At 40.7% G+C, this 59,625-nt stretch overlaps 4 protein-coding genes across 4 annotated transcripts in view; 2 read left to right on the forward strand and 2 right to left on the reverse strand.

Moving 5' to 3' along the window:
* Positions 1-2,364: 2,364 nt before the first annotated feature.
* atp6v1h (ATPase H+ transporting V1 subunit H) lies at positions 2,365-25,139 on the reverse strand. The gene is made up of 14 exons (XM_083992215.1): positions 25,073-25,139; positions 24,174-24,331; positions 23,554-23,653; positions 22,927-23,016; positions 22,141-22,254; positions 21,364-21,468; positions 20,214-20,273; positions 19,139-19,236; positions 16,951-17,143; positions 14,653-14,831; positions 14,143-14,268; positions 11,617-11,718; positions 10,630-10,743; positions 2,365-2,763 (listed from the first exon to the last, which is right to left on the reverse strand). The coding sequence occupies exons 2-14, from the start codon at positions 24,275-24,277 to the stop codon at positions 2,694-2,696; spliced, it is 1,455 nt and encodes a 484-aa protein (XP_083848341.1). The 5' UTR covers positions 24,278-24,331; positions 25,073-25,139; the 3' UTR covers positions 2,365-2,693.
* A 1,906-nt stretch (positions 25,140-27,045) lies between these two features.
* Positions 27,046-37,116, forward strand: rgs20 (regulator of G protein signaling 20; the record flags this gene model as incomplete). Its single annotated transcript, XM_083991565.1, has 5 exons — positions 27,046-27,234; positions 34,311-34,477; positions 35,532-35,606; positions 35,702-35,936; positions 36,928-37,116. 5 exons carry the CDS (start codon positions 27,046-27,048, stop codon positions 37,114-37,116), a joined length of 855 nt encoding a protein of 284 aa, XP_083847691.1.
* A 3,931-nt stretch (positions 37,117-41,047) lies between these two features.
* Positions 41,048-48,153, reverse strand: tcea1 (transcription elongation factor A (SII), 1). The gene is made up of 10 exons (XM_083990986.1): positions 47,896-48,153; positions 46,005-46,067; positions 45,814-45,919; positions 44,147-44,249; positions 43,848-43,996; positions 43,674-43,730; positions 43,309-43,463; positions 42,948-43,094; positions 41,826-41,897; positions 41,048-41,395 (listed from the first exon to the last, which is right to left on the reverse strand). Exons 1-10 carry the CDS (start codon positions 47,968-47,970, stop codon positions 41,387-41,389), a joined length of 936 nt encoding a protein of 311 aa, XP_083847112.1. The 5' UTR covers positions 47,971-48,153; the 3' UTR covers positions 41,048-41,386.
* A 5,369-nt stretch (positions 48,154-53,522) lies between these two features.
* Positions 53,523-59,625, forward strand: part of LOC311000552 (uncharacterized protein) — a gene marked incomplete at both ends in the record, with an annotated part of 9,640 nt that continues 3,537 nt past the window's right edge. The window contains 3 exons of the mRNA XM_083991291.1: positions 53,523-54,185; positions 55,770-55,929; positions 56,264-59,625. The exon at positions 56,264-59,625 is cut by the window's right edge and continues 702 nt beyond it. Coding sequence (XP_083847417.1) covers positions 53,523-54,185; positions 55,770-55,929; positions 56,264-59,625 — 4,185 coding nt within the window. The remainder of the gene's footprint in view (positions 54,186-55,769; positions 55,930-56,263) is intronic.

Genomic DNA, 59,625 nt, shown 5'->3' on the forward strand with positions numbered 1-59,625 from the left:
TAACTCCCCTTGATGCTGTTAGTCTGCAGACTTCACACTGTAACTCTAATACCGTGGTCACAGTGGAGAGTTAGAAAAAAAAGCAGATGAAAAGTGATGCAACAGAAATTGTGTTTTTTTTCTTCTCCCATAATGCAACTTTGTAATAGCCTGAGGCCCTGATAGCCTCAGGATCTGTAAACATCCCCTTACATTTCTGAATATTTAATCCATATTTCTACCTATCTATACATACTGATTAGTGTATCTAGAAATGATGTGTTGAAAGGTTGTTTCTTGAGTTAAAATAACAGTAATTAATTGGACGGCTTGAGAAAAAAATAAACATAACAATAATTAATCCCATGGCTTTTCTTTCAAACATGTCGACATTGATGGAGCCGTATCGTCCAACAGGGATTCATTACAGAGAAAAATGAAATGCGGCACATAAACTTGGCACAGTATGGTACAAAGAAACAGCCTTGGGTGCTTTTTTCTTAGTCACATTCAGAACCCAGCCTCAGTCCCCTCTCAACACTCCCCATTACAAACGTCCAAACACATTCACACAGCTGTGCCTTCCCCGTATATACGAGGACTCTGCAGCTTTGGTAAACATCAGTCCTGATTGTTGCAGTCACTGCGTGTACTGGACGAGCTGTGATACTGAAGGGAGAGCTGTGAAAAGCCGGCGTTCGGTCAAGGTCGGAGGAAAAACGCGGTCAAATGCCTGAGATTTCAATTTAAATTTGGATCCAACAACTCACATCGGCAGTTTTATCCTAACTTACTTGTCAGATTGCGACAAAATTGTTTCTTTCTAAGAGTCATTCTTCAACAACAAATCGGTTTTGGTCGTTTTTCGGGGGTGGGGTTGTTGATAGAAGGTGTGAATACTGTTTCAAGGACTTTGGTCTTTCTGTGATGGCTTGAGAACTTGAGTAATTGTTTCCTGTGATACAACTTCACACAACATCAGCTCAGCGAGTCATCTTTAATAAACACCCATTCCTTGTCTTTAAAAGCTTTATATTTAAAGAGATGTGAATGTGTCATCTGCTTTTCCACCGTCATGAAAAGATTGGACTAAGATGGCAATAATGATGGAATGGAAAAATTGTTCTCAGATGGGGAAAAAATCCACATCTTTTTTACAGTCAAGTGAAGTCAACACAGGTGTGGAAGAAAAGTCCTGGAACAATATGACAGGACCTGACGAGACCAAAGTCAAACGATTTGGCCGTAATTCACTCATGTTCACACAGAGACACAAAATAAATGAAACTAAGAACCATTGCAGCTCAGTATTAACAGGTTTTTAAAGCGAAGCCTCCCACCATCAGCCCAAGAGCCGAAAACACAGAGGCAATGGATCCTTTGAGAAGAAGACAAGCGATTCAAAGCACGAAGCAAAGTCATGCCGGGGGTAGTTTAGAAAGAATGAGCTCAAAGTTTTTGCTGCGGCCTTCCCAGCCTCTCGAGGTGAATACAATAGAAACCCTGTGGATAGATGCGGAGAAGGCCGTACGTGGCAGACAGCTAAGACATCTGGTAGACTTGGAAACAAAAATGGCACGAAGAATGGGTCTGAAATCACATCTGAGGGGACGCAAAGCTGCTCACAGGGAACCCACAGAGGTTGGCGGAGGTTAGAGAGACGAAGGGACGGCATACAAAGTAGAGTAGAGGATACTTCACAAAGGAGAATGAAACTTCTGATTTAATCTATATCATACAGACCGTCCATTTTACTGTTAAATTGCTGATGAAGGGAAATCTGTTCTAACTTAATATCAATGCTGATGAAAACACAATCTGTCATTTTGAAGTCAAGGAGGTAGATATTTTTACACTCAAGTGTTTGTAAATGTCTTTATATGTGATTACTGTAGTAGGTGTATGACATAACCACCTCGGAAATAAACATGACACATTTTACACATTTTCTGACCGTGTTGACGGAGAATTTGAAGAATGTATAACAGAGCTGATTTGCATTAGATTACCCTGATTTTCATGTTTCTTTTATAAATTAGTGGGTTATGATATGGTGAGTTAGAAACATACTGATAGGAGTTTAGTGTTTTTAGTCATCAACATTGACTTAAATCAAATTAGTTTTTATTATTCCTAACTAGAGGGACGGTTTGAAGGATGAACTTGAAGGTTACATTTGTCCTCAGCCTGAAGGCAGATGTGGGTAAACATGACAACAGAGAGGCGTGTGCTGCTGTCACTGCCTGGGAGCCAATTGAATATGGTCTGATAAGAAAACTCAATAATCTTATCAAGTTAACCTCATTAAATCCCCTTGTTATTTAGCCGTTGTAGCCTCAGCAACGACTGAATCCTCGCACAGGAAAGTCACACATGTCACAGGAGCACCATAGATAAGCATCTTTATTGGTTCACATACAATGTTGAGGAGGTACGACTTAAATAACTTTCAGTTTTGTACATAATCACAGACGTAAAGTGCGACTCCAATCACCACACATCACTTAGCGAGGGCACGACACGAGACACGACACTCAAATCAGGGAACATCGAGGATCAATTCGGGGGCGTGGGCGGAAAGAGGAAACCACGGCATCTGATTTTCGACTCATTACACAAAATGAACAGGAGATTATTAAAATGGCCAACACCCAATGTACAGTACACACTCATCCACACAGTGATACACAAACACACACATGCACAGGAGGAGTTCAGCTTCGAGCCGCCACGGCCGGAGCCTGCTGCTGATCGCTGGACTGCAGCTGCCGCCCCAGATACTCCCTGTGAGAGAGGGACAACAAACACGTTAGAGTCTTCACTTACAACATGAGCTCATCTGTTATATCCACCCACCTGATGGAAACAATGATTGTTAGGTCTATGAAACTTCAGGAAACAGCGAAAAAAAATCCCAGTCACAACTTATTTTAGCCAATACCTTTGGATATCCAAAGCCTAAGAAGGAAATGTGGAAGTACAGTATTACTTTAAAGGAATAGTTCACCAAAAAATGAAATTCAGTCATTGTTTACTCACCCTCATGCTGATGAATACTCTGGAGAAGTTTTTTATCCCTCAAAGTGCATCTGGAGACCCGGGAGGGGGGCATGTAGTCCAACGAAATCCTTATATGAGAGTCAATAGTGCCCGACACAAAAACCTTGTAATATTCCTCCACACTGCTTGCCCGCTGCAATCCGAGTGTCCTTAAGGGATATAGTCCAGAGTTTACTTGAAAAAACGTCATTTAGGACATTTTAACCCAGTCTTGTATTGAATTTCCCTGTTGCGCACTCTCACGTTCACAAGATGCATGCGATCCCTTCAGGACACTTGGATTGCAGTGGACGAGCAGTATGGAGGAATATTACGAGGTTTTTGTGTAGTTTTATGGACCTTTTTGTGTCGGGCGCTATTGACTCTCATATAAAGTTTTCGTTGGACTACGAACCTCCCGGATCTCCAGATGCACTTTGAGGAATAAAAAACTACTCTGGAGTATTCATCAGCATGAGGGTGAGTCGTTAATGACATTTTTTAGTGAACTATTCCTTTAACTCAACCATGTTGTGTTGGTTGCAGGGATTCGGGGCCTTTAGCATCAGTTTGAAGACTAATTCTCCTGCTGATTCTCACCCAGACATGATGATATTTTAAACATAATGCCATTATTTTGAAAGGTCACAGTCTTCTACTTCTTCAGGTTTCTTTCCTGGCAGTAACATTTTCAGGTGTGTTATCATGACACTCACCTTCCTGCTACCAGAGATCTCAAATGTCTCTCGCAAAACTAAATATGGAAGAAGCTGGCAAATAACTCCTGATGGAAGAAATGCTCCTCTTTAAAAAAAAAAAAAAAAAAACACCCAGACCACTGAGTGTTGATGCTGCCAAACATCCTGTGTCTATTTCTTCCTACAGAGCCAGAGAGCCATTCAGAGCTTCTTATGAAACTCTTTCCTACACTTACCCTATTTTAAGCATCACAGCAGGCAATTAATACAGCACAGTATAGGAGGAGCCATGGGGAAACAGTAAGTAGCCTTTTTCATTTATTTCACTGAATTGCATTTTCTATTTTCCAATTTTTCAGTCTCCATGGCTGCACTACATCTTTTTCATTTGTTCACTTTTGAACTCAACTCAATCAACAGTCAAGTGTTTTCATAACGAACCAACAAAGCAGGAATTTCACTGCTTCGCACAAAGGCAACTGAAGACAGAGAAATAACTTTTATTTCCAAATCAATTGCAAACCTGCCGATTTTCCAGTGAATTATTCCTCACATCTGCTCCTGATCAATTCCCACCTGTCAAACAACAGCTTTAAAGCCCCTGACCTTTAAATCACGGTCAAGTGCTGTGTATGAAGGGTGTTCCTCCGGGCCTCATGCATCTCTAATACTATATTTCGAGTCAGAGCACAACCGACTAGTTAATAAAGGAAGATGGTTTTGCAACTGGGAGGAGGAGTTAGGAAACCGGAGCACTTCCTGATGAACGTATCTGCAGCTGCTGTGTAAATCTGCTCTGCAAAGTGACAACAACAACAATAACAACTGCATAAATGTGATTCATCTTCTGAGGTGTGACAGAAAAAGGTTTAACTGCAGGGGGAAACGCCTCAGGCCAATGAGGGCTGACCGTAACATAAATAAAAACAATACAGTACAGCCACTTGACAATACATCACACCTTCGCCTCAGGGGAATCATGTATATAGTGTGATTTTTTTTTTTTTGACATCAGCGAATGCACTACAGTGTGTACAACGAGAAATTTCAATCAAGTGAAATGCAGCTTTCAGCCAGTCTTCATGTGCCTTCGCCCGCAATAACAACACATTACGTTACGGTTACATTCATTTGAAAGTCAATTTTGTCTGAAGAGAAACAACTAAGGTTCGGCCAATCACAGCGAGCGACACGACTCATTTGCAGCTGCCGAATGGCAATGTAACGACAATGGCGGAGGCCGTCTGGCAGCAGCTGCACTTTAAAGCCAAATTAAGAAGTGGGAAATGGCAACACATGATTTTAGTATTTGATGCTCGCACATCCACAAAAGACACACAGGTGCTGGGGGCGTGCACAGAAAGCCTGCAGACTGTCACAGTAAGGAGCTTAATTGTTCCTCCCTGTGCAGCTTTTGGTCTGAAAATGTGATGACTCATGAAATCCACAGTCTTCCAAAATGCTCCTGGACTCCTCCTTTCAAAGACCACTCACACATTTACTTGTCAAAAATGTAACTTCTAATTAGGTTCACAAACAGGTGGCTCTCCTGTGATATCAGATCTGAAATGTCTCATGGTGAGAATTTCAATAAAGATTTGTTTTACCCTTTTTAAAACATTTTTCGTTGACAAGGATTCACAATATGCCGAGTAGATCCCAGCCAGACTGTGTAATACTGTCTTAAACAATGCAGTTCAATATGCAACAACATTTTGTTTTATTTTCTTATTTTTTTTAAATCTTATTTATTATACCTACTGCACATATTTACTTATGTATGTATGTTATATATTTATCTACTGTTTTTTTTAACCTGGTTATTTTTATTACAGATTTTTTTTATCTATTTGTTTTGTTGTGGGCAAATGCAAACATAATTTCTTTCTGCAATACATCTTGATGTAATGTCTGAATGACAATAAAAACATCCATTCTATTCTGTTATATTCTGATTTAACTCATTGAGTGCCGCGCTCCTTTCCAAAGTTTTAGTCAAGTGTACCGGCAATTTAGACCATTTTTGACTTTTTATGTAGAGCCATAGTGTATTCTATATTATTGCCACCAACACATACTGTAGCTAATTTGAAAGGTGAAACTTTATGCTTCAAATGACCACAAACCGTTTGTTTCTACGTGCCTCTGTTCCTGAGAAAAGTCAAGCTAAACATGGCTGGGTTTCACCAAAATCCCTGCTTTTTTTTCTAGAAAAGGAGATAGAGCGTCTTTTATGAAAGGTGCTCTGTTTGTGCCTGTCGCTCTTCTGACACTCGCATTTCTGGATCAAAGGGCTCGTGTAAGATAAATATATACAACAATTGTTGTTCTATTCACAAAACCACCATTGGGGGCGGGGGGGCGCCACTAAACAGCAATAACACAGACGCACCGTGCCGTGTCACAGCCTCTCGCTGCGGAACGTGAGGGTCTCTCGGCCACAGCAGCTCGGGAACACCGGTCCCACAGGTGGTCGCGGTCCTTCTGTGGTACGGGTCGGTGCCGGCGGTCTGCTTTGGCCCAGAGACCATCAGGTTTTACCGCGGGAGGACCTTGGGGAGGACACGGTGTTGCTCGAGATGAAAACCGGGCGGGACTGTCGGCTGAGAGCTTCCTGTTTCAGCTCTGAGCTGCTGGAGCAGCGCAGGTGAGAGCAGAGCAGCTGCGCTGCATCCACATGCAGAACTCCGTTTGCAAAAGCCGAGTTATGATTAAAACTTCCAGATCATGAGCTGTCATGAGACTTTGATCGTCATCTATTTCAGTTCAGCTCGTCGTAGAGTCCCCAAATGTACATATGTGTATTAAAGTGTCTATTTTCATAATTTAAAAAAAAAAAGCAAAAAACGTAAAATCTCGTTTTTGGCACTCAACGCATGGGAACGAAAAACGAGAAATTACGTGGTTGGCACTCAATGAGTTAATACTCATTTTGTATTCATTGATCAGTAATGGTCTCAGGTGTTTGTGATCAGTTCTTCCAGCCGAATGTTTCAGATGAAGACGTGTTGTTTCTGAGACTTGGGAACATGTATCCTTAGTAACCTCATAGCTGACAGTGTGCAGATGATGTCATTTTCCTCTGCAGCCGTCCACCAGCTGTGCAACTCTACAGTCAGTCAGATGCAGCGACTACTGCCTCTGCCTCACAACACATCTGCATCGTTCTCTGTACAAAGAGGCTTTCACAAAGAGACTCATTTAGTGAGAGATGGAGATGTAAACACATATTTTAGAAATGTGTAGAGGTTAGATTAGATGGATTTGTGATACTTTACAGCCTCAAAAAGCCCAGAGTGGGACAATTTTCTTTCATTCTTGGTTTTAAAGTGTGCAACTAGTAGGAAACATGTTGCAAATTTCAAAAGCTTTTGTCAACTCTACAAATGGAAGAATGAGAATAAGGACCTAGTCATCTGGGAAATGAACAACATTCAATCAATCAGTGCAAAATCAACAACACATTCACTCTATTCAGTAAATCGCGGACTGGAAAGAGGAATACGCATTCAAAGCCATTGGAAATTCTCACCAAGGTCAATTTTCCACTCTTGCACCTTTTCTCCCCCCACTTACTCCCTCAGGCTTTATTTTCTCTTTTTAAAGGTAATACCCAATGATCTTCCACACGTATTTAGGTATTTTTGTATGTATGAACACTAATACTATTTAATGACAGTTTATGTATAGACTTCTGCACAAACGACCATGACTCGGCCTCAGACACTGAGGCACAGGAAAACACATGGATGAACCAAATGTCAATCGCTGATGGGTTTAAACAACAAACTGTCAATACAGAGCTGAATGGAAACATTACATCCATTCACACGACTTCTTGACCTGGAAGTACCTTAGGAAAACAAAAAACGACTTTTACAAAGCAGATTAAAAAAGGTAACGAGGATAAAAGAACGGCACTTTCTCAGTTCAAACATCCATCTGTGCTGTTGTCATGACAGCAGAGGCCTTTGGTAAGTAGGCTGAGAAGATCATGAGAACAACAAAGACAAGACAGCCCACTCAAGGTGACAGTGGGTGTGGTGAGCAGCTTTTAAAAATACTGTATGTATCAACTTGTGGGTGAGTGGAGACTGTCTTCACATCAGCACCAATCAGTCCTTTTTTTTTTTCCTCCTGCCATTCGATTCACACCTTTCTGTTTTCATGGCGACAGCGAGTGTAGGCAGCGCGCAACTCGATAGAACGACAGAACAACCTTGAGACACCCCCACCCAAAAGAAAACTGACATTGACAACAAATCCTCAAGTCTATTTCCCTTCCTTGATTTCTTTCAAAACCCTTTTTTTGATTCTTTCTAGCCAACACAAACCAGCCATTGTGCTGCTGCGTCAGCATGAGTCAAACACAGCGCGCCGTTATCTGAGGCCGAGTTCATAACAAGGGAGGGCGTGGACAGATAAAGAAGTAGATGTCAGAGGGAAACACAATAACAAATGAACGGCTTTAGATGCAATTTATGCGCCGGGCTTTTAAATGACAGGCTGTAGCTTTCCCCTGCGTAAAAAGGAAAAGTGAGAGTGCTGAATATCAATTTTCATATCAAATCAACTTTGTCTTGAGTGTAAGGACGTGTGCCGATTTATGAATGAGTTTTTTTAGCTCAGACTATAAATCATATGCAAGTGAAATCCCTGAGCAGCCGCTGTTTCTTTTCTTACCTGCACCTACTTCGTTTCCCTTCATTTTTCTCTCTCTCTTTAATTTATCACCATCTTTCTGTGACATTAGCTCTTCACTCGTCTTTTTTATTGGCCATAGAAAATGAACAACATTGAGTCCAATTTCTGAGAGTCATTGTATCGTCCCATGCCGTCTTTTCTAAGTCAGAAAACTACCTCCTTTTTTAACCTTTTTTTTCTAAACTTTTTTTTAAAACTTTCCACTCAGCCCCCCTCTCTTCCTGCAACAGACACAGGCTGCTGTTGATGAACATAAGATCATATGTTGAATGTCACAGGATTCAGGTTGAGTGGTGATAACACACCCTACTTTCTATTGTGGCTCTGACAATGGGAGTGTGTTTTTCTTTTCTTCTCAGTTAGCGAAATGAGGGAGAAAACCCTTTGTGCTGCAGTGGATGAATGAAATTCTGCTCACACTTCAGTGAACGCTCAGTTTACATGGAACATTAAAATCACTTAGGAGGGAGGGAAAGCAGCGCTACGCTACACTCTGATATTACACACGGCTCCTGCATCAACTGTTGCTCGGGAAGCTGAGTGTGTTTTAGATAGCGGCAGGAAAACAAACACATTTTCACTTGTTGCTTGTTGGTTTTTAGTGTTTCCAAGCAATCGAGTAGACACACACAACCACACACACACACAAATAAACCAACAATTGTGATGGTGAGTTGAGTGTTTGCACCGAGAGAGGATCTTCGGTTTGGTATAGATGATGATTTTAAAGCTTTTAAAACTCATGACAGTGCCGGAGTGGGATTTGAACGGAGGATCTTTAAGGAATAAGGGGCCATGTCCACCCAACGAGCTTTTAGCGTTCACACATCCTCAACCATCATTTTGGAGCTCTCTCTCTCCCTTCCTTGTCAGAATGCTGCTGTCGCTAGGTTACAAAACGAGTCATCTCACTTCCGTGCCGTTTAATGTAAACACTGCAACGTTGGTCCAACTTTGAGTTTGCAAGCAATGGAGCGCAAGAAATTCATGACAGCATTAGCAGCAGCTTCTGATGTGGACCCTGAGGTTCCTTCAAAACGAGTGTGGGTGCATGATATAACCCGAGCCATGTCGCCGGTTGTGTTGTTGTCGGTAACATACAACGGGGAAAATAAGAATTGAACGCGTCAACATTTTTATCAGAAAATATATTCTAAATATATTCTATTCTAAAAATAATTCTAATAGAGCTATTGACATAAAATTCTCACTGGATGTCGGCAACAACCCAAGTAATGCACACATACAAAGAAATCCAAACATTTACGTCCATAAATTAAGTAATGTGTAATAAAGTGAAATGACACGGGGAATAAGTATTGAACACAGGAAGAAAATGGAGGTGCAAAAAAGGTTTGGAAAGCCGAGAAAGCAGCTGGAGTCTGTCAGTATTTAGAAAGCAATCCTGTCACCTATCAGTGCAGAGTATTATCAGCTGGTTTAGTCCAGTTGATGCCTATAAAAAGATTTCTCATCACCAAGGTGTCACACAAGAGGCGTCATTTCACCAATTACAGTTTTTCTGTAGGTCTGACTTGATTCATCTGATCAATAACCTAGAGCACGACAGGTCACCAGAAAAACAACTAACATGTCAGCTCTGTGGAAGTGTCATTAGTGTATGTTACTAACTTTTAAGAAAAATATATAATCTTGCACTGTTGTTTTGTGACTACGGTAACCATGCACTTATGCGTATGTGTGCGTATGTATGTACATGCATTTGTATGTGTGATGACATGCATGTTTTTCTTGTTTCTTGTACGTTCTTTTTGAATGGAACTTAACATAACGAAAATGACTGTTATCGGCCACTGTAAGTCATTGATGATCGGTATCAGTTACATAAAGTCATCAGGGCATTCTTACTAATTACATTAATTATTAAATTGATGAGTATTTCTAGCAGGGATTCTTTAAAGGTTGTTATCAAATAACTGTGGTTAAAGATATGCACTGATGAGGATGTTTTACAGTTGAAAAATTTACTTGTCAGAGCAGGACGAATGTGAGACAGTTTCTAAATTACATATTATCCTTCCTTCACTGACATTTCATTCTTGATGGTTTTTATGGGCAAATTTTCACATAGTTCCTCAGAAACCTTCAGAGCAGTTTATCCCTCAGTGTCTTTTGATGATGAGTAGTTAAACAGAAAACATCAGTCACATAAATGAGGCTATAAATATGTCTATTAATGTGTTCATACCAGTTGTGCACCATCAGCTTCTGCACAGCCAACAGTGCGTTGTAACGGACTAGCTGGTCCTCGTGGTGCATATGATTCATCACCAGCTGTTTTCCACCCAGCTGCTCGATCACCCTGAAATGGGAGGAATAAAGGGAATAATGTGTGAAAGCCTTTATCCACAAAGAGAAATGGCCCTATTTTCATAGGTCATTCAGTGGTCCAGCCTCGGGTAATCTAATCCAGCCTCACTGTTATTTTCTTTGTATTGTGAAAGGATATAATGCTTCGAAATGGGAAAACAGATCAGTGTGAGGCTTGGTAAAACACAGTAAATGATCTGGACAGAGAAAAGTAAAGCAGGTACATGCATCGGTACAGTAAAGTACTCTGTCCATTCATCTTTTTAGGGATTTAACTAACAATGTAATGAGGTGAATGACCCTGAGATTCTGAATAAAAAGAAGCCGTTACTGATGGATTACTAGTGTGCATTACAGCTAACAATATATGGAGGGAATGAGAGAGTCTCAAGACGAGTAGAGTGTTCAGATATTTACAAACACCGGCTACAGTTAAACGAGAATTATTCCGTTAAAAATAAACTAAATCTTGGTGAAATTTGGCAGATTGTGTTTGTTGCTCTCAGCTAATTCATAAAAATAGCAAAACATATCCATTAACTGTATTATAAAACCTTGACTGTCTGATCAGGGTCCACAGTGAAGCTGCATTTTTCAGCTTTAAATCTCTCGGTAGGGCAGGGGAAATAAAAAACCAAAGAGTGTTACACAGCCTGCTGACAGGAGAGCTCTCTTTAAGTATGGTGACAGAGGTCAAAATCAGTGTAGACTAACTGTACTGGACACTTCAGTAGCTGTTAGATACGCTGCCATCTTGCTTTTGATACACATTTCCAGGCCTTTTTTTTTTGCGTGGTTGTAAATCACAACTTTACTGTAGCTTGACATTTTGATGCAATCTGGTTCTCACCGGCAGACGCCTTACCTTTTGCCACGTGGGTAATGTCGCACATACTCTCCAACGTCGTGAGCTGCCACTGCTATGACTTGAGGATCATCGGACACCTCCAACAGCCTCGTCAGGATCCTAATGAAAGGAGCCAGACAAAAAGAGAGGCATTCGATCGGAGAGGTCTGTCTACTTCAGAAAAAAAGAAAAGCAGATTCCATCACAGCTTCTCCCAGGGAAAAATACCTTTGAAAAAGCTCCACAAAAGAGCAGCCGAGATTTTCTTCCCCCCCCCAGAAGAAGTGATGGATGTAAAGATGCCAAGGTGAATGTTACTTTAAAACTGGAGGTAAAACCAAACTCTAAAATGCAAATCCAAGGACATGAGAGATGACACATCCTCTGAAAGTGAAGTGACACCTCGGGGTTGAAAGCAAGACAAAGTGTGAGTGAGATTTGGGGAAGGAGACTAATAAAAAGGAGGCTAATTTCAGCCGAGATGATGCCTGAGTTGATTACACAGAGGACAGTGATGAGACAATGAGATGTGTAAATCAGGTTTTTATACTGAATGTCAATAGGCCCAACAGAGTGTGTGACCAGAATACCAACCAACACAGACTCAAATTGATGTTTTATTCCTTGTCGGCCAAGTCCATCGATTGGGCACACACAGACATCAAAAATGAATTTGTCCTCTGAATCTGTGTGATCAGTTACATCTAATACAAATTTTTCATTTCTTAAAAAAAAAAAAGTTTTCCATTAAGTTTCACCTGATTAAAGGGCGGTTAACATTAAATATTTAAAAATCCAATCTAGTTAACATCTCATTTTCAGAAACACAGTGACAATGTTTAACATGTGCACCATTTTATTTTGGTGAGTTAAAGGTAGGGTCGGAAATTCATTTTTTTACTGAATTGCTTGAAATCCTCTTCACACCTCAATTGCAACCAATTCATTCATTCATTCATCAAAAATGAAAAAAGTCGGCCACCTGTGGAACAGACAATCCTGTAAAAACACCATCCAATCATGTTGAACGCCACGTTCAAGTCAATAGGATCGTGATGTGTCAATCAAGCTGCCGTTTCTGTCCCTCCAGAGTTACGACACCGAAAAGACAACGTCAGTGATACAATGTACCACACTGAAGTCCAGTAGGTGGCAATGTATGTATGTCTAAGCTTGATGCTGGGTGGTTTATTATGATGTTTTCTTTCACGTGAATGAGCCGTGAGAAAAAGCTGTCGGAGAGTTAGCGATGCTGCACAGTGTCGCTCTGCAAACGTATCGGTCAATGTAATCCCAATGTTGAGCAACGCGTCTTTCTGCGATACTGTGGCGTAGTGGGGCTTCAGCTTGATGTGAACCCAACGTTGAACAAGCGTTGCATGCGTGTCTTCGGAGAGAAGTCTGAGAAAAGGGGCTTGGACTTTTAAATTGTGTATTTTCAAAATGTGGCCTGCTCGATCCTTTTTCCAGGATCTCCAACACTACCTTTAAAATGGAAACAACTTCCATTAGTACTGAAGACAAAGTAGAGATAAGGTCGATGGAATTAGTTTTGTTATGTTTTGTATGATGTAGTTTTGTTTCAATTATATCAAAAAAATACAGTTCATCCTGGTTGGTTCATAGATGTCTATACCTAATTTCTTTCTCAAAATCAATCCACCAGTTGTTCAGGACATTTCATTTGAAACCACAAATGTCAATGTGAGGATGGCGCTCCAAGAAAAGTCAGGGGATCACCACAGTCAGAGGGATTAAGCCTCTCGAGTATGAATGTCTGTGCCAAAATGTCACAGCAATTCATCCACCAACTGATGTGACGGTCTAAAATGATAGAGGTGTGCTCAGAGGATACGACTCTGGAAAAACTGAACAAATAAACAATGATGCTCATTAAGAAAAAGAAGGGTTGAAATCTCTACATATGTGAAGAAGAGAAAATGTCAAACACTGGTGTGCAGAGGAGCTTCAGAGGTTCATCAAACAATTAAATAAACTGACTGCTTGTGTCATTAACATTAATCAACACACAATCCACACTATAACTCTTGTGACCTGACTCACAAATTGTACAACTCCTGTTTTCTGAGCCAAGGTGAAGGTATCAAAATGTTTCAAAACTCCACTTCCTGCTTCTCCTCTGAGTCTGAACAGTGTCATCCCTGCAGCCGCACAGTTAGGCCAGCTAAAACATAAACTTTGAAGTCTTTTCTTTCTTTCTTTTCCAACATTGCCAGTTTTCATTAATCCAAAAGCAGTTTCAAAGTGTGTAATCTTTTTCAATTTTGTAAACTCTATTAAACCTTCCAGAGACTTAGTTTCAAATTCAGCTAAAAAACAAAACATCAAACTTAATTCAATTTAACCTATTTAGAGTTAAATCATGTTTTTAAGTTCCAAATGGCACATTTACCCCAACAAACTGTACCGAGTTTCATTACTTTGTTTTCCCAGAATGTCAAGTTAAATCAAATCAAATCAAATTGAGTTATTGAAGCCATGGAGAGAATGAAATGCTTTGTTACGGATCAGGTTTAATCTTACTTGAGGAGCTCATAGTTCTTCTCGTTCAGACGGACAGCATTCTCACGCCAGAACTTCTCAGACTTGTGCACAGGACTCCACTCGAGACGGCCGGACTTGAGTTCAGAGCTGTACTCATCAAATGAGCTGTAAATACGAAAAAGGAAAAACAGAAAAGATGTAAACCAGTGGAAAAGAATGTCCAAGTATCACCACTGTTATATGTACGGTATGCAATGAAAAAAGGAAAAGCTACTACTTCTATCAAGCATCTTTTGTGAAAAGCAGTACTTTAAGGCAATCTGAACATTTGGAGGTTACCAACATACGTATGTAGTGAATATAAGATAAACAGAAATATGTCTTTAGAAAATAGACTGGCTTCATATCAAAGTGACAGTATCAATACAAAGAATCTTAAACAGAGATTCTTTTCACATGCTGTCCTTTTGTAGCAGAACCACTTCTGAAAATGAATGGTTTGGAGAACTTTCACTAATGACATGTTATTCATGAGGTGCAGTGGAGTACCTGAGATCCTGCACGCTCTCTCCCAGCCTCTCCAGCAGGAACTTAATGTCCTCAGTGATGTCCTCATCGTCGTACTTCTGCTGCTCGAGGTTCTCCAGCTGCTTCAGCACCTTGCACTGAATCATGGCCAGAGCGTACTCCTGACGAGTCTCACGCTCGGCCGACTTCTCCAGGAGGTTCTGTCAGAGAGAACAACAGCGTGATGAAGACCAGCAGCTAATTCACTGTTGGTCATTTATAAAAGCAATAAAAGCCGATAAACGGTCACTTGTTACATCTTGTTTAAGTATCTTTGTGTTTGAACCGCTGACTGGACAGTGGACTTGAAGATGCCATCCTGACCTCTAGCCAGTGTTTATGAGCTTCTTGTTGTTAAAGGCTTATTGTAAAAAGAAATGTCTTGTTTTCTGGGAGTTCATTCAAAACAACTTAAAGTACCAGAGTTAGGTTGGTGCAATCACATCACAAAAACAGCAGTACTGTTTGTCAGGATGCGTTCAAGGACTTCCAGATGGTCCGTATAATTTAAGTCACACTGCTGGTCCCATGTGGTGAGCAGACTCATTTGCATAATTAGGACATTTGGGAAAAATAGCGACATGCACAACTTTGCTGACTGTATTTGAAGAAAGATTTTGTGAAAAAGTGAATTTTACATTTTTGTGATAATCTCAACTTCCTAAAACTCAGCATGACACAACATTTAGAGCTTTTTACTCAACAAAACAATTAGCGTTTTCTTTTCTTTTTTTAAATGGGACTGAGTTTTTACGCATCTCCTTATTTAACATCCCTACTCATTGTAAGATATGCAAAACGACTCAAGGGAAAACCAGCTGAATGTCAAGATGTTTCTGAAGCTTCCTTTTGCTGCACACCATTGCTTTTAATTAGTCGGGATACTGCAGCCACACCAAACCTCAAACTTCTATGACTAATTAAAAGCAGAGGCCCTTTCGTTCATGGGTGCATTCACAAACACTCGATGTGACAGCTGCTGCTGCTGAAATGAAAGTTGTGATGAATGAGCTTTAGGGGAAATTCAAATCAGGAACACGCATTGCATTGAGCCAAACATAATACTGTACGACATAATCTCTAACAACTGGTCTCAAACTAATTTCTTTTAGCAAACTCAAGACACTAGAAGGTGGTACATTAGGACCACAGAGGCACATTTGATTAGGTCACAGTGACAGTGAAATACAGCTAAAAAAAAACTGTCTGAGAGAAGTACAAGAAACCATCAACACTTTTTCTTAAGGTTGGGTTTTGAAAATCATCCAACTTTCCTCCACTTGTGTATTAGCTCATGTTTCAATCATGTAATCAATGCCATTCATCACACCATTGTGCTCTGAGCAAGGTCACCGACACTGCCTGCTGCTGCTGCTGCTGCTGGCTTGGACAAAACTATATGTGTTAGCAAAGACATCAGTGCCATACTTTGGATAGTTTCAGAGGAGGCTTCATCTTCATAAAATGTAATAAAACTAAATACTGTGTGCTCTTCCTCTACAAAAGACAGCCTTCAGAAAGACCTGGTAGTTATGACATTGATTTTCACTGTATTTTCATGGTGCTCCAGACGTTGGTGCCTCGGCAGACTCACTCACTTCCTCTAGTTAAAGAGCAACTCGGCACTGGGAGATAAATGGGTGGCCCTGCCATTAATTTAATCCTGTCAAGGTATAGTATGGGGAATTCATTACCTGGCATCAACACAAAACAGCAGAGCGAGCCCAGAGTCACAGCCCATAGGAGTATGTGACGTGTTGGTCTATATACGACTAAATATTCTGAGCTGCTGTTTAAGAGTTGTCATTTCAGTTCAGCTCTTGTTGTGATCAAGTGTCGAGCCTAATTAAAAACAAATGTTCGAGTTGCCGTGTAAGATTTCATTTCAAAACACTTCTAAAACAGACTTAATAAAGTGTAACACTTCATGGTAAACACCTTTCCATGGCAGCACTTTATGTGCCTTTAACAACAGTAACGCCAGTAACAGATTTCAATTTTCTCGTACCTGGGAATTGTGCGTCTTGTCTGCACAGCTGCATAATTGCAGAAAGAATAGATCTTATATGGCAATTAATTTTAATGGGTTTTAATTCCTATCATATGCTACGTTGGAAAGGAGAACAAAAAGAAGAATGCTTTAATGTGATAAATGTGTTAATTGATTTTTTTTATTTTTAACTGCATATTTGCACTAAATCTTCCAGCAGTTCAGACAGTGTGGTCCAAACATTTTCAGTGAGAAGCAACACACAGAAGAGTGAGAAATTCCCCACGTACCCTGAAGGCAGCCAGGATGATGCGGGTGACCTTCTCCTTGACAGACTCCTGGAGGATGTCGGACAGGGCAGGGACCACGTTGTAGCGTCTCAACTGCTCACAGAGTTGAGGACTGAAGGCCAGGAGCCAAACACAGAAGATCATCTGGTACTGGAGCTGGAAGCCGCACTTGTTGCTCAGCACCGCCGTGATGCTGAAATAAAAAAAAAAAGAAAAGAAAATGAATATATAACAATCAAAATAGAAAAAAGAAAAGTGAATCTCCACGACTCCCATCTAGCACCTGTTTGCTAAAAGAGGAGCTTTCACAGCTGTGTGCCTACATGTTGCCAATCCATTATTGTTGATGATGGCAGAAAATGAAATGTTCAGACAGACACAGACAGTCTTTCTGTCACGGAAGAGCTCCTCAAAATACAGAGCACAGAACTAATGACTGCAGCCACAGAGTGAGCCATGCATTTGCGGAAATAGCTGCTAAGTGCAGAGATGTGGAGCTCATAGATGTGCAATAATTATCTGAACCAAACTAAGTAGTATGACTACTTTGCAATGCTGTATAAAGTGATATTTCTTTTTTACCTAATGCCTTTTCTACACACTTTATACAACACCCATGTCACAGGTGAGGAATTGATTAGCAAGTCATTTCACATGATCCACAGGGTTAATTTTTACAAGCAACATCACATTTTTAAACTTAAAGATTTGGTGAAGTTATAGAAATACAGGGATGCAAACGGGTCAGGACCAAAAAAGAGAGGAATTGTCTGGCGGGGGGGGGGGGGGGGGGGGGGGGGGGCTCACCATTAACAATATCACAGAAAAGTCCATTTCCAGTAGTTCAACCCCAACCAAGTATTGAGTGCATATAGATGGACAGTTTTCAGAAGGCTAACATTTCTATATTAAAAATGCTAAAAAATGCAATATTTCAATTTTGGAGATACTGATTTTTAGATACTTCACTGAATGTTAGTCATAATTATTACTATTAAAATAAACTGAATAAATAAAGACATGGGATTTAACATCCCATTCAGTGTGTAATGGACATATACTGTAGGCCTATATAATGTGTTAGTTTCACTTTTTGAATTGAACACATTCTACATTGCGGAGGCGACGTCTTTCCACTTATTAGGGCTTCCTTCACCTCTGAAACGGGGCAGAGCTCCGTGGAAACACCTGCCTGACACAGCAACGTAGGGAACCGTGCATGTCTGCGGCGCACAGCTCCACGGACATGCACGGGGGAAAAACGGCGTCGCCGTTTTGGGTAACGTGTGTGCATGTCGCGCGTCTACATTGGAGGTAGGCTAGTATAATCAGAAACCATGAATGAGTTCGCCTCACGTGATCACGTGTCACTGTCAGCCTGTTAGAAAAACATTTTACTGACCCCAGCTGAGACGCTGAGACGCTGAGACAGAAAATCTGATTTTATCCTTTAATAATAGCTATGAATTCAACAGGACAGTCTCTCGCATCTGGCTTCTTGTATAGTAATGTTGTCTTTAATCTGTGTACTTGAGTGTTTCTTTTAATTGAATATTTGATTTTTGATTTTTTCAAGAACAAAGTTACAGTTGCAAACTGACAAGACAAAATCAAATCAGGGAAAAACTCAATATCAACAAGGTGGCAAGGTAAAAATGAAATGAACTCACAATGACAGGACATTAGAAAGTGGAAAAATAAATAATAGTAATGAATGCATAAATAAATACATAAATCATAGTAATAAATAAAATACATTTTGCAATAATCAAAGTTACATAGAGAGACGAAGGGCAGCATCACTCCTCATAGATTATGCCAAGCCTGAATACAGGGAAATTAGTCAACCTGGTGTGCTGGTAGATTTTCCATATAAATTAAAAATGGTTGCCATATTTTGTAAAAAGTCTTACTTCTTTTCTGCATCCAATAAGTTATGATTAATACATTTAAGTTTCTTAACATAATTTGTCTCAAGATTGGAGTAAGTAAAGTTCCCTAGTAAACAAATTTCAGGGTCCAGTGGAAACGTATTATTGAGTGTTTCTTACTACTAATAATTTTGGTGTGGTCATGGTTTCGTCCCCCAAGTGTCACAGGGAGGGACTGTGGATGTTTGCATGCAGTCTTTATTAAAGAAACATTATACAGGCAAAGTAAACGTGTTTATGAAGCAGTCACTACTCACCAGTTGACTCCATCAGCCTCCACCCAAGCAAACCTGTACTCATTCACCCTCAGCATCAGCTGAAGGCAGCCAGCAACACACTGGACATACTGAGAGCTCTGCAAAGAACAGAGGCGTAGATTTACTCAAACAGGTTGGTGTGAGCCTTAGCTGCGTAATCAGGAGAACAAATCACATGTTAGGAGGTCAAGTACAATTAATGCAGTTTTAAAAAACACTGAGTAGTTGACAAGCAGAGAGAGCACATGGAAGAACACCAGTCCAAAACTTGCATTACCATCACCTATCAGACCTGAGGCAATGCACATGCAGTCTATCATATGTATACACCAACACATGCTAGAGACCACAATAGTACAATACAGAGCAATAGCAGGGAAGTGTCCCATCACACCTGAGCAGAACAATGTAAATTGAGATTAGAGCGGAGGAAGCTGAGAGGAGGAAAATAGATCGCATTAATCTGTTATTTAAAAGGAGGGTGAATAAAAGCAAAGAAGTCCAGCAAGAACAGGCAACAGTGAAGACAGAAGAGTGGAGGAGTAGAGGAGCAGAGGTTACCTGGTTGGAAATGCAGAGAAAGAGATGGTGTTCAGTTATTAGATAGCGCTCAAGTCAGTATGTTTCTGAGCACAGTACTCAGAATAATCACGCTATTCTCAACAAAGTCTGGGATAATGGTAGGATGCTGCTGCTGTGCAAATTATGCTCTTCCAATTTCCCTTATTAGTACAGCAGAAGCTGTGTTTGTCATGCGCTTTCAGCATTGAGGCGAAGTGGCTTGTAGCATGCAATTTTGTACATTTAAAACCAACCAGTGGCAGCAAACACCATGCTGTCTAAATGGAGATTTCCGCTCAGATTGCTCTAAAAAAGACAGCCCTCCAACATTCTTTAAGTAATCATGAAAAAAACCTGAGTGCAAGAGCAGGATGGGAGAGAAAAGGAGGGGAAAGAAGAGGCGTGAAAGTCCAGTGACAGCTGATACTTTGCAGCTTGCACAAACCCTGACTTTGTTTTTTGTTTTTTTTTCTTGAAGCGCCAGGGTGACTGAGGATGCACCACTCATACTCACTTCACTGGGGGAAATAGTTCCTGCTCCTGAGCCTGTTTCTGGACCTGTACCATGTAGGTTCTAATGAGAGATAAACAAAAGAAACAGGTGCAAAATTTCACAAGCCATCGCTTCCAGGTGGGTCAGTGTCACAGTGTGTGCGGAAAGCTCGGCCACGAATGCAATTCAGTGACGGTGGATTATTCACTGATTTGTTGGGTGGCTGTTGAGGAGAGAAATTAGTATCAAATACATTTGAGAACATATAGAGACTGACAAAACCATGCTCATGGAAGAACTCGCCTTTAACCAACCTCAAGATATTTTTTCATATTGTACAAAACCACAAAAGAAACCAGGAATCAATATTCATCTGTTTTATCATCCCACTCCTTGGTGCATTCATCTGCCAAGGCAAACCCAGCACCGTCAGTACAGCTTTCAATGGACCATCTCAAGGTCAGACAAGCCTGCTTCAAGTTGAATGAATGCATAATATCAATTAAGGCAAGGTTTTCACTGTGGGCCAACACAGTTTAATTTAATTAATAGAAATAAATAGAGAAAAACAATGTTTGGCTACTTGGATCATTATATTTCACAGGAAAAAAAGGGAATAAAATAAACTCCATGAGAAAGAAGAGGCCAATGTCTCTGGAGGTGAATGCTCCAATAGCTAAGAAAAGAAAAACCCACCACAAGGATAAACAATGAATACATTTCAAAACTTACACACAAAGAAAACAACTGCTTTGCACACCCCTGCTGCCAGGAGGATGAGCACCCACAGTATGAACTGCATCATTCTTAACCACTATAAACAAACTTTACATTTTCAGATGGAAATAAACTTCAGACTATGAACATTGCAACATGTACCTTGAAAGCATTCAATGGCTTTGCTGATGTTTACCGCCTTTCTGTAACTGCTGTTCAAGAGTCCCATGTTTGTTTCCCCTCTTATAATTCAAATAACACAATTTACACAGTACTGTAGCATGCATGAAAAAGACAGAAAAGACAGAACACATAATTTGCTGCAGGAAGGACACAAGATTGTACCATTTTTAGACGCCACGTGTAGTTCAGACCGTCCTGTACACTGTGAGCATCTATTTAAAATCAGCAGTACTTACAAATTCCCTTTTACATGCAATTTTGACTACTGTACCTGTGAACTGAGCTGGCTTTTGATCCAGTTGAAGTAGTAGTTCAGATCGCTTCCCTCCATCAGATCACGGCCCCAGGCAGCCAGCTTGGCAATGATCCTCGCCGCCTAATATGGGAGGGACATATTATTCATATTTGCTGCGCATGAAGAGTTCACCAACAGTAGAGAATTTACAGCGGTGCCATCCTTTCGCAATTTAACAATTTCAGCTTGTTAAGTGCAAATGCATCCAGTGATAAGACAGGAGCAAATTCAGCTATGCAATTTCCTCCTTGCCAGAGGCGGACGTGGAGAAGTATTGATGCTGTAATTTAAAAGCGAGAGTCAGCGTGACAGCTGGATGGAGTTAACGTGCAGTGTCAGAGACTTTGGATCACATCGGGCCCACCTGCTGGGCGTCATCTGGCCGGTATGATTAATTGAGCTGTGGATGCCCTATAATAAGTACTCTGTTTGTCACTGGGTGGTCATCCTTTTTCTATTTAAAAGGATGGTCAGGAAAAATCATTATGTAATTGCCTGTTATTGAGAAAAAGGAGGGAAGGGTGAGGAATAATTGATGCTTTGGTATGATTCAATTCAGCTGAATTGCATGTGTGAAAAATTAGGCTATACAACCTTTTTATCTGGAAAAAATAACTTCAGTACACTATGGCTACGCTTAATTGGCTTGTGGTAATTGCCTAAGTTTTACTTGCACCAGCTAGTCACACATTACAAGGACAGTGTGAATTACAATATGTCCTTGTTATGATTTTTCCACATTGTCTAACTCACCATGTGGACAGTAAAGAGGTCCTGACGATTCAGCATGGGGAGGAAGTAGGACCAGGCGGTGTTCTTTGTCTTTTTGGCATAGTCAAAGAAGATGCTCACCCTCTGATGGTTCTCCTGTGTGACAGTGAAGATTAAGTCAAAGATAAACTCTTGGATTATAAAGTTAGAGTAAATTTATACTAATACAAGTGTCATAATGCAAACGACAGTCATAATGAAGTCTGATGTCTTGATTAGAGGTGCAATCAATTAATACATTTCAATGATATAATTCATTCATTCATTTCAATGAAGTGAAGTGATGAGGTTTTCTGTTGTTGCTTGGATTTTCAGCGCAAAAATATTTTTTACACCCAAGGGCACTTTAAAATGACAGAGTTTTGTAGAATTACCATTAACGGTATAGTGTTTAGAAGACATTTTAGAAGAAGTTCAGTTCTGGGCAACAGATTACTTGATAAATGCATATTACTCCATTCAACAATGTGTCTCTTTTTCATTTCAAATGTTACTTTAAGTAACTATTGAGTAACAACAAAAGATTTCCCATGAGCAGTCTGGTATGAAATTTTCATGTCAAAAATTAATTTGAAAGTAATGGGAGTATCCCTATAGATACAGTAGCTCTATACAATTGTTTCCCAAAGCAAAACAAAACCAAACCTAAATAAAAACTCTTGTTTGGCGTCAGTAAAGTTATGCAATTCTTCCAAATTTTCTGAACATGTCTTTAAATATGTACATAAACAACACATTTGTCCAGAGTCAGTGAGTCTGTTTGTTTACCTGCAGAGTGTCATCAATCAGAGTCAGGATGTATTGAACCGTCTGCTCCTTGGAGATGTGGGCCATCAGATTCAGAAAGGTCTTTGCACACTGAGCAAACACAAATAGATATAGGCTATAGAAACTGAGTAAGACAAAAACCCCTTATTGATGTAATGAACAAAAAAGCTTTTACCTTTATTGTGCCTTGTACCTCGACTCAAGTGAGCTAAAGTAACATGTGTGTCTAAAGTCAGGTTTACAAAATCAAATTAGCTGACAAATGAGTTACCTCTCAGCATGACCTTTTACAGTGACCTACAACCTAAAGGAGTTGACACTGGTCTTTGACTCTGACTACTACACACACACACACACACACACACACACACACACACACACACACACACACACACACGCGGTAGTTTCAGACCAAACACGGTATTACAAGCTAAAGGAAGAGATACCAGGAAGTCAAGTGTAAAAAGCCTTTAAAAACCACAGCAGGTTTTTTTTACTTGTTTGAGAAAGAATTGTAATAATTATCACAGGGAAACACACTTTCTTCTCTGCCCCACTGCTCCGTGGGGCTGGGCTCAAAAAACAAACAAACATAGAAACACACAAATGATATTAAGTTTTCCCTACCTGATGTCCTTCATTGGTCAGAATGACCTGCTTCTCCTCGGAGTTGGCCACCTCAAACTTCTTGATGAACTCACAGTCCTCCACCGAGATCATCTGACTCCTGAAGAAAATTAATTGAGACAATACGACTTTAGTGCAACATCACTCATTTCTTTCACTACTACTGCAACTGACCCTCACTGAAAGACTGGGCTTTGCCTTGTCACTAGCATGCTGCTTCTAATGAAAAGGAAAGTTGCACAATAATGATAATGAATCTGGAAATACCACATGTTAAGGCAAAAAATATTATGGTTATGAAGACAGGATGTTAGTGTAACAACATTTATAGTACATGAGTTAAAAAAAAAAAAAAAAAGGAATCAAGTAATAGGATTGACAATGTCAGTCACAAGTCAGATCAAAGAGGAAGTATCACTCAAGACAGTGAATCACAACACAGGAACTGCAGCAGAGCCAGTTTTGGATTAAGACACTGCACTTTCTGTAATTTCACAGCTCTGCGTACTTGAAGGAATTGATTTAGTGACAGCTTGACCTACCTAGGTACAGTTTGACACGCTGAGCTAAAGCAATAACACAATAAAATATGTCAAGTATTAAAGTGTTGTTGTACTCACTGCAGGTAGGACTGCCAGTTGACCAGATTGGCCCGCACCTCAGCTGCCTTGGCAGCGATGATGTTGGTGGGGACTGCAGCGTCCACAGCCCCGCGGATATCCATGATGCCGTGATATGTCCACTACAATATTATGTCAGGATACAAATCCAACACCACCTGAATGGAAAAACACCACAGCCAACATAACCACATAACATTACAGGAAACGTTATAATTTATTTTCTGTATGCGTCTACGACAAGCTAAAATAACAGATAGTTCTCCATAACAAATTATTGATTGATTTGCCCAAACAATAGTTAAAGTTAATTTTACAGTACATGGCACTGGAGCTAACTGGACTGGCTACAAGAGCTACCAGGAAGGAAGCCACGGAGAGACCATTCAGGTTTAATTTTTAAGAATAATGGTATGTACTATGGCGTGTGATATTAATAAACACCCTACTTTTCATTTTTAAGGTTTAATTCTGCCTTTAGCTGGTCCAAGCTCACAGCGCTAGCATCAGGTCATGCTAGCTAGCTACCCAGGTCCAACCAATGTCACGACTTAGGATGGGAACTCCGAGATAAAACAACACAGTATACACACATATCACAGGCTATTAAACTGTATTAAGGCGGTGGCTAAATGTACGGCACACAAACAGAAATGTCAAGTTATAACGTTGTCAGTGATACAGATAGAGCCGTTTAGCTGAGCAAAATAAGCTGAGGATGCTAAACGGAGTTAGCATGTGCTAACACAGCTTCTCGTCCGTTTCAAAGAGGACGACCGCTACAAAGGCGATGGCATTTTCACAACAACATAATTCAGCATTAAAAAAAATAAACATATATACGTTTTATGCACATTGACATATTTGATAAGACGTGAACATCACATGAATGTACTCACCCTCCTGCACTAAACAGCTGAGCGACTACAACACGACGTCACGTTCTATCATGTGACAACGGGTCAGTCACGTGCGCTGCAGCAGTGATGCAGCCGAGGAGGATCACATGCTTGTAAATGGTAATGTTTAAACACCACAGTGCCTTACCTTTAACATCAATTTGATAATTATGAAATTATGAATAAGAAAACGTTGATGCTTGATTTGATAGGATTACTCAGGATGAGCTATTTTATAGAGTTTATTTGTTAGTTTCCCTGTTATTTGTTTTGAGTTAGGCTACTTTGGATTACTTTCATTAGCTTGTTTTATTTTGATAATATCCTCTTTTGTTGGAAATCAGTTTCTGCAGTCTATATTATTGGCTTATTTAGCAAGTTAGTATGGTTATGGTTGAATCATGTTATGTGCACATTAGGTAGCCTGTTATGCCTACTTTATGTAGACTGGTTCAGCCATTGTTTTTTGTTTGTTTTGTTTTTTACCAGCAGAGGCAGCAGCAGCAGGTTTGTTTTCTTTGTTTGCCTGCTTGTAACTTGTGTGTAACTTAAAAGTTCTCCATCACGATCCACTAGAGCAATCAAATGCTACTTACATTTGGGCTTCCTGCATCGGTAATAATAACCAAATGGCATATTGAATAGCATAATAATATAATAAGATTAAAAATGGCCAGTTCTTATTTTATCTCCTCTCTAAACATGGTGGGAATGCACTACTGTAATGCATAATAGTAATTAACATAATCATATTCATCATAATAACAATCATGTTGGATAATAATGATGAATGAACTGTAGAATACACTAATGTGACTGACTGACTGACTGACTTGTGTAGATGCACAAGGAATACATTTGAAAAAGTTTGAATTAAAAAAAGGACATTATAAAAGGAGCTGTGATATTACAAAAAAAGATAAGAGTCTCCAGATATAATGAGTTTGAGTAAATTGCTACTGATATGGCTTTCTGAGATGCTCAAGCAGTGAGTGGATGTAATAACTGAGGAACTCTATACTCCCTTGTTGTCTTTTAAATCATTTACAAACTGCCCAAAATGCAAAAAATGAAGGTTGCCACAATGAAATGTGAAACTGATGCAACCAAAGTGGACTGTGTGTGTCTACTCTTTGCCAAAGCAAGGAGAGAAGCAGACAAAGTTATTACAGTTACTTCCTATCTGCCGATAATATTTCTGACATCGTGAGGGTCAAGAAAATGAGAATACACCTCACATGACATGAGCCAATCAATCACAATCAGCTCTGTTATCACTTGATATTGTGCTTTAACTTTGTGGCTTTGTGAGGATGACTGAAGGCTAAAGTCAGTTGATTGCTCACATTGAGGAGCTTTGATCAGCGTTTATCCTTGTGAATCTGTAATGAGTGGCACGACCGAGCACAACATGTTAGCAGCTCCTCGCTATCAGACTCCGAACAGAGCCGCCGAAGCAACACAGGAGCCAAGTATGTGTCTGTGTTAATGATTCAAAGTGTCCACTGTGGCCATATGTTTCCTCTACAAAGACCATTTACCAATGTGTTTTAATCCTTTGTATTACATGGGAATTCATCAAGAAGCATATATAATTACAAACGAATCCACGCCTGTCACTCGTCTTCCTCTCCGTCCATCTCACTCAGACACTAAGACCTCCTGGCTTAATCTGGCCTAAGCTGGTGAGACAGTAAAGCACAGAGGAATCAGGATTGCATCCAGTGGGAACATTGTCCTAATCCCCTTCTGCCCTCTCCTTTGTGAACACTCTTCTGTTTGTCAGGGTCACTGATGCTTTTTTTTTGTCCTCCCTCTCTCTCTCTGTGTCTCTCCCTCTCTCTGTCACGATGTGCTTCAGAAGAGACGCAGGGAAAACATAAGAAGAAAGGAGCGAGGAGTGCGTGGATTTCTGACGATGATCTCAAACGGACTTGAGCCTCACATGGCGAGTGAGGCCTCGTGGTCGGAGCATGCCATATGCTAGAGCGGTGAGACAGTGGGAGATCAGGCCCACGTCTGCTCTGCGGGGGATCAGGCGCACCAGGGCCCTGATGTGGCAGCGGATACGGGGACTGATCCGGGCCTGCCACGGTGGCGCGGGGTACCCCGTGAACTACAATGACGCGGACCGAGAGGAGCAGGAGATGGTGTGCCTTGAGGTATGAAAGTGTGGTGGGTTTTGCCACATGAGGAATTGTTATTGTTGATGGCCACCCTTAATTATCACAAACCTGTCTCTAATCATCTAAGTATCAATGTGAAACTAATTTTCATCAAGCAAATATTGTCAAAAAAGACCCCAGACATTCGTATAAGGCTACAACTCTACTTATGACTGTATTTTAGATATCGTTAGATGCCATGTTGCACTTACAGTACAAAATAACTCTAAGTGTTGCTGAAATTACTCATTCTGACATCCAACCAACTTTAAGTAGCAATGCAACTTGCAAGTCACTACATTATTATACATTATTAATTGAATGCAGTAAATGAAACAGCCCTAATACTGTCTACTCCTGTTGTTGTTATTGCAACCAGATTGCTCTTGTCTGAGTGCCAGCAGCCCCATCTTGCTTTTTTTCCAAACCTCTATTTAGGGAAGTACTTCCTGTCTGAACGAGGCTTAAGAAGATTAAAAGAAGAAGATGGTGTGTCTTGAAATAGTGTAAAACCCGTCATTAGAAATTATTAGAAATCCATGCAAAGTTATATAGTTGGTGGCACAGACAGTCAAAACCTATATGATGGTATTTATGCGCAATGTAATATTGAATGAGAAACAAGAATACTAATGGTTTCTAAAAATAGCCTGAGGATGTGATTCTGGAGTTTGGCAGCATGCAGAATCCTGGTAAAGGGATAAATAAAGATTTCCGTGGGCTTTCTGTAGTAAGGAGAACTGTGTTACTATTCACAGAGGTGGAAGGGATTGTAAAAGAGCCACGAGGACACAGGACACTTCAAGAAGTGAGTGGGAGGACAGGAGACGTTTGAATCATTAACATATAGGACATTAGCCCGAGTTGTTACTCAGCCATGTGTCTCAGAGGCTTGTTGTGGCTTGTTGACCTCCAACCAAACTATGATACATTGGGAAACTGAGCTTAAATGACTGGATGGAAAGAACTGCTGTGTGAGAACATGCCTATGTGGACGCTAATGTCCAATGTGGAATGACCTACTGTTTAGGTTTAGGTCCATGAAGGTACATATTAAACATTTCAGACAGCAGGAGTTGTGTACAGTAGCCTAATAGCAGGTAGCACACAGGTGTGCTTGATTATACTAACGAAGGCCCTGCAGGTCTACACAGGTGTTTTCACTTATCTGTCTGATTAGACCACTGCATTGAAGGCACTTTGCCTTCACTCTGAATTGCAAGGTCTGAATAAGGAGCTGGGAATAATGTTACATCTGAGTTGACCTGAGTTGGTGACTGACTGAAGCCTGAATAGCATCCATATTGTTAGCATTATTAGCCCATTGTACTAACTAGCCCACAACTACACACTATGCAATAGTTTGCAGGTGAAAGCAACATAACAACATGTCTACAGGTAGAAGTTGCACAATACTGTCAGTACGAAAGCTAAGTGGCTAATAAACAGAGTAATGTAGGCATACAAGCTTTAAATCACTATAAAAAAGCAAAGAAAAACTCCAAGGCACTCTCTTGAGTAAATAAAATGCCTTTAATTAATCTGGCATTGCCACAATCACATGTTGAAAATAACTACAACGCGCATCAAGCCTTCATCAGGAAGTAAAACAGACAATTCAGAAACACCTAGGTCTTTTGTCTTGGTGTTCAACCAATGACAAGCTTCCAGGTGTGGTCGCCAGCCAACTCCTGCAGAAGGGGCTTGGTCATCACCCACCCCACAGGTAACAAAGCTGAAAAGCTGAATAAATCACTGTTGATGCACATCTTCGATTGCAAGCTCCACTGCTGCTCTTTTTTTGCAGCTTCGAGTCGATTTGGGGTTCAGTTCAGTTCAGTTCAGTTCAGTTCAGTTTATTTCATGTCCCCAAAGGGCAATTTGGATTGCAGCTCATAGAATCACATAAAGGTAAAAAACATACAACACAAAGACATATAGTGACATAGAAGCGCATCGTTATAAATAACAATATAAATAAAATATGCACTAATTGTGATCATCGCGCTGCCGGTCGCTTGCGTGCGCATGCGCCCTCCCAAGTTCAAGTTAAAATGTTATGGTGGTAGTAACATGTAGAGGATGTACAAGGATCAAAGGTGAACAGTAGTGTCAGGAGAAAGTTTGGGAGCTGCTCGTATAGATGTCCATCCATATACACCCAGCCTATTAACCTAACGCACATGTTTTTCGACTGTGGGAGGAAGCCAGGGAACTGGGAGAAAGCCCACACAGGCACTGAGAGAACATGAAAACAGAAAAGCCTGGTTTGAACCCAGAACCTTCATAGCTTTACTTATGTTTTGTCTTAATATTTCTGGGACAATTTTATGCCTTTATTTAAGAAAAAATGACAGACAATGAGGGGAGAGAGAAGATGGAAATCAACATGCAGCTGGCTAAAATACAAACAAGAACTATTGCAGTGGCTCAAACCCTTAGGCTGCCCCCTTTTCTTTCTTTGTAGTATTTTATAGTTTAGCCTTTATTGTCACACAGGGGAGAGCTGAGAGAAAAGGAACAAATAAAAAGGAATGAGATACAACAAATGTCTTCAGCCAGACTCAGTTTAGGGTTGTTGTTATTGTAATTAAATCTTTGGTGCTTCAGAGCTCCAGGCCACCCAATAGATGCCTTTACCCTCTATTTACCATCTATTTTAGACCCAACTGGACTGAAACCCAGCACTTTTATGTGCTCACTCATCTGACACATTGATGCAAAGCTACAAAAATGTCTGTGGTTTTAAACAGAGCTGTGACTTGTGGTGACATTATTGTATGGAGACCTGTCCCCTAGAGTTGTGCTGATGATGTGATGTTGAAGTAAAAAAAAAAAAAGTAAAAAACAAAACAAAAGAGCCATTGTCTGTGTAACTTGGTTATAGGAGGAATACTACACTGATTGTGGTTTAATAAATTGAGCGTAACCTTTACAGTACAAAGATCAACTTGATCAGCACACCTGGGGGGGGAAACAGAGAGAAATTCATTACAGAATAATAATGTCAGCAGGAAATAGAAATCTAATAGAGAGAAGATGATGTTTCCAATATTCAGTCGCCACCTCTATCTGTCGCTGGCTGTGACTGGACAAACCCCCAAATCTTCACCTTCAAAACGCTCCGGGAGCTCTGGAGGTGTTAGTTAGTGTCAGCATCGCCTCTCCAGTGCTTCTCTGCATGTTGAGCTCCACTGATTGAATCTGTGGTTAATTCCATCTTCCTCAAAGCTTCACAATGATCTGAATCGCCTTAACCACTCATTGAAAAGATTTTTATTTCATCCTCGTCGCCCGGCTCTGTCCTATTCTCTCGTGTGACCTTGTGTGTTCAGAATCCCTCCTCCACTTCAGGTTTGTGCTCTGAGAGAGAAATAGGCTGCATGCACGCTCATCAAACCACAGCAGCAGAAAGTATCATTCGTTGCTTGCATGTGTATGTATCAATCTCACATGGCTATTTGTGGGACTGTGTTGCGTAACATGAACGCAAGGGAAGGTGTTAAATGAAGTGTTGTGGAGAAAGTCACATGCTCATATCTCTGGGGGGAATAAAGATGTGTGGATGCTCAGGGCACAACCCGGTTAAGCACGACCAGAGAGTAGTTCATCGAGTAGTTCATGGACGGGGAAGGAATCTGTTATTCGCCCCTTGTTTTTTTTGTTGAGATTACAGCACAGATGAATGCTTATTGTCCTGAAATGGATCCATTGCTTTTATTATAGTACCAGATCTGTGAGAACAGTTCCCCACTGAGTCTTGTATTTCTGCTGCTCAGGTTTTTCCACTCTTCTTATTACAATGCAGTATTGGTGAGATTGATATCCATCATCCAGAACATCTTAACTGACAATGTGACCTAGACAGGCAACAGCACAAATGTGTCGGTGTAAATTAAGTAGATAAGAATAGGCAGCTATCGAGTGCAGAGTGCCACCTGCTGTTTACATATAGCAAAGAAACAATGTGCACCCAAAACTAAAGGGTTAATAATATAATTTGATAGATTACATTGAAGGATATGTGCGGAGATGCTTATGTTATTACCTCTGGCTTGATTCTGTGTCAAATAGCAATTACACTGGAGTGGTCATGCAAGAAAGTGCCTGGAGTCAAATTAAAGAGATAACATTGTAAGTATGGGGAGAAAAAAGAAAAGAAAAAAAAGAAATCTGAAATTTGATTTTTATCAATTGGTGTTTTGTCACACACACACACACACACACACATGGAGGATATCATGATACAGTAGTGCTGTAGTTCGAGCTCACCTTCAGATGGCAGTGTTGTCCTCTGCATCATTACTGGTTGCAGGCCTGTACTGTAGATTAAGTCACATAAGAGCCTAGAAATCATGTGTGAAATACAAAGAGGAGAGGCACTTATATGATTTGACTTGATCTACTAGTTTATTAAACAGAGGCAATACAGGAGATGTCACTCAGGCTAAACAAGATGTCCAAGCGAATGCGGTCCACGGTCCCTCTTTTTGGTTCATCTTCACCAATTCAGGACAGAACAACCATGTTAGAAACACCACAATGTGCCAGTGTGTTTATGTGTTGCATCTATTCGTGACATTCATTGATTGTTCACAAAGTGAGGGGGCAGTTTTGTAGCTCTTTGAGGGGGCAGATCAAGCCCGAAATCTCAGATGAAAGGCGAGGACTTATAAAATGATTTAACACTGGTTGTAAAAGTCATGGTAGTCAAACAGCTGCAGCCTCTGAGCTGCTGCTGCTGCTGTTTCAGCACCATAGACAGCGACTCAATGTGAAAGGCTCACTCACTGATGGTGGAGGTTTGTAGTTTATTTTACTGGTAATATTTATGTCTCATTAAAAAAAAAAAAAATCTATCTGTTAGAGTTGAATTAATGGCTGTTGTGTGAAAAGAGCTCTGGTTGACTTAGGGTTTTTCCCCCTCCTGTTTTTAATCGGAGTGTGTGTGCGTGTGTGTGTGTGTTTCCCCTCCTTTTTTAATACACAAATGGTCATGCAGACACCCTCGCGTGGACAGTCTCCTTTCCACGGTGTCTCACGCAAATACGGAGGCAGGAGCGGACCTGCACAATAAACCTGTGCCATACTGTCGGGGGTTTACACTCTTCACTGAGCTACTACGAGTTGGGAGAGAAGACGCATGCGTACTGACTTGAAGCAGCCGGTCGGAAAAAAAAGCCTTATGTGCCATCGGATGTAATCAAGGCAAAGAATTACCTCTTCTCGCTGTGCATACATGGTGAAATTGTAAGTACTTGTAGCAAAGCGATGTATCGTTGCACGGATGTTTGGTGATCGGAGCGTTTGAGGCCGTCTTTTTTTTTTTTTTCAGGCATTTAAAAAAAAAGGGCATGTCACTATCTTGCTGTACAGTGGGCTTTTAACAGATCTAGGCAGTGTCTTTTCGGTGGTTGTCCAGGGCGATGAAGCTCTGTGGTTCTTCATGGTGGCACTTTCCATTGATGTGATGTGCGAGTTGCTAATGCAATGGTCTCTTGCTTGTTAAATCGCTCAGAAAGCATCACGTCCCCCCTCTTGTGTCGTTCCTGTTGTGTTTTTGTGCCTGTGTGTGTGAATATGTATATATACTGCCGTGAGAGAATTGTGGCTTTATTTGTTGTTATCATGATTTATCCTTTGAATGGATACGACCACCCCACCCCCCATTTCATCGTCTATGGCTGTTGAGTCAAGCCATAGCGTAGGGTACTGCAATTGTGTCGAGCTTTGAAAGCACCCGACACCTTAACGCGTAAAATATGCCATTTGGCACGACGCACCAGATCTGCAGCCGAAGCCAGCTCCGGATCTGAGGAGGGGGGGAACCGCGCGCGGATCCATTTTAGAAATGACCAAATGGTATTGTATTCACTGAGAGAGGCTGTGATAGAGCGATGCTGCGGTTATAGATTTGCAAGCTGCGCCTTCAGCCACCCCCCTCCTCCTCCTCTTCCTCCTCCTCCCTCCCTTCCTCCCATGTACCAAATCTTCTGACATTTTTTTCCCTCTCTCTCTCTCTCTCTCTCTATCTCTCTCTCTCTCCAAAGCATCGTTTTCTTGTGTCAGGTATAGTAGCCCGATGATGCCGTGAGTTTGAAGCGACAGCTTTGTTACATAAATGATCTGACAGGATTTGGCAGTGTCTGACCTGGTGATGACACATTTGTTAAAATCAGACAAGAAGTCATTCTGTGAGCACAGCCTGTCTGTGCTCTATAGGCCTGCAAACATTCACGGGGATTCTGTTGAATATACGCTAGAGAGCTCAAGTCTCAATTAAACCACAGTAATGTCTCATGAGCATCATCAGTGTAGCCAATAACAGCAAGACAGTCTGACACTTGACGAGCATAAATCCTTTTAAAAAAAAGAAGAAGAAGAAGAAAAGACTATATTCACATTATTTGCAATCTAATTTATTGCTCCACTTGGGCCCAGGGAGATTTGTGAATCATTTAATGCACAGCTGTGCCACTGAGGCATTTACAAATATGATATTTAAAATTTTGGAAAATGGATATTAAACACATGGTCACATGCAGTTAGGCTATATAAGGGATCAAAGGCCAGTTTGAGATTAGATGAAGTGAAATGTCATTCACTGGAGCATGTTTGGCAGCAGGAAAAACAAAATCAGCAAATTATGCCTCCATACTTTCCCCCCGAACAGAGCGAACAGCATTCCTTCACCGTGTGGCCTCTGGGCATGCCAGCACATGCTCCGGACAGAGACCAGCAGCTCTTCACTTCCTGCATGTATAACAAACACATAGGTGTCAACTGCTGAGAGTGATTCGAATGAATCCAACCAATCTGTATTAATGTGGATTATGATTGTGGTGCTGGTAAAAAAATCAGATGCACAGCTGTCAGGATTTCACACTGCTGCTCAGTTTGAGTACAGGACACTGAGTGCTTGCCCGCACCATCTCCATTGCACTGGCACTGATTTATATCCTACAACTGCAGCTAAATAGATTTTCTTACCACAAGACAGAATCTCGGTTAACCATTCCTGACATCAAAACAGTGAACTCAGTGCCTCCCTGTCCTCTCTCCTCTGTCTATAGCCCATGGGATCAGAGCGGATGGAGATGCGAAAGAGGCAGATGTCGGTGCAGCAGGAGTCGGCAGCGGGGGGAACTGCACCGGCCCAGCAGGGCCAGCCGGGCCAGGCCAACCCACGGGGCTCAAATGCATGTTGCTTCTGCTGGTGCTGCTGCTGTAGCTGTTCCTGGTAGGTCTTCCCCCACCCCAGAACTAGCTCGTCGTGGCCCAGCATGGCTGACATTAGTGCACACAGGAGAGCACAGCCTGAACTAGTGTGTCTCCGCAAGCAGGCTCCAGCTTGTGTCTTATGCTCTTGATATTTTTGCATGTGGTCTGTCAGCTGGTGCCTTTATTACAGTGTAAAACCTACTTAAACAACATATTTTGTTATCTGCTGTGAATGTGAGCTCTTGAAATATCTGCAGCGGAGGATGAAATCAAAACGAATCAGAATTTAAATGTGAGAAAGCTCTGTTTTGTTTTAAATAACTGTCTTGAATTTGATTCATGAACACAGAACATAGAGCTAAACAAAGATAACAAGCTAAACAAATATAAGCAACTTGCAACGCACAGCTGTTAGACACTGGCAACAGCTGCACAATTTGTAATAAATATAGATCACCATTTACTACAAGAACAATCTCAAACTAAAATATCTTTTTATAGCTGCAATTAATTATTATTTTCCTGATTAATTATTCTTTTTTCCCCCATTCTCTCACTTCCTCATTCTATAAAATGGTGGAATTTGGTTAAAAATCTCCATTCCAGTTTGTCACAGTTGAAAATTATGATTTTAGATGTCTCCTCTTGTCCGACCAGCAGTCTAAACCTGAAAGATTCAGTTTAAACAGGTATAAAATAGAGGAAGTAAGGAAATCTTTATATACGAGAGGCTGAAAAAGAGCTTTTAAAAAAAATGTTAGCCTACTTAGAAATAAAGTGAGTCAATCAACTAATCGATTAATTATGCAGGAGTGTATTATCTGATACAGGAGTGTATTATCGCTAGCCAAGCTTTACATTAATAAAATATTCAGATCATTTTGCTGAAAATACCACCGTAACAATTAATCGATTATTAAAAAAAAAAAGCACTTGCTGATTGATTTCTTGTCTGTGAGATAATCAATTAGTTGACTAATCTGTTCTATATGGGATATGACAATTGCACAAAGTTTATGTTTAGGATCAGATTTGTAAACTCGTTTCTGGTGTGTTTTTTGTATCAACATTAGGAATGAAGACCGGGATGATAGGAACCGAAAGGCATCTTATGACGTCAAGGAAGGGACCTCAGACTGTGAAGACTGGTCAGTTAAATCCACTTCATAAGAACGTGTCATCTATCTAACAATTTTTATTTCCTAAATGTCACTCACTTCCATATTATTGTCCTCCTCTGCAGTCCTAAACCCACGTTGGAGGATGTGCGCTCGTGGGGGCAGTCGTTTGACAAACTGATGTGCTGCCCCGCGGGGAGGAACGCCTTCAGACAGTTTCTTCGCACCGAGTTCAGCGAGGAGAACATGCTCTTCTGGCTGGCCTGCGAGGAGTTCTGCAAAGAGACCAATAAGAGTGCGATAGAGGAGAAGGCCCGGGTCATCTACGAGGACTACGTCTCCATCCTCTCGCCAAAAGAGGTTTGACAGCCCACGTCCATTATACTGTCAATTCTGTAATGTTGACATCAAGAGTGAAACCTCATGATGTCTGACAAATGTTGAAGGAAATATGTGTAATTAAGTCTCTAGTGGGAGTTAAATGAAGCTGTAGCCACGAATCTGTTAGCCTAGCTTAGCATAAAGACTAGACAGCATTGGCTCTGTTCACAGGTGGCAGAATTAGTCTCACAGCTCCTCTACAGCTCACTAACGAACTACTGTAACATGTAAAGTGTAAAAATGAATAGAAATCGAAAGAACCTGAAATCTGCCTTTAAATGGCTATTTTTTATAGCCTGGCTAACACCAGACCTCATCTCAATGTAGATTGAGATTTGGTCTGGAAACCACCTGTTCATTTTTTCATATTTGAGGCGTGGCTTACGAAAGCCCAGAGTTTATTGGGTGCTACGAATGTCTATCAAGGCGTCTGTACATAGCTTATAGCCAGTCGTATCAACCATACCCGATGACGTATGAGCGACAGAAATCTGATGAGGAAAAAAACGCTAAACGTTGCTCTTTTTTCATAATAAACTTGCGGTCTAAACTACTTAAAACTCTTTCTAACGCTGCATCAAAAGGTAAAGCGCCTGCAGCCATGTTGGATCGACAAGCTGTGTCGTCATCGTCTTGCTGCCCCCTCCCCCATTCAGTGATTGGCTCCCTCCCCTTGAGGGAAAAATTGGGTCCATGGTTTCCAGGCTGACTTAGAGCGAATAAAATTGCGCGCAAGGCAGCATGGGTATACCCAGGCTATGATTTTTAGCCTTTAGTTTTCATAAACAAAATGTAACATTTTATCTTTTGAGCTGTGCTAGGTGAATTTTTATTATTGCCACACTTGCTGTTTCTCACAGTTCCCATTTATTTTTGCTAAACTATGCTAAGATAACCAAGTATGGCTTCATGTTTAGTGTTAAGGCACAACACCCCGTTCTTGCTAAAGTCTAATTCTGTTGACTCCCAGGTGAGCCTCGACTCCCGTGTGCGTGAGACGATCAATAGGAACATGCTGGAGCCCACCTCGCACACGTTCGACGAAGCCCAGCTGCAGATCTACACACTAATGCAAAGAGACTCGTATCCACGCTACATGAACTCCGCAGCCTACAAAAACCTGCTCAACACCCTGTCGGAGCAGTCCCCTGAATCTTAGGGTGGTGATGACCTGTGATATTTTAACTCTCTTTATTCCCCCCCTCCCTCCCCCCCAAATCCTTCCCCCCCTTTTTAAAACATTTTTACTTTGTATGTTCAGTGTAGGATTACATGAACCGGGCCTCCAGCCTGGCCCCTCCCAGGGATCTCAGCTCTATTGTGATCTGCACCTGACCGAAGACACTCAGGTCTCAAAAATCTCCCGAGGGCTTGACATCACAAGTACTGCTACAGATCAACATAGCAAAACACTCCAAAGGAATATAAATACATTTTGTTTCTGATTTTTTTTTTTTTTTTTCTTTTGATAGAAATCTATTTTATTTGTGTTCAGAGTTTTTTATGGTCTGTTGTTTTTTGTATGATTGTTTGGGGGGAAATGATTCCTACTGTAGACTATATATTTATGAGTTTGTAAATAGTAAAAAAAAAAAAATGGAATTGTGGGTATTTTATGTGGAAACGCCTGGTTCTATTTACTGCGTATGAAAATCAAAGCTCAAGTCAAAGGCTACATGTTAGCTCTACTTGCAGGCAGCTTTGTGGGGTACTGTATGATACGACTTTATTTTCACCCTGTTTTGTTACCTAACCTCACACTTTGGTACCTGTGACAACGACTTGGCAACTCCAGTTCACGGAGAACCTGTGTGTAATTGAAACTACTGTAAGTGTGGTTAAAGTGACAAAGTGGCAGTAACTCTTGTCACAGTGTGCAATTTGTTTCCTTAAGAAACTCAAATCAATAATAATGAAAGGGTGTTTTAACTTTCTTTACTCAATCGTAACCACTGAAGATTGCCTGATAAAAACACTTCTGAGATATTTTTTATTCAAGTGCTGCTCATTGCAGACCTCATAGTTTTAACTTAGTTTTACCAGTGTGACATAAAAACTATAGTAATTATATTTACCAGATAAAGTATTTTTTATTTATTGATATCTATTGCCAATACCGAAGAACCAACAAGTATAAATTATATTTAAGTTCTACGGGAAAGAAACTATACTCTGTAAAGTCACTGTCAGGAAATGTAAAAAGATTTGGGTAACGCCTCATTTTACAGGTCTCTTGTTTCCGAGTAACTGTTCAGGAAGTTTCCTGGAAAGTAATTTGGTACTAAATATGTAGATCAACATTTCAGGAAATATACGTACATGTTTTTTTTGTTTGTTTGTTTTAATGAGAGTTAGCTGAGAAGATTTATACCAATCCCATTTCTGTACGATAAATATGAAACCGCAGCTGGTTAGCTTAGCTTAGCTAAAAATCTGCAAAATCTGAAATGTAAAAAAAATGTGCTGTTTTCGTCAGGCAGACACTCCCGCCAAAAAAATATAGCCCTTACACTGATTGGTAATTTGAATTATACCAGTGTACCAACTAAATTGTTCCTATTTTAGCAATAAATACGACCAAATTACATTTCCAGAGAACTTAATGTAAATCGTTCAGACATGAGAGACCAGTAAAATGATGCGTTACCGAAATTTGTGTGAGACTGACATTGTTCAACGGCAGGCTGAACCATCCTGGTAGTTTTTTTGACATAAGAGTCATGGTGTTCGTAAAAAGCCGATCGATTGGAACTGACACGGGGGGGTCAGGCCAGGTTAGCAGCAACACCAAAGCTACCACGTAAAAACTGTGTGTGTATACGTTTATCGCAAGCGTTTCCATTGACTAAAATTGGAGTTGCCAAGTGTTAAAAACTTTTATGTATTCTGATAGTTTTAGTTGAATTACTTTGTTGCCTCACAAACATGTCACTCAAAGACAAGATCCTCACATGGGGAAGTGCCTTGACATTCAATTTTATGACATCTTTCTCATGGGCAACGGTTGTTTTCAGACTCTTGCCATAAGGGTGGTTACTGGAGCACGGAGCCAGTTTACTGGAAATTTGTCCCTCTCATTGGCAAAAATTATCGCATGTGTTTTGTCTTGATTACTTTAGTCACGACTACATCAGTCCATTTTGGTAGCGTTGGAGGATGATGAAAACACATGTCTTTATATTTGCGGAGGACAAGGATCAGTGGATGGGGGGGCTGGTTGATCTGAACTTCTTGCCAACCTGTGTGCTTCACGGTGGGACTTCTACTTGTCTTAGAGTTAACTTTAACTTACTATGTGCAATTTGAGCTGATGGATACACCGCGCAGATCAACCTCAAAACACAATCTAAGCCAATGGTTTGGAGTGATGCCTATAAATGTTGTTTCTTCTTCTGTTTACTATATGAAATGTGTTATTTTGCGCTGAGTTTACTGAAGAATACATTTTTAAAAACAAATAATGTGAATGTTTACAGTATATGGTTTAGGTATTTTTTTTCTGCTACTCTCCAAGAAAAATAATGACTTGTGGGCATTTTGATTAAGATAAAATAAAGCACAATAATTTTATCGACTCTGGAATGATTTGATCACTGAACCACAACACTGAACAAATAACATATACTCTGCTACCTTGCTTTATATACAGCTACATTACAAAATGACTGATTGATGAGGATTTTAGCCATGTGTTCAGATGGTGTAGCTTTTCAATCAGAGACTGATCAGGTGAATCCAGTTGAAGGATATTATCAGTTTAGTTTGAGTGCTCAGGTGAGGGGTTAACAATGTTTAATATGGTAGAGGCAGGATGTCTGAATGAGAAGTGAAGGCACTCTGTTAAATTATTCACAGGACCTACAGTGAGGCTTTTAAAACCAAACTTGAAAGAAAAAGAAATGCAGCACATTTGAGCTTCAGGTGTAGTGTTATTCTGTGGCATTTTACTCAATGGGCTTGTCCCAAGATCAAACTCAAGAGTATGTCACAGTCCAATCAAGTTGATATTTCATTAGAATAGTGGCAATATTTCCTTATATAATAAATATTTCCTTACGTGGTTGCTGTAAGGAAAGGATGCTGATTGTTTAAGTGTTACCACTTCAACTTAGAGTCAGGAAGAAAATATGCTATATTCATGAGAAAAACGTTGAATTCACACTTTTACAAACACAGCGCGAGGGCTTGGAGGTTGAGCCAATGCCAAATTAATCTATATGAGCAAATGTAGCACATGGTACTGTAAATCAGTCATGTGCATTTAAAGCAAAAAAAAAAAAAGGGATTTTTTTTTTAGAGATATTGGGTAAATTATTCAGTAAATTGTAATCTAAAAAAAATAATTATTAAGGATAAAGTGAAGTTTTGTTCATCCCCTTAGTGGAAATCATTTTGCAGCCTCAATGTTTGTTATCCAGATAAAGAAATGATGTTTAAGATGGGTTGATGGGATTAGCGTCCTTTGAAAGAGGTACAATTTACTAATCAATAAGAAGCCGAACCTCATTAGATAATAAACAGTATCAGGGAGAGTACAGTTGGAAATACATGTTGTGCACAAAATCTCAATGTCGCTCTGGATTAGGAGATACGAGTTGGCGTTCTGGTGTAGCCGTCCTACAATTCAGTGAATAAGCGCCCTTAGTCACCGTCACTGGCCTGGGTGTAATTTGTGTGGAGGTAAAGCAGGACAACAGCTCATGAACACAGAGTGGCTGCACCTGGCAATTAAAAAAAAAAAAAAAAAACCTTGAGGAAATGGAAACAATTGTGCATCTTCCCTGGTTCAGCCACTGACATCATCCTTTCCCTCGACAGATGATATGCATACATCTGCATTCACTTTGATGTGATGAATATTCCACCAATAACAAACGTATACTCAACAACACACACACACACACACACACACACCTTTGTCCTCTCAGATCCTTGATTGCATTAGTATAATGTTAAAGATCCACGCAGCCAGATGAGACTGAAGGCACATCACACTGTGGGAGACAACTAATGAAAAGCACTTCTATTTAATCAAATGGATTACATTTTATTGGTAAATTAAATAAAACAATGCAATGTTGTGAGGGGAAAGCAAAACAACATCTTTCAAAGTGTTAAAACTACATATAAAAAATGCAGATAAAAGAGAATGAGACATGATCGCATATATCTGACAGTGAGAAACAACTAATAACAATAGTAAAAGATTTTTTTCGGGGGGTGGGTGGGAGCGGGGGGCGGTGGGGAACGGACAATGAGATCAATCTATGAACAGGATATTTACTCAAACGGTAACCGCAGTGGCCTCTTTGTATGGCATGTTGTGCACCATATACCACAGAATAAAAAGCTCCAATCAGTTGCTGATAGACAGAACCTGGTCCAGGAAACTTTGCTACTTGTCAGCGCCGTGGATGATGCCTGCAGATTCAGCAGAACTGGGACACACACAGAAAAGCAAAATTAGTGTCAAAATAATGTGGTATCCACTTTTATAACGTCTAGCAAATAGCTAGAAAAGAACTGTCCATATCAACAAAGACTGACCACACATTATTTACAAGACGTTACTCTGGAGGTTGCACTGGTTGAATTAATGGCATGAATAAAAACTGAAAACATATAGTTTACAGTTGACAGTTGTCTGAATATCAATCTACGAATTTGGATTCATTCTAATTATGTGTGTGCAAGATATACTATATAGGAGGCAAGTAACAATTATTTTCTTTATTGTTTAACAAATCAAAATATTGAACATGTTAAAATTCATTTGATAAAATTGTAATTTATAAGACATATTGAAGTAGTCCCAGAGATCTAACACAGAGGAAAGCCTTCAGAGGACTGTGAAGTTAACCAACATACCTTCCATCTATTTCCGCATTCATTGCAGAAGACAAACGTGGTCATTGGCTCATCAGCACTGCGAGTTTGAACCTGGGATTGATTTTAAAAAAGGGGGGAAAAAGCACATACACATCAGTACGATGTCAACCTGAAGTCTAATCTGAATCACCATCACTAATTAACTAAGAGTACAGGGCACCAATTTTCACCTCACTTGTTGAACACACTGGTGTGGAAGTATTAAAAACGTTCACACTAGGGATGTCACAATTACTTGTTTTCACAATTAATCGTGGTATTAAACGCCACAATTAATTAATCGTAAAGATTCCTAAATACCGTTACTTTCCCAAAAAGATGATGTCGGAACCTTATCGGCAGATGTCCGCAAAAATGAAGGTAAATGCACAGATACTGGTCCATTTGACTAACGTAACATTGAATTGGTAGGAATTTAAATGTTAGCTTGTCATTTTCAATTAAAAAAAAGCAAAACAAAACAAAAAACGATTACAATAAACGCAAACATTTGGTATAGATAACAATTTATGATCTGAATATTTCAAACACTTCCCCTGGAGGATTAAGAATTGGTCATATATTAATAGATACTTGAAATATTCTGTGTAATCAATGAGTAATGTAATTATATTTTGACTATATTTGATTTTACACATTCATAGTGTTGTGAAATGAATTAGTGCATAATAATCGTGATAATCGTAGTACCGTGATTATTTCTGACAATAATCGTACCAAGACAATTTATAATCGTGACATCACTAGTTCACACGTGAACAATCAACCACATCATCCATAAAGACTTCTACTGGGGATGCACATGATTAACTGTTAAACCGTTAACTGATAACAAGACCGATTAATACTATGGGTTCTTTTTTTTATTTTCTCCTTATGTCGTCAACTCATGGGGGCGTGTCGACACGTGCAGACTTCCACGTGCCTTCAGTCATATTTCGCAGCAAAAAGTTACATAGGAGGACTGACAGTATGTGCCAGTGATGCAGTGCAGTCCCCATGAGGGAAGACCAGATATACAGAATAAATGAAGCCTACACGGACATAGATGTGCATCATCTGTAACAACGACACTGCTAAAAAAAAAAAAGTGGCCTTTACCTGTGTGTAGGTGCAGCATTTGCCCTTGCACTTGCCACAGGTGAATAGATCAGTCTGAGTGCCTCCGGTGGTGGCCATCTGGTGGTCCCTGACAGCTTCTTTGGTCAAGTTCTTCCTCATTTCCTTCAGCTCATCGCTGGCCATTTCCTACAGAAGAATACCAATAAAGATGCATTCCAGTAAACACATAGAATAACTACAGTCACAGTGTATTGTCAAGTTACAGCAACATGGTGGTCAAAGACGAAATTCCAAGAGAAACTGAAGAAATGTTGTGTGCAGTCATCCAGTACAGATGTGGAATATGAGTATTACAGGCTTAGTGCTATGATCTAAGACTGAGCCATCATCAGCAACACACCTCTGCAGTCATCTTAGCCATCCGCTCAGGGGTTACACTCCCACATAACACAGTCCTCCTTAAATTAGGGTTCTTCACATCCTTCAGATTTGAGATCCGGCTCCGCACGCGATTCTTGTATTTCATGTCTGTGTTCTTAAACTCTTGGAAGATGCGTGATGGCAAGTCAAGGAATCTGCTTTCAACAACATATTCATCACTTATTTATTTACAGTATAGCGTAAAACTACACGGTTAAATCCAGGTTCTGGATGCATCAGCGTTAAAACATTAAGTGATTAACTCATTTATAACCGGAAAATCAATCCATGAGGGACAAAAAAAAGAGTGAACATTCTCACATTTCTATCCAATGCAAAGGATATATTCCTCAATCTGTGCTCCAAGTTCGTCACAATCAGCACCAATAGCAATATGGTCATCTGTCAAGAGAGTGGACAGACAGAAAATGTTAGATAACTTTAAATAAATCAAGCTGAACACGACCACCACAAACACACGATCAAGAATTTATTTAGATACAATGATGGAAAGATTACCTCCTGTCTGCATAGCGTTGGACAGCATTTCTCTGCACTTGATCCTGATAGAATCAGAGGTGCCGGGGGCACGAGGAAAGGTGTTGATTAACGAGTTGGCTGTGACCTCAGTGGGCTCACTCTTGCTGCTGGAGTTACTGCTGGAGCTGCTACAGAGGCAATGAGAGAAGTTACATCAGTTACCGAAGCAAAAAATGTGTAGAAAATGTATCCACAGCCATATACAATTGGAAAAATGACTTGTCTTGACGATCAGTATGAGCAAATGTATCACAAATATCAGAGCTTTGCTTTGTTACCTTTCTTCTTTTGCCTCTGGGCTTCCCTCTGAGGGAGAAACAACAGGTGTTGTTTGCTCTTTCCTCTTCTCATCTGAAGGTTTATCTCCACCTCCAGGCTCATCTAAGGCACAGATGATATGAAACAAGTTAGAAAGAAAATCACACAAGTGCGAAGGATTCAAGTAAAGGCCAACTTGAAAGTAAGTAAAATCAATATTCTTCTATGCTGGACAGCTGAATCTCTCTGCATGAATAAAAAAAAACTGCCTTGCAGCTTTCCTTTAATAGTTGCTGCAATGTTTTGCTGTGTTGTTCAGTGTTTCTTGGCGATAACTTCTGGGGTGACAGTGGCTCAGGAGGTAGAGCAGGTCATCCAATAACGGTTGGTGGTTCGTATCCCGCTCCATCCCAATCGCGGCTGTTGTGTCCTTGGGCAAGAAGCCTTACCCACCTTGCCTCGTGCAAATGTGTATGAATGTTTGGTGGTGGTCAGAGGGGCGACCGGACAGTACCAGTTTCGCTTTTACCGTGCATTACTGTCATGCATGCACGCTTCTCTGTGTGTGTGAACGCCAATAACGGAGAAACGGCGCTATGCGGAGATTAATGTATAGGAACGATACTGCGTTGGTCGAGCCAAAAGTCAAAATCTATTCGTGGCGGACGTAATTCATTTGTGGCGGGCTGTCACGAATAAATGAATGTGTGGGAAACACTGAGATGTTTTTCAAGATTATTTTATGTAATTTCAACGTGCAACGTTGCAGCCTCAATTGATAGGCAGTAGGGATGCACATTTTGAATTTTTTTTCTGAATGATAACCGACGCTCGTTAACCGATTATTAACCGTTAACCGATAAGATTAAGACACTTGTGGCGCACGGCCAAAAAAAAAAAAGTATCGCTCCAATCTTTTTTTTTTTGCCGTTAAATACACGCGTGCGCCGCAACAGCTGATCAGTGCGCTCTGTCTCAGCTGATCGCGCTCATATGGAGGTTAGATCGTCCAATGTAGAACTGTTTTTATAAAGTGCAGCCAAACACCAGGCTGAAGGAACAGCAGAGCTCCTCTGTGGAGCTGCAAGAGAGCTGCAGGTGAACAGGCTGGAGAGCAGCGACGTCCTCTTTTTTTTCTTTCTTTTTTTTTTCAGCGCCGTAGTTACAGGTGATGCACATCTATGTCCATGTAGGTTACATTTATTGTCTGACCTTCCTTCACTGGGGCTGCTGCACATACTGTCAGTCCTCCTGTGTAACTTTTTGCTGCGAAATATGACTGAAGGCACGTGAACTCTGCACGTGTCGACACGCCCCCATGAGTTGACGACATAAGGAGCTAATAAAATAAATAAATAACCGATAGTATTAATCGGTCAAAGTTATTGTTATCGGTTAACGGTTAATCATGTGCATCCCTAATAGGCAGTGCAAACTGATGGAAAACATCAGGGAGATGAAGTATGAAGATGGGTGTCACATTTTCAGAAATTCCAATATAATTTGAGTACACACCGTGTTACAATAAGCAAATGGTTTACCTTGGCTTGGGTTCAGCCATTAGACTACATGAACAAAGCCTTAATTCTTTACGATATGATTGTGCACAACAGCATAGATAAACTAATGTATTATCAGAAAACAATACTTCAAACATATCTACACACATTTAGGAGGTGATAATTACCCAAAAGCTTCTTCCATGATTTGATCAAGGACTTGGCTAGAGATGTCACCTCGTCGTCTGTGCTCTGCTTACGGATGGCGTTAACGGACATTCCAATTCTGGTTGACTGTGGGGAGACGTTGCGTCAGCGTTTCAGGGATTGAGAGTGTACGTGTTGACAAGGAGCCATGAGAATGAATGAGCAAAGATACCTGAAGCAGCTCCAGAGTCATGGGGATGCTGCGCAGCTCCTTCAGCAGGTCCAAAGCCCCTACCTGCAGAGGAAGAGGAAGGCATGTTCAGAACTACAGCATCTCACACAGGACATTTAACCACTCCACCGTCATGGCTGGATCTCACTGCAGTGGATTTGCAATCCTGAGTGATGCAAAGTGATTGTTACTGCCCCACAAACATCATCATTTGCTGCCTTCCCTTACATTTCATGATATTTAAATTGAACAACTGGCATGTAAACATGACCCTTTTCAAGTAAATGCTGTCTTATATGTGCTTTATATATATATATATACAGTACAGGTCAAAAGTTTGGACACACTCAATGCATTTCCTTTATTTTCATGACTATTTACATTGTAGATTCTCACTGAAATTCCTCTAATGAACCCTGGCAAAGGCACACCTGTGAAGTGAAAACCATTTTCAGGTCAGGTTCACCTCTTGAAGCTCATGCCAAGAGTGTGCAAAGCAGTAATCAGAGCAAAGGGTGGCTACTTTGAAGAAACTAGAATTGGTGGGGGCAGAGATAGAGGAGGAGGAGGAAGAAGGAGAGGAAGAAGAAAAGAAGAAAGAGAAGACAAAGAAGAAAAGACGTGTTTTCAGTTATTCCACATGTGTTCATTCATAGTTTTGGTGCCTTCAGTGAGAATAAAGGAAACACATTGAACGAGAAGGTGTGTCCAAACTTTTGGCCTGTACTGTATATGGTTTGTGTATATTAATATGAATTGTATTTTGTTTTTAGTGGCAATGGTAACTTATGGTCAAGTACTGTACAATGTACTTCCTCCCATTCTTTGTCTGTCTTTTAATTTTCTTAAGGGTCATATGGACAATGTGAAATAAGGATTATACATAGTAATGACTAATTACACTTAATCAAATGTGTCATTATAAGCTTCATTGAACTCAACAGGTCAGTTTTCATTGATCTGACATTTAGCATACCTAAAGATTAATCGAGAAATTAATCAGCAGATGTATTACAGGGCTCCAGACTAACTTTTTTTTATATATTAGGTGCACAGTGGCCCCTAACTTAAAATTTTAGACTTGCACAGCAAATATTCACATTTCCTTTTCATTCATGATCCTCACACACATTGGCCTGCTGCAACCTCTAATGACAGATACCGCCCCTTCCACGTTTTAACAGTGTTAAAAACAAAACAAAAAAACAGCTAATTTACTGGTTGCACATGGTCAAGTAGATTAAAAATATTAATAGCACTCTGTCAAATTTTAGGGGTGAAATGCCCCCCATTTAGTCTGGAGCCCTGTATTGATGATCAGCCGTGTTGCATTACTTTACCTGTGGTGCAGTTAACGTCCAAGCCCCATGATTAGCAAGCTAATTAGCCGCTTGCTTGCTTGCTTTCAAATCCCCATACACAACTTAAACAAGAGAGAGATGGATTTGATTGCTGTATCTTTCGAAACGCCAAAACACAGCAATATACAGCAACTTAATTTAAGTTATCCCAAATTAAGACAGCATCCCCCACAGAGCTACTAGCAGCCAAGGACTTACTGTCTATCTGCTGCTGCTATGTGGCTAACAGCTTAGCAACACAGAGCTGCCGTTGACATAAACAGACAGGGGAGCTAGCCGTTTGCTGTTAGCTCTGTAGTCATAATAACCACACGTTTGCTTCCCCGTGACGCCTTTTGTTATTGTTTAGGTTAACTGTGTATTTCACAGTTAAAAAAAACATAAATACTTCTGTGTAACGACGCACTGTTGGGGACCCGGCTATGCTATGGGGTCAACTAGCTCTACAGTCGGCAACAGCAGCAGCAGCTAACCGCGTCGTTAGCCTCGCAGCGGCTGAGCAGGTAAACATTCATTCTCCTTCTTCTCACCCCGTTTTTCTTCTGCGCCATTTTATCCATCTTCTTCGCAATTCTGATGATATCATCTTCCTCCTTTTTGCCCATGTTGATTGATCTTGATGAGATTTCCCGAAAAAAAAAAAAAAAAACTAACTGGGAGGGAGCGAGCTGAGGAAAGACAAGTTGCGCGACAAAGACCACGCTAACTGGAGAGAAGGCGGAGGCGGCGTCTGCTAGCTGCTACTACGAGGCGGCGGCGGCGGCAGCGGCGGACCGGGACCGCACAGAGAGCCGCCGCTGTGTGTGGAGTGTGTACCAGACCCAGCCCGTCGATGCACGATCAATGGATTCAGGAGGAGTTAATCGAGACGGAACTGAACCCACGATTCCGCTCTGGAAGCTGTCAAAGTAATGAGAGCTCGTCAATGAGACACTGACTCACGACTGTAATGAGTATCAGGGCTCCAGACTGACTTTTTTTAAATTTATTTTTTATTTTTAGGAGCGCAAGCAGAAAATTTAGGGGCACACACTGTAAATTGACTTGCAAATTCAAATTTCATTTTCATTCAATGATCCTCTGTAAAGACAGATCACAGATTCTTTGAGTCGCCCCTTTTACGTTTCACCAGTGTTAAAAGAAAAACTCAGCAAATTTACTGATTGCACATGTGCAAGTAGCCTAAATGAAACATTTACTTGCACACTCTCAAATTTGCCCCGATAGCCAGTCTGGAGCCCTGAGTATAGCCTACATTTAGATCAGGGGTGTCAAACTCATTTTCAGGGGCCACACACAGTGCAATTTGAACTCAAGTGCGCTGGACTAATAAAATAATAGTAGCTTATAGCTTCCTATAAATAGCCTAACAAGAACTCTAAATTTTTCCCTTTGTTTTAGTGCAAAGTAGGCCTACAAGATGTTTACAGTTTATGAACTATCCGTTTACCTGAAATTTCTTGAGAAAAATAAATAAAATAATTATGCCTCTTCTGTCTTCTGTGTCCTTTCATTTTCACACTTGGAAAATTCATCCCAGTGGCCGAACTGGACCCTCTGGTGGGCCAGTTTTGGCCTGCGGGCCATATGTTTGACACCCCTGATTTAGATCTATCATCCAGGGCCGTTGCTGGAAATTCTGGGCCCCCTGAAAAATACTGAAGTGGGCCCTAAATTCTTTTATTTATTTCAACCCAGAGTCAGCCCAAGACATAGGCTAAGTGAACTAAGCACCTGCTTAGGGGCCCTTGACCCACTAGGGGGCCCCTAAGAGCAATTATGAATGGTGAATGTGGCTGCAATCATATAACGCAAATAACAGTGGCGAATAACTCCGCATCTTGGCTTTGTGTGGAGTCAAGTGACACATAATGTCAGATAATAGTATGGTAATAGGTTAGTCATAGAAAGAGTAGGCTATTGGGGGGTATGTGTGGGCCCTACTGAGCCTGACTGTGGAGAGACATTGTGTCGTGCCCTGGGCCTTCATGCACGGAGAGATCGCCACCATCCCGGCCACGGCCAGAGACATTAAAGATGTACAGAAATGGCCGTTTGTCCTGTTTGTTGCGCCGAGTTTCCACGAGTTGCAGCACAAGTTTACCCGAGTAAGGAAAACAAATTTGATTGGTCGTTATCGAGAGGACGGGATATTAAATGCTTGGGGCGAGACGAGCTCGGTGTGTGTGTGTTGACTCAGACGTTTGATTGACGGATGACAGATCCAATATCAGTGGCTGATGAATTGTGAGCAACGTGACGTATAATTTGTGCGCCTGCATTATCCAATGTGGAGAAAAAATACCACACTTTCATCCCGGATTTACTCGAAAATAGAATTTTGCACAAAGTTTGGGCTACATCATCTGATAGATGAGTTATTACACTAATGTTAAGACCCATAGTGGAATCAAATTAAATTTTCTTTTCTGTACAGCTTTAAAGTCAAAAAGGAGGACCCTTAAAAAAACACATTTTCTCCTTTTTTTTAAAAAAAATTTGGTTTAATTAATCTAAACAGGCCCCTAGAAGTGTCATCACCGTTCCCCCCTATGCAACAGCCCTGATAACATCTAGATATAAATGTATGTTGTGGTTTTTTTCTAGTACTGCGAAACCATGTGTCCTGCGACCAAACAAAGCCTGCATTTAAGCAGTATGGCTCCCTGTCATTAGATAGCGCCAAAGTGCCACCTGCTTCTCTGCTGGAGATCAACAATGGACTGACACCTTTCAACTTCACAAAAATACACTTGGGTCTCCTTATGTTTCCCCATAACAGTGGACCATAGGAAGTTTTAAGTGCTGATTGATTGATTGATCATTGAAATCGATCAACTGAACATTAAATGGAAACTTTATTAATTCATTGAATCTTAATCATTCAACGTCTTGAATATCCCATATCCACTGATTCACATTTCTCACATGTGATTATTTTTTTGTAAAAGCTTAATGATTCTTTCCCACCCACTTTCAGCTGTAGAGCTGAGATGATTCAGTTACTGTAATTGATTGACAGAAATGAATCAGTGAATAGCCATTTACTTGCCCTCTCAAGCAAATGTGATCGTAAAATGAATTTCTTTGGGTTATGGACTGTTTTTCAGACAAAACTAGCTGGAGACATAACCTGGGCCTTGGGCATAGTGTTTTCCAGATGAAGCCTATTGTTACTCTTCAGAGATTCTCAAGTTTAGAATCACTAAGACAAACGGTAATCAATTTTTCAGTTCATTGGTTGGTCTATAATCAGAGAACTGGAAATATGGCATTCAGATGTCATTTTCCCTGGATTCAGTATGACAGGAAGTTCACTCATCTGTGCAACCCTTATTAGAGAAACTTAAAAAAAAAAAAAAAAAGAAAGAATATATTTTCAGACAATCCTCAAGGATTTTGCTTGAACATTCATAGTGTCAGTGGTGGTGTGGGGACTGATGACATATGTAAAAAGATTAGTTTTGCTGTCAATGTATTATTCATTGTAATTAGCAGTTACTGAAAGAGCATCTGTCTTGTTCAGGAAGCCTTTGGATGCACTCTGGCTTTTGATGAAGGCTTGACTGTGGTGCAGATCAAACCTGTGCCCTTTGTGTAACAGGATCTCGGGCACGACGAGGGTACACTGTAGATCTCATGCTGCATTTCTGTGGCACTGATTGACTCACTAATTTGGATCTTGCTAATCCAAACAGCTTAGCATGTGACATTACCACCTAGTGACTGAAGGTTAGGCAATCACTGCAAAACGACTTGAATTATTTAAAAGAGCAAACACGTACTATGTTGTTAATAACACTATATAAAATACGTAGAAGTAATAGCCTAATAAAGGTCAAATGCTGCAAGGAAATTCAATTTTTTTTCTCTACTTTATCGAAACTGGTGGAAATAGAAATAGTATGAATGAAGTATTTACAGTATATTTCACAGTAAGTCAGCAAAAAGTAAAGTAAAGGAGACTTTCTTCACTTGGACTTTGTGTGACCTCGATAGGCCCTTCCTTCAATCCCCCCCACCAGCCAGTGTCCATCATCCAGGTCAGTGCACGTGCTAGTGGGAGGTATTAGCAGCGTTTACGCAGTTAGTGGTACCATGGCAATTGGCACACTGTCTGGTAACTGCCGTGCAGTGACACAGCTCTCATCCCCTGAAGCAATTAGATCATTAGCCACAATTTGAAAACCAAATTTCAGGTCTTGGTCGACTGCACTGTGCCAACTTGTGGATATTCTGTCTGTTAGCTGTCCAAGTTTGGTACAACGCTGCAGAGAATCCACCATTATGGCAATATTTCTTACTAATTACAAGTGTCAAGAAACTCAACAACCACAAATACTGATACACGGTGTGTCCTAAAATCTGATGGTGGATTTCAAATACCTGCTGTGAGGTAAAAGTGCTCTCTAAAGACCTTATTCTGCTTCATGCTGTCAGCAAGTGCGCAAAATCTTTAACCTAATCCCTATTAGGCCAAGACTTCTCAAATCTGATTATGCAGGCTGCTTGCAAATTAGAAATAGTCCGAGCCACCTGTGGTATCTGTTTGGAGTGGTAACGATTCACTAATTTCCTTTGACTAGGGGAGTTCCTATGCCTTCATGAACTTTCAACAAACCCCTTCCTCATTTTCTTACTCGTTTGATACTCAATAAGCCTTTCACCGTACTCATTTACTGTCTTGCTTTGTTTTCTAGAACAAATGACATGAACAGAAAGAAATTATAGCTGATGAGGCAGAGGGGACTTTGAAACATTTGTTTTATTTCTTTCTTTAAATAAGATTCCCTCATAAACTGTGATACAAATATATCAGTTGAGTAGATAAATTATCGGCCCAGTCCTTTAGGAAAACATCAAGCTACTTTTTTTTTTTTTTTTTTTTTATCTCATATTCCTAAAAGTACAAATTTGTATTCTGGTGTGACGCAGTTCCCCTGTGTTTCCCTTGTTTGTTACCTTATGTTGATATGCTGATTAAGTGTGAGCAAAGATTAAGCAAATTGGCCATGATGTTGCATGTCCCAAAATAGCCCTCGACCGCAGCTGAGAGGCTTTGACCAGTGCTTGGAGGAATAACGGAGGCACACTTTCTGTTGTTTTAGCTGCTATAATTAAGGTGAAATGTGAAGGTAAGACTTTTTTTTATTACGTTGTTTTTGCCAGTCAGTTATTCTATTCATTATCTATAGTGGATATAGTGCATTTCAGGTGTGTGTGTGTGGCCTTTGTCTAAGACTGTGGTTATGTCTCTGTAGACTTGTAGTTTGTACAAATGCAAGTGGGTAAATATGTTCACTACAATGAATCATAGTTGGTACTGACTATGTTCTGTCTACAGTCTCGTTCTGGTATATAACTACTGAAAGCTCTTCAACAGGATAAACAACAGAAGGACACAAGGTGTTATCTCTTAGTGTTCAAATCATGATGCTCTTTCCTACTGAGCTGCATTTAGGCTTTGTTCTTATGCAGCTATAATCGCAACGACACATATATTACTTAAACAAAAAAGACATTGACATATAGGCCTATAGGAAATAGTAATGATACATGTAAAGCTGCTTGTATTGCTGCTGTCATACTGTAATGGTGTATTTAACAGTTTACTTTGTAATATGTTGTCCAATATATACCTTAAATTGCTGCTAACATACCATACTACCATAGAAATGTTTCTTCAGTAAGAAACTTAATGTTGCACTGCAGATTTATGTGAGTTTCTTGTCAACTGAATAACCATGACACAGTAAATATGCGCTGACCACTGCCTAGTTCTGCCGACTGTTGTTATGAGTGCTCATGTGGGCTCTCCAATTTGAGATGATGATGGAAAAACACTCCTTACCTATTATCAAAAACTTGACATTATATTTTGTTCATTTGTTTATAAGAGGTGTTTTAATTTTGAAATACTGTAGTTTAGGAAGTAGCAGTGGAAATACAACCTTTTATGCTGATTTCATCAACAATGGAGGGAAAATGTTTTTCACCTGGCTGTCAAAACTACAGCATTATGTAAAAACAATTGGAAAATATATGTATGAATATTATGAGTGTCTTCAGTGATGGAGTATCACTTTAGAAGCTTACATCTGAGCTGCAATAATAACTCTCTCTCTCTATACTTTCTTTCTAGCTACCTCCAAACAAGATGAGCAGCACACCCGTCCAGGACCCAGTTGTCCAGGGGCTGTCGTCTGGCAGTGGGCAGACGTTACCCTCCCGACCCCTGCAGCCTATCTCTGATCCCTCGGCCTCTAAACGAGTATGTTTCTACAAAAGCGGTGACTATCAATTCAGCGGGCATCGCATGGTCATCAATGCCCGCACCTTTAAGACATTTGATGCTCTGCTGGACGCTTTGTCCAAGAAAGTGCCTCTGCCCTTTGGAGTGAGGACCATCACCACTCCTCGTGGGACCCACCTGGTTAAAGGTCTAGATGACTTTCAGGATGGGGGATCTTATGTGTGTTCTGACCGAAAACGCGTGAAGCCTTTAAACCTGAATGAAGTGAACCGGCGGCAGGTTCCTTGGAATACCACAAGACCCCCGAGCGCTGGGAGACGGAAGCGTCAAGGTTTTCGGTTTCGTCCAATTGGCAGCAGGAATGAGGTCAGGCCAGCTAAGGTCACCGACAGGGTGGCAGTACGGACACCAAAGAGACTTGTGGTCATCAAGAACAGGGATCCCACTGTTAAACGGACAATTGTGTTGCAGAAAAGAACTGCACCAACATTTGACTCTTTGCTGGATTACCTCTCCCAGATTCTGCAGTTCCCAGTCCTGAAACTCTATTCTACAGACGGCAGAAGAGTAAGTGTTTGGTAAACTGAAAATTGAAATATTGTTGATCAATATTAAAGTAACCCCTGGGAAGATTATGAACAGTTGTGGAACAGGTGAAACAGCTCTATACTGTACATGCAAATGTCCTGATAGGAGAAGTCCTAATAGGAATAGCCTACCTCAACAAGTCAACATTCAAATAAGCTTGTACATTTATGTTAATTTATTAATATCTTATCTAGCCAGGGTCCAGTTAGCTTAGTTTAGCATACAGTCAGGAAAGACAGCAACTCAGGGAAACCCCAGAAAGTCCTTGCCAAGAAATACCTCCTGCCCACCATGTGCCACACAACTTTGTTGTTTTCACATTTCAGTTTTGTATGGATTAAGCTGACAGGATCAGTTTTAACAATGTTGACAGGTTAATTTGTTGCCTTCATAGTCAGGCTACCTGTTTTCTTTGTTTGCAGTCCTTATGCTGAGCTAATATGTGGCTGCATGTTTAATGACAGTGCTATCAAATCAAATCAGTGTCACATTCATTCTGAATTTGTGTAGCTTCAATAATGATATGTGGACAGGGTGTTTGTTACTATCATAAAACATATTACATTTTCTGACTGGCTTATTCAAAGTTGCTGTATGAATATAGCTTGATGGCTCATGTATATTGTCCACCTTTGTTCGCCCGCCAGGAGGACAAGTAAATAGTAATAATTTAGACCTCAACCTGACTGAAATCTTAACAGACCCCCTCTAGCATTTGTTTTGCTAGCTACCAACTAGCTAATGGTCAAGTGCACTTCTACATGATAGACCAGTTATCCCAAATTACGGTACATTTAATTGGATACATTTATGTAACTACGTCATGAGTTTTGAAACTATTAATAAAAAAATATTTCAATTTCTAACAGGGAGAGTACTTGCTTGCACTTTATGTCTAAGGGTACCTAAGGTTTTTATTATATCAGTGTCAATAGGACAGACTACCAGTGTAGCTTCTACATCTTCCTCATCGTTGGCTCAGCAGTTGGAAAACAATTTTTTAACAAGATGCACTTGATTGTTTGTTCTTGTGGTTCTACCTTATTGCACAAAATCAGCTTTCAAAGTCTAGAACAGCATCAAAATATAGATGTCATAATTAACTAAACAAAATTACACAACCAAATAAAGAAGCGCTGTATTTTTACTTTAACTCATAAATAACTCAAGGATTAACAATCACGACTTTCACCTTGTTAGAAGTGTTCCAAGAAGAGCTAAGAGGTGTTATCAAGATCTCTACCCCCTGGTGAGTTATCAGTCTGTAATCCCATGTGTCCTGCAACAACAACAACAACAAGCTTCCTGTTAAAGATCACAATTCCAGAAAACCTTTAAGTGCATCATGAGCCACATGTGATATCACGTCCAGTCTATGCTTGGAGAGCATGTGGCATACAGAAATGATATTGCAAAAAGGAAGTTGTTTTCATTATTAAAAGAAAATCAGTGTGTAATACATGTCCTGGGATGTTTTCATATAAAGTGTGTTTTCAAGTGTTTTCAGTGGAATTTTCTCAGGTTTTGACCGACATGTCAATCTTGTTTCTCCTCTCCTTTCAGGTTGATGGTCTCGCGGCGCTTATCTTATGCTCTGGGGTTGTTGTGGCAGCGGGCAGCGAGCCATTTAGATTAGGAAACTACAGCTTTCACAGAACAGGCCAGATGGCACAAGTGATGTACGTGGAAGCCGCGGAGCCATCCATGCTGCTACCTAGAGCTCGTAAGTTATAATATGTTTCATTGGTATAACTGGAAAGTATGTCATAATTATGCTAATATCATGAAAAGGTCAGTGCGGCCAGTTTTAGGACAGCAGAGAGTGATGCTAGGGACTGTCATAACAATGAAAACATGACAGATATAGTTTGTCTGCACATTTATGCTTTACAAATATACATATAAATTTAGCTTAAAATTGAAATGGCATAGATTTAGATTACTTAAATATCAAACTGTTTCTTTAAATATTCCTACCAAACTAATATGAACAGTACATATTACTAATGTAATTTTTTCTCTCTATCTCCTCCTCTTTTGCTTTTCAAACACCAAAGAGAACAATAAATCTTTCTCAAGCGGAAGAGGCTCAAGAAACTTCTCCTCATCGTCAGAGCGATATATTGTCACTCAGATCAACAAGTCTCGAAATGGAAGCACAAACAGCCATGTGCATCCCCCTGATGGATCAACTGAAACAGAAGTCAACCAGCAGCATCACACACTCATGGAGACATGTGGGACTGAGGGGGAAGATGATGAGCAGGAAGCAGCCATTGTACCTCAGGACGATGACATTGAAAAGTCTTTCCGTGTGAACCAGGATGGCAGCATGACAGTAGAAATGAAAGTTCGTCTGACCATTAAAGAGGAGGAGATGCTCCACTGGACTACCACACTCAGCCGCTCCAGCCTTAACACGAGGACATCTTGTGCCTCCATTTCCGAGTCAGGCAACAGCTCACCTGACTCAAACAATGCTATTGCCAAAGACTCCTCTAGCATCAGTGAGGATGAAACTAAAGAGGAAAACCACCCCACTGGAGCTGGTGTCGGCTTTAAGGGTGAGCAAGTTTATGAGGGCTACGCTTCAACGGCTTTGGGAAAAGCAAAAACAAGTTTCAAACGCACACCTACGCCAGGTCCTCGACACATAAAGAAGAAGGCATCTGTCGAGAGTGTCAAGACGGTGACAGAGACAGGGGTTCAAGAGAGCACCCTGGGACATTATTCCTACATAGAGAGGACGGCCGATGGTGAGACAACCGAGGGATACTGCGTTCTCAGACACAGCAGCAGCAGCAACCGGCCAATCCCAAAGCCTCGGAAAACGGCATCTGCCGAAACAAGCAACAAAGGCTCCCACTCCTCCATCAGGTCGTCAGGAGTGGCCGAGGTCCTTCAGATACAGAATAATGGGATGGAGGTTACAGAAACTGTCATGCATATCTATGAGAGTCAAGGCTGCTATGACAACTATTTAGCAAATGACGAATATAGCCCAGACGGCGTACCTTTGGACAGTTCCACTCCGGCAGCAGAGAGCAAACCATCAACTGAACCTGGGTCATGTTCATCCAGCAACGATTGTGATTTTAGCCTGGGTCAGCCTTCTACTGCTGACCCACTACAAAGACATAGAGAGGAGATGTTATCACTATCCTCAGAGCCTCAGAGAATATCTCCTGTACATGACATAGTGAAAAAGGTCAAAACTCCTAAAAGTAAGAAGAGTTCAACTTCAAGAAGCAGCTCAGATAAAAAGCTCAATGAAAGCATTAGCATAAGCCCCTCAAAGACTAGCAAACATTCGTCCACTGACAAGCTCAGTATGGGGAAAAAGAGTTTGAGTTCATCAGAAAGTGCTAAAAGTGGTCAAAAACGAAAAGGAGCAGAAAAGAAAGCAGGAAAGTCTCAGTCTGAGAAATCGATTAAAGAAGAGCTGACACCCAAGAAGGGCTCAGCCTTACTAGGTAGCTCTGAAAACGTGAAAAGAACCCCACCTAAGAGACAGAGCTTGAATAAAGTGGCTGCTAAAGACAACGGCCATAATGTAAATACTTCAACTGGACGGCCGCCAATGAAAAAGAACATGTCGGACCTTTTACAACCTAAAAAATCACTTCTGCCAATCAGAAAAACAATGAGCAAACCTACATCTATGATCGAAAACAAAACATCTTCATCCAAAAATGTGTTAGAGTTGAGTGAGAGTGTCTCAATGCCTTCGCTGAATCCTACGCCCTCTGACATCCACCAATATGTTGAGAACTGGTTGGAGACAGTCAGCCAAGACCAGGTGCCATACACAGAGTCCATCCCAGATGAATCAGAGCCTCGGCCGAAGGTTATCTTTAAGATTGGTGCTGATACTGAATCAGATGAAATGAGTGAAAGTCAGAATAATTTAAATGAATATTACCCGTTATCTGGCAACGCTATCAAGAAATCTCCTTCTTGTCTATCAGTTCCTCTTTCCCATGAAGGGCCCGAAACAACTGTGCCATACAGTGAACAAAAAACAAAAGGTTTAGGCCTATGTGTTTCAATGCCAAGTGTTAGAGTGGATCCTGTTCCCCAGGAGAACACACTGAGGGCTCATAAATCTGCAGAAGCCATCGGTCCTCATGAGGATGAATCTGCTTCATCCAACATTTTAAGTCCCAAAGCAAAGATAACACCTGTGCTACGGCAACTTTGTTCATCAGTTCAGTGCATCAGAGGGCCGTCTGAGACCAACGCACCATCCAATCTCGAGAAGTCCAGCAGCCTTCCTGATTTCTCAACTCAAGTAGCTTCAGTGTTTGGCTCATCATGTAAAGCATTTCTGTCATTCTTGTCAGTCATGACTCTGAGAGATAGCCTAACGAGCCCTGGGCCGGGAGACAGTAGCCCGCCAAGAAGCACCTCCGAGGCCATGCTAATGATGGAATCCCTGCAGAAAATTTCCACCATTGAGAATGAGGAAGAGCAGAGAGCAAGCCTGACAGATCTGCAAAGCAGAGCATCTTCTGATTTAAGAGTGCGCTGGAAAGATTTCCAGATTCTGAGGGAAAGGCTTGAAAGTGAACCACTTTCTCCCAGAGTTTCAGAAACGGAGTTTGCTCTTGATGTTTTTTCTGAAGGAGGTGACCCATTTGAGGATCAACATCAGGATATTGATGAGCTACTGGAGGAACTGAATATGCCGCAAGACATCAGGGCCGAGATTTCTTCAACAATCCAACACGCTAAAAGTTTTTACCCAGTGGAGGAGAGCACATTTGTAGAAACTGACAGATACCAATCAGAAACAGAGGAAGATGTGGAAAAATTTGTTGATGATTGCAATGATGAAACTAAACAATCAACAGATCCTGGTGCTACCTGTATAGATGAGGAAACTACTGAACAAGAAAGAAAAGAAGATGTGGATGGAGGTGACTTAAATAAGATGCAATCCATGCTTTATGAGAATGAAATGATGATGAGAGAGTCACCGCAAGAAGCTGATGAAGTTGAGGAAAAAGGTTCAGAAGTATCACAGAGAGAAGATGAGACCCTGGAGGTTAAAGATGAGACAGAAAAGGAGGATGAAGATCAGGTAGAGGAGGATAGAGGGGAGGGTGGAGACGGGGAAAAGGACAGAGAGGACAGAGAAAGAAAAGATGATGATGATGATGATGCTAAAGAGCTTGAAAATATGGAAGAGGAAGCTCAGGAAGAAAGGGATGAGATGGCAGCTCAGGAAAATGATGAGGGGCAAGAAGAATGTGAAGCAGAAAAGGGAAGCGGTGGGGAATCTGTTGCGATAGTAGAGGAGGGGACAGAGGAAGATATGCCGGCAGATGAAAGAGAGAGGTTAGAAGAGGGAGAGAAAGATGCAGTTCAGGAGACGGAGGAGGGACTAGTGAACGAAGAAGAAAGAGAGGATGACTGT

Source organism: Trachurus trachurus (genome assembly GCF_905171665.1).
Source record: "Trachurus trachurus genome assembly, chromosome: 17".
In the NCBI taxonomy this organism is placed as follows: domain Eukaryota; kingdom Metazoa; phylum Chordata; class Actinopteri; order Carangiformes; family Carangidae; genus Trachurus; species Trachurus trachurus.

Bases quoted from the DNA above. Each gene is read 5' to 3' on its own strand.
- tcea1 (XM_083990986.1), bottom strand. From the start codon at position 47,970: ATGGGCAAAAAGGAGGAAGATGATATCATCAGAATTGCGAAGAAGATG. The intron at 45,920-46,004 runs GTATCTTTGCTC...GTCTCCCCACAG, and splicing joins TGACTCTGGAGCTGCTTCAG to TCAACCAGAATTGGAATGTC. The intron at 43,731-43,847 runs GTAATCTTTCCA...CTCTCTTGACAG, and splicing joins CAACGCTATGCAGACAGGAG to ATGACCATATTGCTATTGGT.
- atp6v1h (XM_083992215.1), bottom strand. From the start codon at position 24,277: ATGGATATCCGCGGGGCTGTGGACGCTGCAGTCCCCACCAACATCATC. The intron at 23,017-23,553 runs GTAGGGAAAACT...GTGTTTGCTCAG, and splicing joins TGACCAATGAAGGACATCAG to TGTGCAAAGACCTTTCTGAA. The intron at 14,269-14,652 runs GTACTCCACTGC...TCGTATTTACAG, and splicing joins GAGAGCGTGCAGGATCTCAG to CTCATTTGATGAGTACAGCT.